Source organism: Salvelinus sp. IW2-2015, linkage group LG14 (genome assembly GCF_002910315.2).
Source record: "Salvelinus sp. IW2-2015 linkage group LG14, ASM291031v2, whole genome shotgun sequence".
NCBI lineage: Eukaryota > Metazoa > Chordata > Actinopteri > Salmoniformes > Salmonidae > Salvelinus > Salvelinus sp. IW2-2015.
In genome coordinates this window covers 1,389,825-1,452,613 of record NC_036854.1, presented here as the reverse complement: position 1 = coordinate 1,452,613, position 62,789 = coordinate 1,389,825, and the positions used below count along the sequence as shown (strand labels likewise).

Here is a 62,789-nt window from a genome sequence, read left to right as displayed (position 1 = left end):
AGGCAGTGTGTGGCGTAGACATGCATACGGCTTTTCCGTTTTTTTCATTGGTTTTTGATTCCCGAGGTCCTGACAAGATTTTTTTTTTTTATTAAGTTGGAGGAGTTTCTCTTCTGCACTGTTTAACCAATAGAGTAAATGTGGAGGATGAGTTAAGATCAAGTATTGCCTTTATAATGTCAAAAAACAGCTCGTGTTTCCATTTCCACTGAAAACACATGCCTCCTGTTGCATCTGAGCTCGCTGAGAATGCAACTTTAAAAAGGGGGTATGTCCTTTGACCTCGCTGTCAATCATATGGCTCTACATCAAAAACATGACATGAAGCAGCGAGCCAGGAAATCACAGACAACCACTCCAGAAACAACCCATAGATAGCACTTAAGCACCATGCAAGAATGAGGTCCCGGGGACAACACACCGTATGATCTCACTGTGTGTGTTTACCTGGGGGCGACTCGTCGATAGTGAGGCCCAGCTTTCAGCCCAGTACGGCAGTACTCCAGGCCGTTGGCGATGGTGTAGGCCACTTCCAAGATGGCGTCCGCGCCGGCCTCCTGGAGATGGTACCCACTGATGGAGATGGAGTTGAACTTGGGCATGTGCTGCCAGAGGAAACAACAAGTTGGTCATCCAATCAAATCAATCATAATCAATCAATCATGATAGGGAAACATGGCCCTCCTGTGTATGAGTTACATGCCTGTATCAAGTCAGACATTATTCCATGGAAATAAGAAGAGGACCTTTACTGTATTTGTGAAGCAGCGAGATACAGAGGACGCTTTACCTGCTTTGTAGCTGTTATGTCTTACCTTGGATGTGTAGGCGAGATATCGGCAATGGCGTGCATGGAAGGTTCCGGGGGGAAGATATAGGTGTTGTGCACCATGAACTCCTTCAGGATGTCATTCTGGATGGTTCTGTCAGCTTCTCTTGGGCACGCCCTGCTCCTCCCCCGTAACAATGAACATGGCCAGCACCGGGATCCCTGCCCCGTTCATCGTCATGGAAACCGACATCTTCTCCAGAGGGATGCCATCAAACAGCATCTTGGTGTCCTCCACGGGATCTATGGCAACCCCCGCCATTCCGACGTCACCGTGGACGCGGGGTTTGTCGGAGTCGAAACCTCGGTGAGTCGGGAGTCGAAGGCCACCGAGAGACCCTGCTGACCCACTGGGGGGGGGGGGGGGGGGGAGGTTAGGGTTAGAGGGGGAAAAAACAATTTAATCCATTTTAGAGTAAGGCTGTAACGTAACAAAATGTGGAAAAAGTCAAGGGGTCAGAATACTTTCCGAATGCACTGTAGATGCCCCAGTCTACATTAGAGCCCATTACTGGCCAGCCAGTCTGGCTCCATAGTTACTCATCCAAGAACCCTCACTATGACTACACTATCCTCTTAGGACTGTTCACATATAACACATCACAAGCCTGTGTGTGTGTGTGTGTGTGTGAGAGTGTGAGGCTCTGTAATCTCCTTCATGTACTTGTCCACAGGGGACCCAGTCATGCGTCATTGTCACTATGCAGAATCATATTATATTCATTCTGCATGTCTTCAATATCTCTTTTCTCTCGTCTCATTCCCTCTATACATAACACACACACCACCCTCCATCATCCTCTCTCTATTGGGGCGTATGCTGAAATGTTTCTGAAATAATTTTACAGATTTGGTAACAGAATTTCACATTTTAATCACTTAATAATTCATAAACAAATGTATATCATTAAAAACGTACAATAACTAGTTGATAGGTCTACCTTTACTTATTACTTATGTGAACTCATGAGGGAGAGAAATTAGAAAACATTTTAAAGATGTGTTTTTTTTGGTAACAGAACTTGTAGAAAAAACAATCCTAAACTAAATATTTCTACATTATTGTGTTTTGATATATTTCTAAAACCTTTTAAGACTTTTTCTGGTAGATGTTTTTTAAGATCCATTTTCTATCTGTTTGACAAGAAACCAAAGCCTTCGCTTATTGGTCGTTTTGTTAATGGAAAATGGTTGAAAAATGTAAATATGACTTACTTTCAGGAAAATATAGAGTTAGCTTTCATTTGACACCCAATGTTGGTGCTCATGGGTACTTTTACATGGAAATTACCAATGCTCAACAAATGAAACCAGAGTGATTTCCTGATGTCTCATTCTTGTCCCTCTGTTTTTCATTCCTCTCCTCCTGTGTCTCCTGATCCAGGCCCATCATGCTGACCGCACAGAGGACATGTGCAGCTCTGGCTGCACGCCAACTTCTAGGAGCTCCCTGCTCCTCACACGGATTCATCAACACACGCTCACAGACACACTTCCGACAGTTTCGTACCGCAACGCCCTGTCAGGATGAAGTGGATCTGCACCCGGAGTGGGCCAGCCTGGCCAAAAAACAACTGAAAGGGAAGAACCCAGAAGACCTGATCTGGCGCACGCCGGAGGGCCTCAACATCAAACCCGTCTACACTAAAGCAGACTCTGCAACGAAGCCAGACGAACTGCCGGGGGTCTTCCCTTACACTAGGGGGCCCTACCCCACCATGTACACGTTCAGGCCCTGGACCATCAGGCAGTATGCTGGCTTCAGCACTGTGGAGGAGAGTAACAAGTTCTACCGGGACAACATTAAAGGTACTGCACAATACTCACTGCTGGTGTGACCAACTGGGGTTTTATGATAGAATATTGAAGTGAACCCAGGTTGTTGGAGGCTGAGTGGCACTTGTAAATCTTGTGATTGTGGTCTGTCTGGAAATGGCCTCTGTCAGGTGTAATCAGGCAAGGGTTCTTTCTCTACTTTATAGGTTAATAAAACAACATTTAAGTACATGTTTTTATCTGCTTATTTTTGGTTACCTCTCCCATTGTAATACGTGTAACTTCTCTCTCTCTCGCTCACTTCCCCTCTCGCTCTCTCGTTCTACAGCGGGTCAACAGGGTCTCTCGGTGGCCTTCGACCTCCCGACTCACCGAGGTTTCGACTCCGACAACCCCCGCGTCCACGGTGACGTCGGAATGGCGGGGGTTGCCATAGATCCCGTGGAGGACACCAAGATGCTGTTTGATGGCATCCCTCTGGAGAAGATGTCGGTTTCCATGACGATGAACGGGGCAGGGATCCCGGTGCTGGCCATGTTCATTGTTACGGGGGAGGAGCAGGGCGTGCCCAAGGAGAAGCTGACAGAACCATCCAGAATGACATCCTGAAGGAGTTCATGGTGCACAACACCTATATCTTCCCCCCGGAACCTTCCATGCACGCCATTGCCGATATCTTCGCCTACACATCCAAGGTAAGACATAACAGCTACAACAGGGTAAAGCGTCCTCTGTATCTCGCTGCTTCACAAATACAGTAAAGGTCCTCTTCTTATTTCCATGGAAATAATGTCTGACTTGATACAGGCATGTAACTCATACACAGGAGGGCCATGTTTCCCTATCATGATTGATTGATTATGATTGATTTGATTGGATGACCAACTTGTTGTTTCCTCTGGCAGCACATGCCCAAGTTCAACTCCATCTCCATCAGTGGGTACCATCTCCAGGAGGCCGGCGCGGACGCCATCTTGGAAGTGGCCTACACCATCGCCAACGGCCTGGAGTACTGCCGTACTGGGCTGAAAGCTGGGCCTCACTATCGACGAGTTCGCCCCCAGGTAAACACACACAGTGAGATCATACGTGTGTGTTGTCCCCGGGACCTCATTCTTGCATGGTGCTTAAGTGCTATCTATGGGTTGTTTCTGGAGTGGTTGTCTGTGATTTCCTGGCTCGCTGCTTCATGTCATGTTTTTGATGTAGAGCCATATGATTGACAGCGAGGTCAAAGGACATACCCCCCTTTTTAAAGTTGCATTCTCAGCGAGCTCAGATGCAACAGGAGGCATGTGGTTTTCAGTGGAAATGGAAACACGAGTTCTGTTTTTTGACATTAATAAGGCAATACTTGATCTTAACTCATCCTCCACATTTACTCTATTGGTTAAACAGTGCAGAAGAGAAACTCCTCCAACTTAATAAAAAAAAAAAATCTTGTCAGGACCTCGGGGAATCAAAAACCAATGAAAAAAACTATGATTACAAATTATACAAACCATACAACTCTATGCACAAGGACTACTTTTAACAATTTCCACTGAACATTTTACAAATACACATTTACTTGAAGAACATAGCAGATGCAAAGTTTGTGCTGTTTGTGCCATCATTCTGTTACCAAACTTTTCATCTGCACTGTTGTATTTTTGTAAAGTTTTCAGTTAACATTTTTTAGAAGTTGTCCTTTTGCATAGTGTTGTATGGTTTGTTTAACTTTGCAATCATTGTTTTTTGTTTGACATGCAGTTTAATGTGAACAATCAGTCTCTGCATCATTCTGTTATTGTGGAATTGCCCTCCATCGTTAATTTAGTCCATCTGACATCTACAATAATGCAGGTCCCTTCAAACATCACTCAATTTGTCAAACTATTTCTCAAGTAATGTTAACACCAAATAAAATGTTCTTCAAAAATCCTTTGATACTCAGGTACTTGTACATACAACAACACTCTATATCCCTCTGTCTCCTCTCCAGGTTGTCATTCTTCTGGGGTATCGATATGAACTTCTACATGGAGATAGCCAAGCTGAGGGCAGGCAGGAGGCTGTGGGACACACTCATCAAGGAGAAGTTTCAACCTAAGCTGGCCAAGTCTTTGCTCCTCAGGAACCACTGTCAGACCTCAGGCTGGTCCCTCACTGAACAGGTGGGGGGAGGACAAACACAATAACTTTGATTGTGGCCAAGTCATTAATGAATGGTGAACCCACTCTCGTCTGGTCTTATGTCATCTAATAAACACTGAACTTAGCTGTCGACTGAGAATTTCTTCACCTGTGCTGATAGAGGATACTTCCTGTCCCACACAGTCTCTTTACACCACGTAGTCTAGTCTAATTTAATCTATTGTGACCTTTCTGTGTTGTATTCTGTTTTCCCCAGGACCGGTATAACAACGTGGTGCGTACGGTGACCGAGGCGATGGCTGCGGTGTTCGGAGGGACCCAGTCTCTCCACACCAACTCTTTTGACGAGGCTCTGGGTCTACCCACGGTGAAGCGCGCCTGCATTGCACGTCACACACAGATCATCATCCAAGAGGAGTCTGGGATACCCAAGGTTGCTGACCCCTGGGGAGGGTCACACATGATGGAGGCGCTGACCGACGATGTCTACAGGACTGCCCTGAAGGTGAGGGTTTGGAGGTCAGGGCTTGGGCCCATGGGGTTGCACACCCTTTATTGTAATTTTAATGGTTGTTTGTATTGATTGTGTTCTGTTGTTTCAGTACTTCAAATGTTTTTCCATGTGTCTCCTCTATGTGTAGTTTATTGACATGTCTTTTCCTTTCTTGTAGTTTATCAATGAGATCGAGGAGGTGGGAGGCATGGCCAGAGCTGTGGCTGAAGGCATTCCTAAACTACGCATCTAGGAGTGTGCTGCTCGCAGACAGGCTCGCATTGACTCAGGTACTGCAGCAATACACACACACTTGTGTAGTGCAGGCACACGTGCACCTCTGTCCTTCTCCCATCTCCCCACTTCCCTGTCCCCCCTTTATTCTCTCCTCCCACCCTCCCTCCTCAGTCTCTTATTCCCTCCTCTTTCTCCCTTCCATCTCCCCTCCCCTCCTATAAGCCCGAGGTGTAATTTAGTGGGTATTATGGCTGGGAATTACCAGGGTCCTCAATATATTATCATGATACTTAGGTGCCGATACAATATGTATTACGATTATCACGATTCTACTGTATATGTGATTTTTTGATTCGATGTTCCAAACATATTGCTCACCATATGTCTGCTGCAGAGGGACACGAGGGAGCCATGAGAAGTTTCATCATTCAGTGAAATGAAAGTGCCAAAACAAATTGATTCCCTAATTAAAAATAAAATGGAGAACAAGATATTAAGGAGAAATACTGGCGTTTTGGTGCAGGTATAGACAACTAGCACAAAATAATATTGCGATATTGTCAAAACGATATAATATATCGTCAAATATTATCCCGATATGTAACTGTATAGATATTTTCCCCGAACACTAGCGGGTAGTGCTGGAAAGCATCAGTTCTCCACTCCGCATTTCATAGCTGCTCTTTCAAAAATGCATGTCATGCAGTTTTTACTGCTCGCTCTGAAGATACACGCAGGTAGGCACGCATGCACACACACCAGGGCTCAAAACTGCCACCAAAACCAAGGGCACAGTCTGAAATTGCATTTTTGTCTCCCCAAGTTTTATAATTGGAATGTGATACAAAACGAGGCAGCGGTATGCTTTAGGACCATGCGGACACTTCCGAGCAGTCGGCTAGGATGTTTGGAGTGTTTATCCGACCGGATAAAAAATATATTTACAAAAATATATGCGGTACCAATCAAAAGTTTGGACAGACCTACTCATTCAAGGGTTGTTCTTTATTTTTACTATTTTCTACATTGTAGAATAATAGTGAAGACAATCAAACTATGGAATCATGTAGTAACCAAAGAATTGTTAAACAAATCAAAATATATTTTAGATTTGAGATTCTTCATAGTAGCCACCCTTTGCCTTAATGACAACTTTGCACACTCTTGGCATTCTCTCAACCAGCTTCACCTGGAATGCTTTTCTAACAGTCTTGAAGGAGTTCCCACATATGTTGAGCACTTTTTGGCTGCTTTTTCTTCAATCTGTGGTCCAACTCATCCCAAACCATCTCAATTGGGTTGAGGTCAGGTGATTGTGGAGGCTAGGTCATCTGATGCAGCACTCCATCACTCTCCTTCTTGGTCAAATAGCCCTTACACAGCCTGGAGGTGTGTTGGGTCTTTGTCCTGTTGAAAATCAAATGATAGTCCCACTAAGCGCAAACCAGATGGGATGGCGTATCGCTGCACAATGCTTTGGTAGCGATGCCGGTTAGGTGTGCCTTGAATTCTAAATAAATGAAAGACAGTGTCACCAGCAAGAACCACCACACCATCACACCACCACCTCCATGCCTACCTCCATGCTTCACGGTGGGAACCACACGTGGAGATCATCCGTTCACCTACTCTGCGTCTCACAAAGACATGGCGGTTGGAACCAAAAATCTCAAATTTGGATCAAAGGACAGATTTTCACCGGTCTAATGTCCATTGTTTGTGTTCCTTGGCCCAAGCAAGTCTCTTCTTCTTGTTGGTGTTCTTTAGTAGTGGTTTCTTTGCAGCAATTCGACCATGAAGGCCTGATTCATGCAGTCTCCTCTGAACAGTTGATGTTGAGATGTGTCTGTTACTTGAACTCTGAAGCATTTATTTGGGCTGCACTTTGAGGCTGGTAACTCTAAGAAACGTATCCTCTGCAGCAGAGTTAACTCTGGGTCTTCCTTTCCTGTGGCGGTCATTATGAGAGCCAGTTTCATCAAAGCTCTTGATGGTTTTTGCGACTGCATTTGAAGAAACTTTCAAAGTTCTTCACATTTTCTGAATTGACTGACCTTCATGTCTGAAATTAATGATGGACTGTCGTTTCTCTTTGCTTATTTGAGCTTTTCTTGCCATAATATGGACTTGGTCTTTTACCAAATAGGGCTATCTTCTGTATACCACCCCTACCTTGTCATAACACAACTGATTGGCTCAAATGCATTAAGGAAATAAATTCCACAAATGTAATTTTAACAAAGCACACCTGTTAATTGAAATGCATTCCAGGTGACTACCTCATGAAGCTGGTTGAGAGAATGCCAAGAGTGTGTGAAGCTGTCATCAAGGCAAAGGGTGGCTACTTTGAAGCATCTCAAAGTAGCCACTCTCAATGATTTGTTTAACACTTTTTTAGGGTTAATACATTATTCCATATGTGTTATTTCATAGTTTTGATGTTTTCACTATTATTCTACAATGTAGGAAATAGTAAAAATAAAGAAAAACTCTTGAATGAGTAGGTGTGTCCAAACTTTTGACTGGTACTGTATGTCCCACCCCCTCTTCTAAAACCAAAGTTGTGCCCTTGACCAAAATTCTTGCATTTGCGACCCTTTGACTTGGCAGTGTGACACCAACTTTTAACTGGTAGCTAGGGTGCCAGTGAAAGAAATGTAGCTAATAGATGGTTCACAATTTGTTTTTTGATGGTTCACATTTTGTTTTTAAATGGTTCACATTTTGTTTTTAAATGGTTCACAATTAGTTTTTTGTTTTTATTATCAAGATTTATTCAAACAGCAATGGGTATGCAGACCAGGTTTTCAAAAAGTCTTGGTTGAATCTTTGCGATGGGCATTCCAGTCATCATGCACTGTTTGAATGATCATTTCTAAAGGCTTTCCCCCAAAATCTCCCCAACTAAATGTTGACTAAAGAGTAAGACTACCTGCTTTCCCAGGCCTGTAGTCTTTTCATTCGGGCCAGTAGCTTTCAGTTGGCACTGGCAAATTTACCTGAATGTCAAGCCCTGCAAAGGGCATGCTAATTAAAAAAATAGCTAGTCATTACTAGCCTGGTTCTGTATTAAATCTAGGTACATCATGGGACAGGTCAGGTCATTATTATCAGAAGAAATTGGTGTGACCAAATCATGTGCTGGTGCCATCAACTGAAAAAGTTGGTAGCACCAGTACCACCAGTGAAAAAGTTAGTTTAGAGCCCTACACACACACACACACACACACACACACACACACACACACACACACACACACACACACACACACACACACACACACACACACACACACTATATATACCTGTCTCTTATACACATCTAGATGTGTATAAGAGACAGGTATATATACTGTGAGTGTATATATAGAGTATATACTGTATATAGACATTACCTACAGCAGGGGTCCCCAAGTACATTCAGCCGTGGGCAGATTTTTCCTTGAGGGGCAGAACATAGTTATAAATAATTTGTATCCCAAGAATCCCTAACATTTATAGTATTTGACAAAAACATAATCCATTTGGATACAATCACATTTGCCTCCATTTATGCGTGGAAATACTTGGGAACAGATTTTAGAAATTAAAATCACTGAGCTAATTTCATGGTGATTTTATTATTTTATGTCCAAGAACAAAAATGTTATATACTGAACAGAAAATATTAACGCAACAATTTCAAAGATTTTACTGAATACATTTCATATAAGGAAATCAGTCAATTGAAATAAATTCTTTAGGCCTGTTAGGTTTTAATTCTCAGAGTAAAAAACTCTACGGACACTATGAAAGCTTAACTTCTCTGCGCTACGGATCCCTTTAGCGGGATAATTTTCCTAAACAACCGCTGAATTGCAGGGCGCAAAATATTACTACAAATATTTATAATCATGCAATCACAAGTCAAATATACCAAAACACAGCTTAGCTTGTTAATCCACCTACCGTGTCAGATTTTGAAAATATGCTTTACAGCGAAAGCAATCCAAGCTTTTGTGAGTGTATCAATCAATGCCCCAAATTAGCATGGTCACGAAAGTCAGAAAAGCAATAAAATTAATCGCTTACCTTTGATAATCTTTGGATGTTTGCACTCACGAGACTCCCAGTTACACAATAAATGTTATTTTTGTTCGATAAATATTACTTTTATAACAAAAAAACGACATTTGGGTTGCGCGTTATGTTCAGAAAACTACAGCCTCTTTCCGTTCGACGAAAATTCCAAAAAGTATCCGTAATGTTCGTAGAAACATGTCAAATGTTTTTTATAATCAATCCTCAGGTTGTTTTTAACATACATAATCGATAATATTTAAACCGGACCGTAACCTATTCAATAAAAGAGAGAAAGAAAATGGAGAGCTAGTTTTGAAAAATCTCACTCATTTTTAAAAATAAAAGCCTGAAACTATGTCTAAAGCCTGGTCATAGCCTGAGGAAGCCATTGGAAAAGGAATCTGGTTGATACCCCTTTAAATGGAAGAAAGACAGGAAATGAAACACAGATAACATTTAAAAAAATAACTTCCGGGTTAGATTTCCTCAGGTTTTCGCCTGCAAAATCTGTTTTGTTATACTCACAGACAATATTTTGACAGTTTTGGAAACTTTGGAGTGTTTTCTATCCTAATCTGTAAATTATATGCATGTTCTACGATCTGGACCTGCCGAAATAGTCCATTTACCTTGGGAACGTTATTTAAAAAAAAAAAACAAATCTGACCCCTAGCGTCAATTAACCAAGTTTATTTCTTCCAGAGGATCAATACAGCTGCATTAGACAAAAAAAATTCACACAACCACTGATATTTAGCCGTTCCTCTCGGCTGAGTCTCCTCCTACACATCCGAACAGCAAATGCATCCTGTTGCTAGACAGAACCTTGGTGATATCTGTTCTTCCTCACTTCATCTAACCTGACCTCTACCCCAAAGTGCTCACTCTTCCCCAACTCACGGCTGTCAGGGTGCCTGGTAACCAGACTGTGTCTCTTCTCCTCCCATAGGATCCCTGATGGCTAACAATAACTATTCCTGACATAATGTAAACGTTATACATTACCCTCTCTCCCTCAGTGACATGAATAAGTATATTTCATATTCTGAGAACCCAACAGGCCTTAATCTATGGATTTCACAGTAATACAGATATGCATCTGTTGGTCAAAGATACCTTAAAACTTCTCACGAGTGCAACCCTGATCCGGTAGCACCCCCCAACTCACCCCACTGATTAGCAAGATAGCATAGCGTCACAAGTAACTTGTAGCATTAAATATCATTAAATCACAAGTCCAAGACACCAGATGATAGATACAGGTCTTGTGAATAAGACACCATTTCAGATTTTTAAAATGTTTTACAGGGAAGACAGAATATGTAAATCTATTAGCTAACCACGTTAGCGGAGGACACGATATTTTTACCAGGCAAGATTCGGCTAGGCGCCCACGTCCAGTTCACATGCACAACAGATATGATATAAAATCGTAAATTGGGTCTTACTATGGCTGATCTTTCATCAGAATGTTGATCAAAGTGTCCTTTGTCAAGATGAGTCGTTGGTTCCGTTCAGAAATGTTCTTTTCCACTGCATTTAGCACAGGTACCGGCCGAGTGGCACGAATTTCTCAAACGTAAATACAATCCGACAACGGTACACCGAAAAACTCCCGGAAAAATTCAAATAATCTGATTAAACTATATTGAAAAAACATACATTACGATGATATGGTCACATGTATCAAACAAAATTCGACACGGAGATAGTTTGCATACATAACGCCAGCAAAACAGTACACAACGCAGCTCAAATTCGAGCGATTCAGTAAACCGGAAGTTGTCGGTCACGCCAAAGAATTGGGTCCTATTTCACGTCAGTCCAGATAAACAAAGAATTTCTCTCTGACGTCATCTTGACAACCAGAGGAAGGAGAACGAGGTGTGTTTCTGGTCATAGGGGGCACGACCATATATAGGCAGAGCTTTGAAGCCAGCATAACACATCTTGATTTTATGTTCTTGGTCATGGAAAGTGCTGTTGAATGACTTCTGTATCACTCAGAGACAAAATTGAAACGGATTTAGAAACTAGAGATTGTCTTCTTTCCAATGGTATGATTCATATGCATATAGTAAGAGCAATGATTGAATAAGAGGCAGTTTAATCTGTAGAGCAAATTATGCTAAAGCGAAAATATTACCTCCTGTATTCTCAAGAGGTTAAAAAAAAAGTAGGGGCCTGGATCAGAAAACCAGTCAGTATGACCACCATTTGCCTCATACAGCGCAACACATCTCTTTTGCATAGAATTGATCAGGTTGTTGATTGTGGCCTGTAGGGTGTTGTCCCACTCATCTTCAATAGCTGTGTGAAGTTGCTGTATATTGGCAGAAACTGGAACACGCTGTCGTACACGGTGATCCAGAGCATCCCAAACATTCTCAATGGGTGACATGTCTGGTGAGTGCGCAGGCAATGGAAGAACTGGGACATTTTCAGCTTCCAGGAATTGTGTACTGATCCTTGCAACACGGGGCCATGCATTATCATGCTGAAACAAGAGTTGATGGTGGTGGATGAATGGCACGACAATGGGCCTCAGGATCTTGTCACGTTATCTCTGTGCATTCAAATTGCAATCGATAAAATGCAATTGTGTTTGTCTATAGCTTATGCCTGCCCATACCATAACCCCACCTCCACCATGGGGCACTGTGTTGACATCAGCAAACCGCTTGCCCACATGATGCCATACATGCGTGGTCTGACATCTGCCAGGTACAGTTGAAACCGGGATTCATCCGTGAAGACCACACTTCTCCAGCATGCCGGTGATCACTTAAGTCGGTTACGACGCTGAACTGCAGTCAGGTCAAGGACCTGGTGAGGATGACAAGCACTCAGATGAGCTTCCCTGAAGATGGTTTCTGACAGTTTATGCAGAAATTGTGCAAACCCACAGTTTCATCAGCTGTCCGGGTGGCTGGTCTCAGATGATCCCGCAGGTGAAGAAGTCGGATGTGGAGGTCCTGGGCTGGCGTCGTTACACGTGGTCTGCGTTTGTGAAGCTGGTTGGACATACTGCCAAATTCTCTAAAACGACGTTGGAGGTGGCTTATGGTAGAAAAATTAACATGACATTATCTGGCAACAGTTCTGGTGGACATTCCTGCAGGCAGCATGCCAATTGCACACTTCCTCAAAACTTGAGACATGTGGCATTGTGTTGTGTGACAAAACTGCACATTTTAGAGTGGCCTTTTATTGTCTCCAGCACAAGGTGCACCTGTGTAATGATCATGCTGTTTAATCTGCTTCTTGATATGCCACACCTGTCAGGTGGATGGATTATCTTGGCAAAGGAAAAATGCTCACTAACAGGGATGTAATCAAATTTGTTCACCACATTTTAGAGAAACAATATTTTTGTGTGTATGGACAATCTTTTATTTCAGCTCATGAAACATGGGACCGACACTTTACATGTTGCATTTATATTTTTGTTCAGTATATATGCAGGCTGCCTATTTGGGAACCCTGACCTACAGTATGTAACTTGCCATCCAACATTTCCTCATCTCCCACCCCTTTCTAATGCGACTAGCCCCAATGCTCCTCCCTCTTTTTCCCCTGCCCCACTACAAAGTTTCTCCCTGTAGCCGGTCACTGAGTCTGAGGTGCTAAAGGAGCTCCTTAAACTTGACCACAAAAAACTATCTGGGTCAGATGGTTTAGACCCTTTCCTCTTTAAGGTTGCTGCTCCCATCATCGCCAATCCTATCTCTGACCTTTTTAACCTGTCTCCTCTCTGGGGAGGTTCCCATTGCTTGGAAGGCAGCCACTGTTCGTCCTTTATTTAAATTGGTAGATCAAGCTGATCCTGTCATAGGCCTATTTCTATTTTGCATTGTTTATCAAAAGTTGATTTAAAGAAAGCCAGTCAGTTGATTGATTGTCTATAGTATTCTCTCTGGTATGCAATCTGGTTTCCACTCAGGTTATGGATGTGTCACTGCAACCTTAAAAGTCCTCAATGATGTTACCATTGTCCTTGATTCTAATCAATGTTGTGCTGCTATTTTATTGACTTGGCCAAAGCATTTTATATGGTAGACAATTCCATTCTTGTGGCCAGCTAAGGAGTATTGGTGTGTTTGAGGGGTCTTTGGCCTGGTTTGCTAACTACCTCTCTCGAAGAGTGCAGTGTATAAAGTCAGAACATCTGCTGTCTCATCCACTGCCTGTCACCAAGGAAGTACCTAAAGGCTCAATCCTAGGCCCCACACTCTTCTCAATTTACATCTACAACATAGCTCAGGCAGTAGGAATCTCTCTCATCCATTTATATGCAGATGATAGTCTTATACTCAGCTGGCCCCTCCCCAGATTTTGTGTTAAACGCTTTACAACAAAGCTTTCTTAGTGTCCAACAAGCTTTCTCTGCCCTTAACCTTGTTCGGAACACCTCCAAAACAAAAGTCATGTGGTTTGGTAAGAAGAATTCCCCTCTCCCCACATGTGTGATTACTACCTCTGTGGGTTTAGAGCTTGAGGTAGTCACCTCATACGGTCCCGTGTGGCTCAGTTGGTAGAGCATGGCGCTTGCAACGCCAGGGTTGTGGGTTCATTCCCCACGGGGGGACCAGGATGAATATGTATGAACTTTCCAATTTGTAAGTCGCTCTGGATAAGAGCGTCTGCTAAATGACTTAAATGTAAATACAAGTACTTGGGAGTATGGCTAGATGGTATGTTGTCCTTCTCTCAGCACATATCAAAGCAGCAGGCAAAAGTTAAATCTAGACTTGGTTTCCTCTATCGTAATAGCTCTTCTTTCACCCTAGCTGCCAAAATAACCTTGATTTTAGATGACCATCCTACCGATGTTAGATTATGTAGACGTAATTTATAGATCGGCAGGTAAGGGTGCTCTCAAGCGGCTAGATGTTCTTTACCATTTGGCCATCAGATTTGCCACCAATACTCCTTATAGGACAAATCACTACACTCTATACTCCTCTGTAAACTTGTCATCTCTGTATACCTGTCGTAAGACCCACTGGTTGATGCTTATTTATAAAACCCTCTTAGGCCTCACTCCCCCTATCAGATATCTACTGCAGCCGTCATCCTCCACATACAACACCCGTTCTGCCAGTCACATTCTTTTACAGGTCCCCAAAGCACACACATCCCTGGGTCGCTCCTCTTTTCAGTTCGCTGCAGCTAGCGACTGGAACGAGCTGCAACAAACACTCAAACTGGACAGTTTTATCTCAATCTCTTCATTCAAAGACTCAATCATTGTCACGTTCTGACCATAGTTCTTGTGTGTTTTGCTTGTTTTAGTGTTGGTCAGGACGTGAGCTGGGTGGGCATTCTATGTTGTGTGTCTAGTTTGTCTGGTTCTATGTTTGGCCTAATATGGTTCTCAATCAGAGGCAGGTGTTTTGTGTTGTTTCTGATTGGGAATCATATATAGGTGGCTTGTTTTGTGTTGGGGTTTGTGGGTGGTTGTTTCCTGTCTTTGTGTTTTCTCTGCACCAGATAGGGCTGTATCGGTTTGCCACATTTAGTTATTTTGTATCGTTGTAAGTGTTCACAGTTTCGTTTTAAATAAACATGTTGAGCACTGGCTACGCTGCGTGTTGGTCCGATCCTTGCTACACCTTCTCTTCTCGTGAAGAGGAGGAAGGCTGCCGTTACAATCATGAACACTCTTACTGACAGTTGTGGCTGCTTCGCATGATGTATTGTTGTCTCTACCATCTTGCCCTTTGTGCTGTTGTCTGTGCCCAATAATGTTTGTACCATGTTTTGTGCTGGCACCATGTTGGTCTGCTGCCATGTTGTTGCTACCATGTTGTTGTCATGTGTTGCTGCCATGCTATGTTGTCTTAGGTGTCTCTTTATGTAGTGTTGTGGTGTCTCTCTTGTTGTGATTTTTTGTTTATCCCAGCCCCCGTCCCCGCAGGAGGCCTTTTGGTAGGCCATCATTGTAAATAAGAATTTGTTCTTAACTGACTTGCCTAATTAAATAAAGGTTAAATTAAAAAATAAGGGAAGATGTAATTTTAAGACCCGGAGGAAGTAGCTGACGTGATGTGTAAGATAGTCTGGTACCAGTGGTCTCAATAGTCCAACTTCAGTCAGAGAGCTGTGGTTTAGTGTCATACATTTAACTGTGGTCTCAATAGTCCAACTTCAGTCAGAGAGCTGTGGTTTGTGTCATACCTTTATAACTGTGTCTCAATAGTCCACTTCAGTCAGAGAGCTGTGGTTTAGTGTCATACATTTAACTGTGGTCTCAATAGTCCAACTTCAGTCAGGGAGCTGTGGTTTAGTGTCATACCTTTAACTGTGGTCTCAATAGTCCAACTTCAGTCAGAGAGTTGTGGTTTGTGTCATACATTTAACTGTGTCTCAATAGTCCAACTTCAGTCAGGGAGCTGTGGTTTAGTGTCATACTTTAACTGTGGTCTCAATAGTCCAACTTCAGTCAGAGAGCTTGTGGTTTAGTGTCATACATTTAACTGTGGTCTCAATAGTCCAACTTCAGTCAGAGAGCTTGGTTTAGGTCAACATTTTTCTTTTATTAAACTTTTTTGTTTGGCTCAATATCCAAACTTCAGTCTGAGGTGGTGGTTTTAGGTCATACCATTTAACTCGTGGTCTCAATAGTCCAACTTCAGTCAGGGAGCTGTGGTTTAGTGTCATACATTTAACTGTGGTCTCTTATGCGTTTTCAACTGTCAGTTTCCACTCCAAAGAATATGTCTGATAAATCTTGAAGCAGTACCCAGATAGTATCGTGAAGTCATAGGCTTACATTTGTTATTCAAGGAAAAACTAAAAACAGAAGTGACATTCGCATTTGACTAGTTCTGGAAGACTGTTACAACCAAGCACTCCTGCTGTGCATATCTCTGTGTAGTTGGAAACATTGTGGCGGTTGTCAACAGTACTACCTGGAATTAGCTTTCATCTGTCCAGTTCTTTAATGTCACTAGAGAGGGAGATGAGACATCCGGGATCTGATCAACAGGTAGGAAAGAAAGTCTGTGTACCCAGTATCTCACCAAGAAGACCAGAGAGTTGGTCAACTCTTATCTACGTTTATAAACTGTGTGGTTCGAGCCCTGAATGCTGATTGGCTGAAAGCTGTGGTATATCAGACGTATACCATGGGTATGACTAACTAAGTATTTATTTTTACTGCTCTATTTAAGTTTGTAACCAATTTATAATAGCACCTCGGGTCGTTTTGGTATATTACCAATATACCACGGCTAAGGGCTCTATCCAGGCACGTGTTGCGACGTGCCTTAGAACAGCCCTTAGCTGTGGTATATTGGCCATATACCACACCCCCTTGGGCCTTATTGCTTAAATACACCCCATGAGGGCATGGTTGATGCACGACTTTCTGACTTGCTGTTTCCCCTCAGGATTCATGCATTCATTCACTTTCAAATTTACCCCAGAGGCTATTTTATAACTGCTTATGAATTGGAAAGTTTTGTTCCAGCCTCCCGGTATGAATATGCATTTATATAGCCCAAGCTGTGCTCAGAGGTTTTAGCGAATTTAATTCACATAGCCTACATGCAGCTCCAACTATGCACGTATGTATTTTTAAAAGTGGATATGTATTTGCACGCGAGTGCCCTCACACAGACACACACACACACAGACTGTGGAACACATAGACACATTAAACTATTTGCCTGTGGCAGGTGGATTAAGTGTTCTGCCCGGGAGCATAGCAACACAAGTCTGCCTGGAATTAAGGAGCATTTAGGGTCTTAGAGGTCTGTTTCCACAGCTGTGGTTTGGATCATACATTCATCAAAGGCCTAGTGAAAACTGGCCAGGGGAAAGTGAAAGACTGTGTGTGTGTGTGTTACAAAACAGTCTGAGGCTTAGAAGTGAGACAATTATTTGAAGGAAAAGAGGATACCTAGTAGCTGCACAACTGAATTCATTCAACCGAAATGTGTCTTCCACATTTAACCCAACCCCTCTGAATCAGAGAGGTGCGGGGAACTGCCTTAATCTATGCCAACGTCATCGGCACCCTAGGAGCAGTTGTTGGGGGTTAACTGCCTTGCTCAAGGGCAGAACGACAGATTTTTCCACCTTGCTGGCGTAGGGATTCAAACCAGCAACCTTTCGGTTACTGGCCCAACGCTCTTAACCGCTAGGCAACCTGCCTATAGTGTGTGGGGGTAAGGAGAGATCTAGATAGATGGATGATCTCTTATATCCAGTTCTGTATTGCTGTCATCTCTCCATGCTTGCCGGGTAAAGGGAGGTAGCAATGAAATCCAGCAGCTCTCAAAAGTGTTACAATATAAAGCGCAGTCTTTTTGTGCTTCACACACACATAACATACGGTCTCTCTAGCACGCACGCACGTACACGTTCTGTGGTGGTTCATTTCTTTAATATCAAATGAGGAGAGAGAAACTTATCACACAAGTCAGAGTTATACTTAAACTACATCTTTATTCACTTATTAATAAGGGAGCAGGTCAGTACAAAAAAGGAAAAACAAGTACATAAAGAGTGAATCGATTGAGTGCTCTACGTTAATAATGGCTGGTCGGTGAATTACCCTCAGATTATTCGTTGAGAGCCCCGAGACAAAGATACAAAGGTCTTTTATAGCCAAGATTCACCCCCTTCAGTCTACATGACGAACAACAGATGTATGGAATGGGTCACAAGGTTAAGATTTGTATGAAAGATACTTATAATTTACAGCAGACAATATCTGCTGTAAAAACAGTTATCTTTGTGTAGAGACCAAGGTCTAGCCCTGGGGTCATCTCTCCGTGGTACCATATAGAACAGAAACATTAACTCATGCTCTGGAATGTGGTATCACCCAAAGACATTGTAAATCTTCCAGAGGCCCATCCTCAGAAGAACACACACAGATGAGCGTTCTAACAACCCCTTATTCTGTTGCATAAAACAACCATTTGATGCAATAACAGCATTATAACATAATATTGTAATTTCAACCATAGTTCGCACACACACACACACACACATAATATATGGTCTCTCTCGCACGCACGCATGTATGCTTTCACACGCGCCCACACACACACACACACACACACACACACACACACACACACACACACACACACACACACACACACACACACACACACACACACACACACACACACACACACACACACACACCACACACTGAGCACCAACCTCTCCTTCAAAGTGTTTGATCTGCTCGAGGATCGAGGACCCGAGGCTGTGCTTATCAGATGCCTGCACAGTGCCGGTTCCTATGAACATAGTGAGGGCTGGTGTTTAAGTTTTTTTGTCAGATGCACGAGTACAGTGAAATGCTTAACTTGCAAGCTCTACACAACAGTGCAGTAATCAATATCAAAATAGTATAACTAATTAACTTTTAAAATATATACAGTTCCAGTCAAAAGTTTGGACACACCTACTCATTCTAGTGTTTGACTTTTTTACTGTTTTCTACATTGTAGAATAATAGTGATGACATCAAAACCATGAAATAATATATGGAATCGTAGTAACCAAAAAAGTGTTAAACAAGTAGCCACCCTTTGCCTTGATGACAGCTTTGCATTCTCTCAACCAGCTTCATGAGGTAGTCACCTAGAATTCATTTCAATTAACAAGTGTGCCTTGTTAAAAGTTAATTTGGGGAATTTCTTTCCTTCTTAATGTGTTTGAGCATGTCAGTTGTGTTGTGACAATGTAGGGGTGGTAAACAAAAGATAGCCCTATTTGGTAAAAAACCAAGTCCATATTATGGCAAGAACAGCTCAAATAAGCAAAGAGAAATGACAGTCCATCATTGCTTGAAGACATGAAGGTCAGTCAATATGGACAATTTCAAGAACTTCAAGTGCAGTTGCAAAAACCATCAAGCGCAATGATGAAACTGGCTCTCATGAGGACCACCACAGGAAAGGAAGACCCAGAGTTACCTCTGCTGAAGAGGATAAGTTCATTAGAAATATTAACTGCACCTCAGATTGCAAACCAAATAAATTTTTCATAGAGTTCAAGTAACAGACACATCTCAACATCAACTGTTCAGAGGAGACTGTGTGAATCAGGCCTTCATGGTCAAATTGCTGCAAAGAAACCACACATTTGATGTATTTATTTAACCTTTATTTAACCAGGAAAAGCCCATTGAGACCCAGATTCTCTTTTTCAAGGGAGACCTGTCCAAGAAGGCAGCAACAATCAATACATTACATAATTAAAACATACAACAACATGATCCAGCCTAAAAATAGCATTTACACTCCTCTGTAACAGAGTCTCCCATCAATATTTAACATGTGTATCAGTGGCACTAACATATCTAGATGAAGCATGGATTGTAGACCATTCCATGCCTCTGGTGCACACGAAGAGAAGGCAGTCTTGCCTAATACTGTGAATGTCCTGGGGACTTTAAGTAGCAACACCTAGCAGACCAGGTATGGTAACTGCTGGTGGTGAAGGAGACCAGACTACAGAGGTAAAGAGGGAGTTTACTCAAAAGGGCTTTGTAGATGAACACATATAAATGTATCTTTCTGCGCATATAAAGTGAGGTCCAACCTGCCATTTGGTACAAGGTGCAATGGTGGGTGAGTGACTTGGCATTTGTAATAAAGCGCAAGGAGGCATGATTAACAGAGTCCAGTCTCTGTAAGACAGAGGAGGCTGCATGCATATACAACAAGTCACCATAATCAATTACAAAGAGAAAAGTGGCATGAACAAGCTTCTTTCTAGCCATAAGCAAGCCTTATTATGAAAATAAAAACCCAATTTCAATTTAAGCTTTGTCACAAGATTATCCACATGAACTTTAAAGGACAATTTGTCATCCAACCATATACAGTTGAAGTCGGACTTTTACCCGGGATTGTCACGTTCTGACCTTAGTTCCTTTGTTATGTCTTTATTTTAGTTTGGTCAGGGCGTGAGTTGGGGTGGGCATTCTATGTTGTTTTTCTATGTTTTGTTCTATGGTTATATTTCTATGTGTTTGGCCTAGTATGGTTCCCAATCAGAGGCAGGTGTCAGTCGTTGTCTCTGATTGGGAGCCATATTTAGGTAGCCTGTTTTTCTTTGTGTTTTGTGGATGGTTGTATCCTATGTTAGTGTTTTCACCATACGGGACTGTTTCGGGTTATTTGTTTGTACTTTTGTTATTTCGTTCAGTGTTCTGTTTGATTTATTAAATTATCATTATGGACACTTACCACGCTGCGCTTTGGTCCTCTTCTTCCAACCACGACAAGCGTTACAGGGAGCTAGCCCATGCTAGGTCCTTCTCCCGGCTAGCTGAAGAGGTCCATCAGCCACTCCTTGGGCTACAATACCTATTTTGCCAATTGGCATGGACCCCTTTTACTGCCGGTACGGAGCCCCGCCGATCCTTCACGACTGGGCTACCGATGTAATCTGCCCGAGGGGGTTCTTCAACTGGCTCCTACGTCGCGACGTCCCCTGAATGCCCATCTGCTAGCCTGCTAGCCGCGGCCCGCTAGCTGTCTAGAGCATATTGGACTGTTAGCTGAAGAGATCCATCGGCCAATTTCTTGGGCCACTATACCTATTTTGCCAATTGGACTGGACCCCTTTACTACACGGAACCCTACTAATCCATCACAACTGGTCTGCTTACTAACCGCACGAGGAGGCTCTGCACAAGGACGCTACAACAGACTTCTTCCGTTGGGACGTCCCTCTAAGGCCCTTCTGGTAGCTTGCTAGCCCCGGCCCGCTAGCTGTCTCAATCGCCGTGTCTCCAGCCAGCCTAACTACTCACTGGACCCCTATGATCACTCGGCTACGCATGCCTCTCCCTAATGTCAATATGCCTTGTCCATTGCTGTTCTGGTTAGTAATTATTGTCTTATTTCACTGTAGAGCCTCTAGCCCTGCTCAATATGCCTTAGCTAACCCGTTAGTTCCCCCTCCCACACATGCCGTGACATCACCTGGTTTAAATTATGTTTCTAGAGACAATATCTCTCTCATCGTCACTCAATGCCTAGGTTTACCTCCACTGTATTCACATCCTACCAGTTTAGACAACCAGTTTTTATAGCCTTTAGCCGTACCCTTATCCTACTCCTCCTCTGTTCCTCTGGTGATGTAGAGGTTAATCCAGGCCCTGCAGTGCCTAGCTCCACTCCTATTCCCCAGGTGCTCTCATTTGTTGACTTCTGTAACCGTAAAAGCCTTGGTTTCATGCATGTTAACATTAGAAGCCTCCTCTCTAAGTTTGTTTTATTCACTGCTTTAGCACACTCTGCCAACCTGGATGTCCTAGCCGTGTCTGAATCCTGGCTTAGGAAGACCACCAAAACCCTTGAAATTTCCATCCCTAACTATAACATTTTCCGACAAGATAGAACTGCAAAAGAGGGTGGAGTAGCAATCTACTGCAGAGATAGCCTGCAGAGTTCTGTCTTACTATCCAGGTATGTACCCAAACAATTCAAGCTTACACTTTTAAAAATCCACCTTTCCAGAAACAAGTCTCTCACCGTTGCAGCTTGCTATAGACCACCCTCTGCCCCCAGCTGTGCCCTGGACACCATATGTGAATTGATTGCCCCCTCATCTATCTTCAGAGCTCAAGCCCTCAATCTCACACAAATGATCAATGAACCTACCAGGTACAACCCCAAATCCGTAAACACGGGCACCCTCATAGATATCACCCTAACCAAGATCTCAGCGATCACTGCCTCATTGCCTGCATCTGTAATGAGTCTGCGGTCAAACAACCACCCCTCATCACTGTCAAACGCTCCCTAAAACACTTCAGCGAGCAGGCCTTTCTAATCGACCTGGCCCGGGTATCCTGGAAGGATATTGACCTCATTCCGTCAGTAGAGAATGCCTGGTTATTCTTTAAAAGTTCCTTCCTCACCATCTTAAATAAGCATGCCCCATTCAAAAGAATTTGAACCAGGAACAGATAAAGCCCTTGGTTCACTCCAGACCTGACTGCCCTTGACCAGCACAAAAACATCCTGTGGCGTACTGCATTAGCATCGAATCGCCACCATGATATGTAACTCTTCAGGGAAGTTAGGAACCAATATACACAGGCAGTTAGGAAAGCAAAGGCTAGCTTTTTCAAACAGAAATGTGCATCCTGTAGCACAAACTCAAAAAAGTTCTGGGACACTAAAGTCCATGGAGAATAAGAGCACCTCTTCCCAGCTGGCCACTGCACTAAGGCTAGGAAACACTGTCACCATAAATCCACGATAATTGAGAATTTCAATAAGCATTTTTCTACGTCTGGCCATGCTTTCCACCTGGCTACCCCTACCCCGGTCAACAGCCCTGGACCCCCCACAGCAACTCGCCCAAGCCTGCCCCATTTCTCCTTCACCCAAATCCAGATAGCTGATGTTCTGAAAGAGCTGCAAAATCTGGACCCCTACAAATCAGCCGGGCTAGACAATCTGGACCCTCTCTTTCTAAAATTATCTGCCGAAATTGTTGCAACCCCTGTTACTAGCCTGTTCAACCTTTCCTTCGTATCGTCTGAGATTCCCAAAGATTGGAAAGCTGCCGCAGTCATCCCCCTCTTCAAAGGGGGAGACACTCTAGACCCAAACTGCTACAGACCTCTATCTATCCTACCCTGCTTTTCTAAGGTCTTCGAAAGCCAAGTTAACAAACAGATCACCGACCACTTCGAATCCCACCGTACCTTCTCGGCTATGCAATCTGGTTTCAGAGCTGGTCATGGGTGCACCTCAGCCACGCTCAATGTCCTAAACAATATCATAACCGCCATCGATAAAAGACAACACTATGCAGCCATATTCATCGACCTCGACCTGGCCAAGGCTTTCGACTCTGTCAATCACCACATTCTTATCGGCAGACTCAACAGCCTTGGTTTCTCAAATGACTGCCTTGCCTGATTCACCAACTACTTCTCTGATAGAGTTCAGTGTGTCAAATCGGAGAGCCTGTTGTCCGGACCTCTGGCAGTCTCTATTGAGAACAACTCAGGAGCTAAAATGAAACTCTGGGGCACACCACTATTAATCTCAAGAAAGCTAGACATGTGATTGTCAGTATATACACACATTGTGTTCTGTCAGAAAGATAGTTCCTCAACCAATTTACTACCCCTTCACTGAGACCAATGTTTCTGAGAATGTTTCGCTAGCAACAATTTATGGTCAACTGAATCAAAGCCCTTTGATAAATCCACAGAGCAGCACAATGTTGCTTTTTATCAAGTGCATTAATGATGCCGTTTGCCACTGCCATAGCTGCAGTTGTGGTACTGTGCCCCGATCTAAAGCCAGACTGAACACCGCTCAGTATGTTCTTTTCAATGAAGACGTTTTTGAACTGTGAGTTCACTAGGGACTCAGACTGGCCAGGATAGGGAGTTTAGAGAGGATGATAGTTATTAGCATCTGAGGGATCTCCACTCTTTAGCAGTGCGAGGACATAAGCTGATTTCCAAATGCTGGGTATGGAATTGGTCAAGAGACTCAAGTTGAAAATGTGAGCCACAGGTTCAGTAATAATACCAGCTGCTATCTTTAAGAGGTGGGGGTCCAGGTTGTCTGGACCTGCAGACTTTTTACTGTCTATAGCCTTTAGTGCTTTATAGACCTCAGTATAAGAAACAGGCTCAAAGTTAAATGGCCTATATCATAGTTGACTGTAACAGAGCTTACATTAGAGGCCTGGGTCCCACCATTATCAAAAACTAAAGTACACCAATAAGAAGAGGAGACTTGCTTAGTCCAAGAAACACGAGCAATGGACATCAGACCGGAGGAAATCTGTCCTTTTGGTCTGATGAGTCCAAATTTGAGATTTTTGGTTCCATCTACCGTGTTGTCGAGGGACGCAGAGTAGGTGAACGGATTATCTCCGCATGTGTGGTTCCCACCATGAAGCATGGAAAAGGAGGTGTGATGGTGTGGGGGTGCTTCGCTGGTGACCCTGTCTGTGATTTATTTAGAAATCCTGGCTACCATAGCATTCTGCAGCGATACACCATCCCATCTGATTTGCACTTAGTGGGACTATCATTTGTTTTTCAACAGGACAATGACCCAACACACCTCCAGGCTGTGTAAGAGCTATTTGACCAAGAAGGAGAGTGATGGAGTGTTACATCAGACGACCTGGCCTCCACAATCACCCGACCTCAACCCAATTGAAATGGTTTGGGATGAGTTGGACAGCAGAGTGAAGGAAAAGCAGCCAACAAGTGCTCAGCATATGTGGGAACTCCTTCAAAACAGTAAGAAAAAGCATTCCAGGTGAAGCTGGTTGAGAGAATGCCAAGAGTGTGCAATGCTGTCATCAAGGCAAAGGGTGGCGTTTTGAAGAATCTCAAATCTAAAATATATTTAGATTTGTTTTAACACTTTTTTGGTTACTACATGATTCCATGTGTGTTATTTCATAGTTTTGATGTATTCAGTATTGTTATATAATGTAGAAAATAGTAAAAATAAAGAACAACCATTGAATGAGTAGGTGTGTCCAAACTTTTGACTGGTACTAATATATATATATACTACTGTTAAAAAGTTTGGGGTCACTTAGAAATGTCCTTGTTTTTGAAAGAAAAGCAACTTTTTTGCCCATTTTAAAATAGCATCATCCCGGAGTCACCTCTTCACTGTTGACGTTGAGACTGGTGTTTTGTGGGTACTATTTAATGAAGCTGCAAGTTGAGGACTTGTGAGGCATCTGTTTCTCAAACTAGACACTAATGTACTTGTCTTCTTGCTCAGTTGTGCACTGGGGCCTCCCACTCCTCTTTCTAGTCTGGTTAGAGCCAGTTTGCGCTGTTCTATGAAGGGAGTAGTACCCAGCGTTGTACGAGATCTTCAGTTTCTTGGCAATTTCTCGCATGGAATAGCCTATCGCATGGAATAGCCTATATTATTCTTGTTTTGATCGTATAGTATTTTAACATGTTTTCTTAATTCATATGAGCTCCATGTAAAATGATCAAATACACAATTACATAGAACAAATACCCCGTAGACAACACATTCCTTCACATACTTGGGACAGACAATAACATGCACTGCAGTGTTAGTTGATTTATGGCTTCTCACACTCCTACAACAGAAAAGGATAACTCAACAAAAATTTTGAACCTTCTATGTTTGGGGCGCACATGTTGAAAACAAGCTAGCTAACAGTGTACATGGCTAACAGGACAAGAGCTAGCACAGCTAACAAGTTAGCATGAAAACTCGGTTAAAACAACCATAATACATTTTAGATTACAATAAAACGACATGTCATTACATTGTACGTTAGTTCATACATATTCTGTGACAATTTGTACGTAATTATATCAAAAGAAAGTGCCTTTAACTGGGAAAGGAGTGGAGAAGCATTTCCTACCTACCATAAATTCCATCAGCATGAAACAGTCTTAGGGAAAATCATGGTCAAAAATAATACAGGAGCTAGGGTGCAATACTATCAACCAACCACATGACGTCAGTCAAGTCCCCATGAATGAAACCTGTCAATAGGAATAATTTAAAATATATTATTATTATTCAAACATGAACTCAATAACATGAAGTCACTGCTTATGTAACTCATTTTTGCGAACCTCACAAATAAAATAGAATATATTCCTTACTCTGTTACACGTGTGTGTGCTTGACTCGGTCCCCTCTCTGACTGTGTGTTTCTCTGGTTGTGTCCCCCAGGTTCAGAGGTGATTGTTGGGGTGAATAAGTACCGTCTGGAGAAAGAGGAGTCTGTGGATGTGCTGGCTATTGACAACACCAACGTACGCAACAAGCAGATTGACAAAATAAAGAAGGTCAGGGTCACACTCACCCCAAGACTCAATGTGTAAAATGACCCAACCAGTCCTCAAGCTCTCTTACGTTCATTTTTCCAAATATGGACCTGCTGCTGGGCCTGGGAGGCAACACACACACACACACACACACGTGTGCTCTGCTCTTTGGGCCTGGTAGACCCTTCGGTGGGTCAGTCAGAGAGCATAGATAATGGCTCTACAGGAGTAGTATGATAGTCTAAAATTAAATTTAGACTCTAAATGGTCCAGACCTCTAGGAAACATAAGAGATTCCTGGTAAGTTCATGTCATATAACATAAGCCGTGCACTGTTGGCCTACAATGCTTCAATGCATCAAAGCTAAGGCCATGTTTTTCTTGACCTTGCTACATAATCCTAATCATACCAAAAGGATAACAACCTCTTGGAACCCGGGGAGATGTTGTTATGTTGTTAGACTGGCTCTAGATATCTCATCAGTCTGACAACCTCTGACCTATAACACTACAAATAGGTTTTCCTAGATTTTTTATTTATTTTTATCCTCAAGGGATATGTATTAAGCTGACAAAAGGTTAGACTTTGGATTGGTTAAACTTTGAAGTGCGAAGTCAAAGTTCAACTGAAAGATTAAAAAGAATGATGCCTTTATGATTATATTGTTCACCAGTTGTTTACATTACACCAGAATGCACTGATCTTCCTTGAATCATTTTTATCTCTACAAAGAGACAAGGAAATGTTAAATAATGTAATAACTCCATAGGCAACGGTGGTTCAGTATACAACAAACAGTTGCCTATGATATTGAAATGTATGGGGTCCCCCCATAATAACACCTATTTCTCTAAATAAGAGCATTTTGCTAAATTAAGGAAGAGGAATAGAAAGATCAAAAGCCCTAGCTCCAGAGCTATGGTTGGATAGTCAAAGGGGATGCAACGTTCAGAAACCGCTGCTGCAACGTACGGCGTCTGTTACATACGGCGTCTGTTTGTGTGGTTTCAATAGACACCCAAAGTTACTGCTGAGTACAACTAATGCGGCCTCAAATCTGACCGCCCGGGTCTGTCTTCACTCCCCATGGTACAAATGTATCTTCCTCATAAAAGAGATTCTATTCTTTTAGAAGAGATTTAGGTGCTATTAACACAGATAACTGTTGATTGTCACATTGATAATCCATTTCTCCCCTTAGAAACCAGAGAGTGATCCCTAGTCAGAAAGGACACATTATTCTTGCTCAAAATCCCCCATCTCTTGATCGACTGGTTTGAAGGAACACATTGTTCTCTCTAACAGTAGTTTCCCCCAAACGACCGGCTAATCTAAGGGAATAGACATGAGATAATAACAAGGTTAATGAAAATGTATTATTTGTGACAAGACATTTTGATTTAAAGCCTATGATTTGATTTGTTACATTTTAACTGCTTATTGAAAATGTATTATTTGTGACAAGACATTTTGATTTAAAGCTTATGATTTGATTTGTTACATTTTAACTGCTTATTCTTGTCATTTCCCCTCACGTTGCTCTCACTCAACATCTTTACCAGCACTATCACCCTAATCCTTTTATTATTTTATGAATAGAATACATTTCTGTTTCAGTTTTATTTTATTTTTTTGTCCATGAAATATAACATTAAGGCCGAATCATGAGACTTGAGGTTGGGAGAGAATTAAAATGAATGGATTTCATAAAGATGGTGTGTAACAATAATCTTACCCAACAAAACAAACCCTCATTGTCTTACAGTACATACTTTTGATGCATTCGTGCCCATGCCGATTAAACAAATAGCCTGTTGATAGCCCTATGATCCTGGTCAATTTAACCAGCCTGAATCAAGACCCAGATTTATCAGTAGACTCTTTTGTCTATCAGCTTCAGTAGGAAAGTCAAGAGTTCAAGCTCAATTTCAAAGCTTTCTCAGCAGTTTTATGTTAAAATGGAAATGTGTCTTTGTCTTGTTGATTTTTCCACCTCAGTCACAGGAATGGAGACTAAATCCCACAACACATACTTAACATACAGATGTCTAGGTAAGCCATCATCATAATGTATAATCTTGTCTTCACTGATTAGCGCACATCGGGACCCACTAGCAGACGCATTTTCCAGATTGTTTTTTAAATGGTAGATAAACGTTTTGTGTTCCATATTTCCGAAAACCATCGATGCAATCAACTGCAAGTAGAGGTTCAGAAAAGTGATCTATATCGTCGTTCTGTATTGATTACCGGGTTTCCCGGAATGGTATGTTTTTTTTCTCTTCCTTCTGATTGTGCTTCCTATAGTTATAATCAAGGCTGGCTGGTGTTAGTTACAATTGGATTTGTGTTCTGTCATCTTCACTTTGTCTACAGATGGCGATGGGAAGCAGATTTACCTCATTTTGTACTGTATTGTGAGCATGATCATCTTCTCCTTTTCCCTGATCCTGTGATTCTAATGCTGATCCCTTATTGATGTCACTTGTTAAATCCACTTCAATCAGTGTAGATGAAGGGGAGGAGACGGGTTAGGTCACGATATGCCCTTATATGGAGCTTGATGTCACAGATAAAAAAAACATTTTTGGGGGGGGAGGAGCTGATAGAGTTGATAGTTAGGCATATTGCAGGTAAAGATAGTTATGCAAAGTGGAAAAAGAGATGGCAGCAAGCTAGTGTTCGGTCCCTGGATGCACTTTATACAGAAAATCAAGGGAAGAAGGCACCAAAGGTCACTGTTTTCCAATAAAAGATACAGAGAGATGCAGAAGATTGTTAGTAGCAGTTTGAAATGGTAAATATGATGTAAATACTCCTGCAGCCAACCTTGCATCGCCGCTTGTGTCTAGCAAGTGCCTCAGCAACAATGCATATGAACGAGATGGTCAATCTGAAATGATGGGGACAGAAAACTGAAGGATACTAAAAGATACAGCTGTTACTACTGTATTTCCAAATCAAATGTTATTTATCACGTGCCGAATACAACAGGTGTAGACCTTACAGTGAAATGCTTACTTACAAGCCCTTAACCAACAATGCAGTTAAGAAAGTAGACTTAAGAAAGTATTTACTAAATAAACTAAACAACATTTAAAAAACAATAAAAAATAATGAGGTTATATACAGGGGGTACCTGTACCGAGTCAATGTGCAGGGGTGCAGAGGTAAAGTGACACTGCATAGATAATAAACAGCGAGTAGCAGCAGTGTAAAAACAAAGTGCGTGTGGTGGGGGGGGGGGGGTGTCAATGGAAATGGTCCGGGTGGCCATTTGATTAATTGTTCAGCAGTCTTATGGCTTGGGGGATAGAAGCTGTTGAGGAGCCTTTTGGTCCTAGACTTGGCGCTCCGGTACCGCTTGCCAGCAGAGAGAACAGTCTATGACCTGGGTGACTGGAGTCTTTGACAATTTTTGGGGGCTTTCCTCTGACAAAGCCTCTGACACCTGGATCTGGCGCAGTGTCAAAATACAAAGGCGTGTTTTTCAGGACCCTATCTTTCAAAGATCATTCGTAAAAATCCAAATAATTTCATAGATCTTCATTTTGAAGGGTTTAAACACTGTTTCCCATGCTTGTTCAATTAACCATAAACAATTAATGAACATGCACCTGTGGAACGGTCGTTAAGACAATAACAGCTTACAGACGGTATACAATTAAGGTCACAGTTATAAAAACGTAGGACACTAAAGAGGCCTTCCTACTGACTCTGAAAAACACCAAAGAAAGATGCCCAGGTTCCCTGCTCATCTGCGTGAACGTGCCTTAGGCATGCTGCAAGGAGGCATGAGGACTGCAGATGTGGCCAGGGCAATAAATTGCAATGTCTGTACTGTGAGACGCCTAAGACAGCGCTACAGGGTGACAGGCGGACAGCTGATGGTCCTCGCAGTGGCAGACCATGTGTAACAACACCCGCACAGGATCGGTACATCCGAACATCACACCTGCAGGACAGGTACAGGATGGCAACAACAACTGCCTGAGTTACACCAGGAACGCACAATCCCTCCATCAGTGCCCAGAATGACCGCAACAGGCTGAGAGAGGCTGGACTGAGGGCTTGTAGGGATGTTGCAAGGCAGGTCATTCCTGCAGGCTCAACCTGACATGACCCTCCAGCATGACAATGCCGCCAGCCATACTGCTCGTTCTGTGCGTGATTTCCTGCAAGACAGGAATGTCAGTGTTCTGCCATGGCCAGCGAAGAGCCCAGATCTCAATCCCATTGAGCACGTCTGGGACCTGTTGGATCAGAGGGCTAGGGCCATTCCCCCCAGAAATGTCCAGGAACTTGCAGGTGCCTCGGTGGAAGAGTGGGGTAACATCTCACAGCAAGAACTGGCAAATATGGTGCAGTCCATGAGGAGGAGATGCACTGCAGTACTTAATGCAGCTGGTGGCCACACCAGATACTGACTGTTAATTTTGATTTTGACCCCCCCTTTGTTCAGCGACACATTATTCAATTTCTGTTAGTCACAAGTCTGTGGAACTTGTTCAGTTTATGTCTCAGTTGTTGAATCTTGTTATGTTCATACAAATATTTACATGTGTTAAGTTTGCTGAAAATCAATGCAGTTGACAGTGAGAGGATGTTTCTTTTTTTGCTGAGTTTATTTATGTCAGGGGGGTTGAGAGACAATAGACATTGTGTAACCTTACATTGCAAAACAGAACATCCCAAAAACATTGTGATAAATAAACATAGGCTATATACTGTTTTGGGATAATGTGAAAACATAAACCCACTAACGGTGCCGCTCATGATGAGCGATCATTCAATAAAGTAAAGTAGGTACTTAGAAATCTAATCGTATGTCACTTGCACCGAATACCACAGGTGTAGACCTTACAGTGAAATGCTTGCTTACAAGCCCTAACCAACAATGCAGTTGACTATTATTTACGTTGTAGAATAATAATGAAGACATCAAAACTATGAAATAACACATGTAGTAACCAAAAAGGTGTTAAACAATTCAAAATATATTTTAGATTTGAGATTCTTCAAAGTAGCCACCCTTTGCCTTGATGACAGCTTTGCACACTCTTGGCATTCTCTCAACCAGCTTCATGAGGCTGTCACCTGGAATGCATTTCAATTAACAGGTGTGCCTTATTTAAAGTTAATTTGTGGAATTTCTTTCCTTAATGCGTTTGAGCCAATTAGTTGTGTTGTGACAAGGTAGGGTTGGTATACAGAAGATAGCCTTATTTGGTAAAGGACCAAGTCCATATTATGGCAAGAACAACTCAAATAAGCAAAGAGAAACGACAGTCCATCAATACTTTAAGAAATTAAGGTCAGTCAATTCGGAAAATGTCATGAACTTTGAACATTTCTTCAAGTGCAGTCGCAAAAACCATCAAGCGCTATGATGAAACTGGCTCTCATGAGGACCACCGCAGGAACGGAAGACCCAGAGTTACCTCTGCTGCAGAGGATAAGTTCATTAGTTAGCTGCACCTCCGATTGCAGCCCAAATAAATGCTTCACAGAGTTCAAGTAACAGACACATCTCAACATCAACTGTTCAGAGAAGACTGTGTGATTCAGGCCTTTGTGGTCAAATAAACAACTACTAAAGAACACCAATAAGAATAAGAGACTTGCTTGGGCCAAGAAACACGAGCAATGGACATTAGACCGGTGGAAATCTGTCCTTTGGTCTGATGAGTCCAAAATTTAGATTTTTGGTTCCAACCGCCGTGTCTTTGTGAGACGCAGAATAGGTGAACGGATGATCTCCGCATGTGTGGTTCCCACTGTTAAGCATGGAGGTGTGGGGGTGCTTTGCTGGTGACACTGTCAGTTATTTATTTAGAATTCAAGGCACACTTAACCAGCATGGCTACCACAGCATTCTGCAGCGGTACTCCATCCCATCTGGTTTGCGCTTAGTGGGACCATCATTTGTTATTCAACAAATGAGATGGTTTGGGATGAGTCGAACCGCAGAGTGAAGGAAAAGCAGCTAACAAGTGCTCAGCATTTGTGGGAACTCCTTCAAGACTGTTGGAAAAGCATTCCAGGTGAAGCTGGTTGAGAGAATGCCAAGAGTGTCCAAAACTCTCAAGGCAAAGGGTGGCTACTTTGAAGAATCTAAAATATATTTTGCTTTAACACTTTTTTTTGGTTACTACATGATTCCATATGTGTTATTTAATGTTTTTGTTGTCTTCACTATTTTTCTACAATGTAGAAAATAGTAAAAATAAAGATAAACCCTTGAATGAGTAGGTGTGTCAACTTATGACTGGTACTGTGTATTTTTATTAACAGCTGCATTGGACCTTTTTAAAGGAAGATAAGATATGTTCACCTCTCTCCCTCTTTCTGTTAGTTTCAGTTTAGAAAGCTCATCATTTAGACAGATTTCAGTTGAATTTTATGTTCAAATGTTCAACAGTTTTTTAAATCATTATTTTCAAAATGTTTCCAACTGTGTGACCTCAAGCACATGCCAGCAATGATTATGGTTCATGTGTGTAATAATATGTGAGTGGGTCCGGAAGGAGGCAATCATGTGTAGAAGCTTACTGACAAGAAGACGTTGTGTACCTATGTCCGTGGGTCACAGTATAATTCCTTTCTCTCTGCCTCTCTTTGAAGGTCACTTAGCATTGGAAAAGAGCTACATGGCTGATCAGGTATAGAGAGGCTGTCAGGCCAGGGTAATGTAAATGACCAAATATTTTGTCTATGGTGAGTTATCCCTTCAGGTTTTAGACAGGCCATGGAACCAATCATATACTTTGACCTGAGGCAAATGGAGACGACAGGTTTAGGACCTATTCATAGAAAGGTGGGCAAGGGAGAAGGGAGGGGGACTGAGGAGCAGGAGACAAGAGAGGCGACGTGTGGGGGGGGGGGGGGGGGGGGGGGGGGGGGGGGGGGGGGGGGGGGGGGGGGGGGGGGGGGGGGGGGGTTAGAGGGGGAATGAAGGAGGGAAATTAGAGGATATGAAGATGAGAGTACGAGGGAGAAGAGAGGAGAGCGAAAGGGAGAAATTAAGAAAGGAGATTCTCTTAAGGGCTCGTCTGTGTTCTTGGACCAACTCAGTAGCCTTGTGGTTGGTGTCAGTGGCCTGCTTGTCACTCAGCATAAAGGAGATAGATAGGGGGTAATGCCCTGCGATAGACTAGTGTACTGTTCAGGGGGTGTACTTGTACATCAAGCTGCCTCATGCTATAGAAAACGGAGATAGGCTCCTGCTGCTATGAGCCAAGGCTACTTTACTTACTTACATTCTCTTAACTATGAAGTATTGCTGGTTGTCATCTGACGTCATGAGATGTCTTACCTAAAGCATCTTCAGAGAAGAGGAGTTTGTACCAGTGCTTCCTTATTAAGGCATCTCTACTGAGGTACATCTCAGATGTTGAGTATGAAGCATTGTTAGATGTTTCCTGCGTGATCATGTCTTGATTGGTGTGTATGTGTGCTACTGCATCCTCGAGACAGTATAAGTGAATCCTTTGTCAGACTGGGTTTAGGACAATGAGGTGGGAAAGGAGAGGATGTGAAGAGGATAGTGGGAGGGAGATGAGAGGAGAGCAAAAGGGAGAAAAGAGGAAAGGAGATTATCTTGACTATGTTCTCTGTGTGCAGTGTTTCCCCTATATTCATTTAGCAGCAGCTCACCGAATAGAATTGGTTGGCGATGTCATTAAGATCAAGAGATCAAATTAAACTGTCCTCGATTTTCCGATAACTTTTAAAGGAAGAGAGAATATTCAAATGTTCATGCATTTGAGTAATTGTCCTTTAGATTTCCATCCAATTGGTGACAGATTTTTATGCGAATATAAAATAAATCTGCCTAAAAACTATTTGTGCATTTTCCCACCAGAGATGTGTTTCCATCAAATTGACTTGTTGCGGGAAAGGCTCGGTGTGATGACGTAGTGCACATAAAAATACATTCCCATGTACCGAATAAGTTAAATGGGTTTTCATCGCATTTTCAACTCTACTGATGGTTGTCATTAAAAATGTAGCATTATAAAGCAAATGTGCCCACTCTGGTCTAGCGTACAGCTCGCAAATACAGTTTGGGTATAGCCTACATGATGAGATGATTATGGATAAAAGAGTAATATTATTTTTATTTGTCAAATGGCAGCCAAGCATCGATCATCATGTCACCAGGATAAGACCCTTGATATTTGTTGGAAAGGGGCATCAAACTCATCACCTTGCACTTTCACCAACCTGTGAAGTTCAAAATGTATTTAATCTGTAGCCTAAAACTGCATGCTTTCCTGAGTCGTAGTGGGAGGACCATGCAACATATCATTGCGTGACTCCAAGTTTACTTTGATATGATGGTTATTATATCAATATTTGCGCCATTTCTTGCATAATACATATTACCATCACAAAACGATCCCACTCGCATAAAAGGTTTGTATGGAAGCCTAATTATAATCGTAAATTTTTTTCTCTAGGAAGACCCCACCCATCTTACACCCCCCAGTTCTACCTCTGCCACCGCTGTTGAATAAACACCTGAAGGAAACACTGGTGTGTTGAGTATGAAGTATTTAAAAAATATCTGTGTGTTGTATCTTATTGTACAATAACTGATCAAACGAACACTGTAAAGTGTTTATGTTTTATCAGTGTTATTTCCTGATAGTTGCTGGTTGAAAATACACTCTACACAGTAGGGGTGTGAAATTGTGATCCTTAACGTTAAGAAAAATCCCTAACCAAAAAGTAAACCGCATATTGGGTCAATTTCAGCAACAACTAAGAGTGTTGAGACACGAGGCTCAACTTCCCCCCTGTTTTGGTGCGCTGGCTACCACTCTTTGAACAGTGTGGCGTACAGGTATTGTGTGTGACTGTGTGAGAGCGAAGTGTTGCATCTCGCTCATCTCAATATCCTAGCCTATTCATTGATGATATGCCCTGCTTTACGGAAGTTGCGAAAAATTTCAGGGCAAGAAATTGCGGGATACACCATTCCATTGCTAGAGACAGCTTTTGATTGCCGATAAATGGGCCTAGTGCCCGGTTCTGACTGTCTGCCTGGTGGCCGACCTGCCTATACTGTGCCACTCCCCTCTCCGTCATTTGCTAGCTTGCAGTTTCCTGTGTGATCACGTCTTGATTGGTGTGTGTGCTACTGTGTCCTCGAGGCTTAGTATTAAGTGATTCCTTTGTCTGACTGGGTTTAGTAGCCAATTAATTTCTAACAAGGTCATTAGCTTGGCAGCTTCAATCTTGTAATGGAAAAACCCATCACGGGCTCACTACCGGTACTCAAGGTTGAGTTACCATAGTGATTTTCCCTTATTAATCCGTAATTCCTGCCTTTCTGACATCGTTTTATTAATCCGTAATTCCTGCCTTTCTGACATCATCCCACCCCCCCCTGATTCCCTGTTGTCCTAATCACACTCACAATCACTGCTACTGGAAAAGACTCCTCGGCCAGTCAGGACAGGTCAATTAAGACAATCTCATTATCAAGTGATAAGCTGCCAATATCTGGTATTGTGTTTTCCTTATTAATGTGCTGTGTTTCTAACAGGGTTGATTAGGACAGAAACACATGTTAACAACTGGGATTACAAATGTGAAAAAACTGGAGCGTGATGGCACTGTGTCTAAATGTAATTATAAACAGGGGTTCGAGCCCTGAATGCTGATTGGCTGACATCCGTGGTATATCAGACCATACACCACAGGTATGACCATTTTTTATTTTTTATTTCTGCTCTAATTACATTGGTAACCAGTTCCAGCAGCATCTGGTCTCCCATCCAGGTACCTACCAGGACCAACCCTGCTTAGCTTCAGAAGCAAGCCAGCAGTGGGATGCAGGGTGGTATGCTGCTGGCTGTAACACATCAAAATGTGGATTAAGTCAAGGGGTATGAATACTTGACGGCACTGTATACAGTTGCGGCCAAATATATTGGCACCCTTGACCTTTTCTTAAATAATTCTATATTTTCTACTAAGACATTTAACGACACTTTGTCTCCACGCGTTATTGGATTTTCAACATTGCAGAACCAAATGTATTTTTAGTAACTTAAGTTTACTATTTTAATTGATCAAATAAAGACAAATGGCATGAACAAAATTATTGGCACCCCGGAGCTAGTACTTGGAAGCACAGCCTTTGGCCAGGATAACTGTAGCCACAAGGGGAAAGAGGATACCTAGTCAGATGCACAACTGATTGCATTCAACCGAAATGTGTATTCTGCATTTAACCCAACCCCTTTGAATCAGTGAGGTGTGGGGGGGCTGCCTTAATGGACATCTACTTCATCGGCACCCAGGGGTTAGTTGTTGGGGGGTAACTGCCTTGCTCAAGGGCAGAACAACAAATTTTTCCACGTTGCCGGCTCTGGGATTCGAAACAGCAACCTTTCGGTTACTTGCCCAACACTCTTAACCACTAGGCCACATGCCGCCCTTGCTGAGCTTGCTCTACCTACTGGCAATTTGGCCGCTTTTCAGCAGCAAACTGCTCTCATTCTTCAATGTTTGATGGGTGCCCTCTACCAACTGCTGTTTTTAGCTCTCACTATAGGTTATGGATGTGATTCAGATCTGGACTCTTCTCTGACCACTCCAGAAGAGTCCAATGTTCCTTCTTCAAACATTCCAGGGTGCTTTTGATGTTTGTTTAGGGTTGTTGTCCTGCTGGAAGGCCCACAACCTTCCAGCAGAGAGACAGAGAGACAGATTTTGGACACATTGCACTCTAAAACACCTTGATAATCGGCTGATTCCATGATGTCTTGCACACATTCAAAATCCCCAGTACCAGAGGCAGCAAAGCAACCCCACAGCGTTATCTAACATTTCCCATGTTTGATTGTGGGCAGGGTGTTCTTTTCTTTGAATGCTTCATTTATTTATTGTATTTGGCAGAAACTGTATTTGCTTCACTAGGAGCTAAAGGAATAAGTAAGTTAAGATCTATTTCTATATGTATATCAAGTCTATGTCTCTCTCCTGCAGGTGAGGGCGAGTAGTAATGCTGAGGCTGCGAAGAGGTGTTTGGCGACCATAGAGGAGTGTGCTCGTACCAGGGAGGGGAACCTGCTGGAGCTGGCTGTGGAGGCTGCCAGAGCCAGGTGAGGAACTAGTATACTTCGCTAGTCCCGTAGTCAGCAACCCTGTGCCCATTGTCACTTTAAAGGAAACTTTGGCAGTATGATTTGAATAAGTAAGCAAACAATATAATAGAATACCAGGTAAGTATCGGTGTAAAGAGCACTGTAATATAAAGCGCTACCATGACAGATATGTGGATGTTTTTCCTACTAAAGATGAATGTACAGACTGTAAATCACTCTGGATTAGAGCATCTGATAAATTGACTAAAACATAAATATGTCTAAATGAATTGCCCTTGAAGGAAATTTGTTTTGCACATGCATAAAAGTCCTGTAACGTGTGCTGGCAGTCGGAAAGCAAGTTCAGGGAGTGCATAATTTAATAAACAAATGAACAAAACAAGTAACACGAACAAGAAACAGAAACAATGACACCTGGGGAAGGAACCAAAGGGAGTGACATATATAGCGCAGGTAATCAAGGAGGTGATGGAGTCCAGGTGAGTGTCATTATGCGCTGATGTGCGTACCGATGGTGACAGGTGTGCACCATAACGAGCAGCCTAGTGACCTAGAGGCCGGAGAGGGAGCACACGTGATAAGATTGACTATTCATTATACCCAAAGTGGGAACATGATATGCCCAACAATAATACAAGCAATTCATCCAACTTTAGCTGAGTAAAATGTAAATGCATCTACACAAGTAACACTGGTCTTGTGAATGACCACATATCCCTTCCTCTGTTGCGAAGCATCATAAAGAACAGCTGGTTTGAAAGTTATTTATGTGGCTATATAAAGCAATAGGTTAGAACAGGAACAGGTACAGTTGAAGTCGGACGTTTACATACACTTATGTTTGAGTCACCAAAGCCATTTGTCACCAAAGCTGGTCAAGGGCAGTCCGGTCTGGAGTGAACCAAGTGCTATATCTGTTCCTGGTTCTACATTTTTTGAATGGGGCATGCTTATTTAAGATGGTGAGGAAAGCACTTTTAAAGAATAACCAGGCATCCTCTACTGACGGGATGAGGTCAATATCCTTCCAGGATACCCGGGCCAAGTCGATTAGAAAGGCCTGCTCGCTGAAGTGTTTTAGGGAGCGTTTGACAGTGATGAGGGGTGGTTGTTTGACCGCAGACCCATTACGGATGCAGGCAATGAGGCAGTGATCGCTGAGATCCTGGTTGAAGACAGCAGAGGTGTATTGAGAGGGCAGGGTGGTCAGGATTATATCTATGGTGCTGTCAAGACAACTGGGAACAAATATTGATGTCAGTGATCTTAGGTCGGAAAGTCTGAGCTCTAGAAAGAGGCCTGAGTTCCCGAGTTGGAATTCTGAGTTGGATGACCGTTGAAAAAGATTTCCCATTCGAAGCTTGTTTCTTTCCGAATGCCCAGTTGTCTTGCATGCACTGAAGTCGGAGATTTCCAAGTTCCCAGTTGTTTTGAATGTGGAATTAATGCTCAGAGAAAGACGGCAGGGTATTCCCTTTGAGCCATGAACCAAAACTCCTCCGTAGTGACAGTGAATGCGTTGTCTGCAGCATTCGGTCACATGAGCTCGATCAGCTGTTCGATTTCACTTACCAGCATGTCAACTGAGCCAGGATAACAGTCCAACGGATTGGGAAGTTGTTCCCAAAGTGCCCTTCCAAGTGTTGGAGATGAGCAGTCATCACTAATGTGGAACACTTACTGATGCTGTTTTCTGTTATTTTCATTACACAGAAAGTCAACCAAGTCCGTTGTTTTTACATCCATTGTGAATGACAACAGTTCCTCTCTCAATGTGAAAAATCTTTCCAACACTCCCCCTCGATAACCACCAAGCCTCGGTGTGAAATAGAACATTGTCATGCTCTGATCCCATATCTCCACATTGTTTTGTGAACAGGCGTGCGCGCAGTGGATGTGGTTTGATGTAGTTTACAGTCGAAGTTACCTGCTGCAGTATTTCTCGAGTTCTGTGCTCAGCTCTTTTGCCGCCAGTTGCTCTCAGTGTATCATACAATGCCTCCATATAGCAGAGGGAGACGCATTCATAACCAGAGTTCAGAGGCCTGCCCGCCCTCCCGTGATAGATGGAGCTCCATCTGTGCAAAAGCCCACCATTCGATCCCATATGGAATCTGTTTTTCGTCAACATCCCATATGCCGTTTCATGCTCGGGAATCGTGAGACAGAATAATGTCCTTGTGATTAGCATCCCCCGACATGTATAGTGAACAAAAGTCAATGCATGGGCATCTCGGCCGCCACCGCTAACGTCCATTTGGAGCATAAGCTGGGGAGTTTGAGTCGTTCAGTCAGTTTCCTCTTGATTGCTAGCAATAACATAAATTCTTTGTTTAACAGTGTTAACTGCATTTTCTGGTTGAATTTTTGATTATTAAGGTTAACCACATTACAATGATTTTGAGATACAAAGTCGATATTATAATATACATAATTTTTTGTATATATAATTTTTTTCTCAGGATTCTGGATTTTCTCCCGCAACCCCATTTTCATTTCAGGCGACCCATAGTTTGGGAACCACTGGCCTATGACATTGGGCTACACTACAACTCGTCTTGCACTGCACAGAATATCAGATCTCAACAATGATTGGAAAAATGTTTAAAATTACCTAGGCTTAGGCTACCACATCGTTATTATATAGATATTTTCATAAGTGCTACGTGAGAGGTTGGAATATCGGACTGACAAACAAAAAAATCTAAATTGGTGGTGTGTGAATTTGTTGTGATGTGGGTGTCACGCCCTGACCGTAGATTGCTTTGTATGTTTCTATTTTTAGTTTGGTCAGGGTGTGATGTGGGTGGGTATTCTATGTTGTAGGTCTAGGTTTTCTATGTGTTTGGCCTGGTATGGTTCTCAATCAGAGGCAGCTGTCTATCGTTGTCTCTGATTGAGAGCCATACTTAGGTAGCCTGTTTTCCCACTTTTGTTTGTGGGTGGTTATTTTCTGGTTAGTGTTTGTTGCACCTGTCAGAACTGTTTGTTGGTCGTTTTTTTTTCTTTTTTCGTGTATTCATCTTGATTGAAAGTATTATGGATACGTACCACGCTGCACTTTGGTCCTCCTCTCCTTCTCCCGACGACTTTCGTTACAGAACCACCAACAAAGGACCAAGCAGCATGGGAACATGGACTCCTGGACATGGGAGGACATTTTGGACGGCAAAGGACCATGGGCACAGCCGGGAGAGTATCGCCGTCCTAAAGAGGAGCTGGAGGCAGCTAAAGCAGAGCGGCGACGCTATGAGGAGTTGGCTCGAGGAGAAGTGCACGAGAGGCAGCCCCAGATTTTTTGGCGGAGTCAGGTAGGAGACCTGAGCTAACTCCCCGTGCTTACCGTGGCGAGCGTCGTACTGGTCAGGCACCATGCTATGCGGTGGAGCGCACGGTGTCTCCAGTACGTGTTCATAGCCTGGTGCGCTACATCGCAGCTCCTCGCATCTGCCGGGCTAGCGTGGGCATAGAGCCAGGAGGGATGATGCTGGCTCAGCGCATCTGGTCTCCAGTGCGTCTCCTCGGCCCGGGTTATCCTTCGCCAGCTTTGCGCACTGTGTCTCCAGTGCGTCTGCACAGCCCAGTGCGTCCTGTGCCTGTGCCCCGCAGGTGCAGGGCCAAAGTCACCATACAGCCAGGACGGGTTGTGCAGGCTTTTTTCTCGAGACTTCCAGTGCGCCTCCACGGCCCAGTGTATCCGGTGCCTCGGCCAAGGACAAGGCCTCCTGCATGTCTCCCCAGCCTGGTGAGTCCTGTGCCTGTGCTAAGCCCTAATCCTCCTGCATGTCTCCCCAGCCTGGTGAGTCATGTGCCTTCTCTCAGAGCCAAACCTCCAGTGATGATCCATGGCACGAAGCCTCCAGTGATGATCCATGGCACGGGCCACAAAGCCTCCAGTGATGATCCATGGGCACGAAGCCTCCAGTGATGATCCATGGCAAGAAGCCTCCAGTATGATCCATAGCAAGAAGCTTCCAGTGATGATCCATGGCACGAAGCTTCCAGTGATGATCCATGGCACGAAGCCTCCAGTGGTGATTCATGGCACGAAGCCTCCAGTGATGATCCATGGCACGAAGCCTCCAGTGATGAGCCATGGCACGAAGCCTCCAGTGAAGATCCATGGCACGAAGCCTCCAGTGATGATCCATGGCACGAAGCGTCCAGTGATGATCCATGGTAAGAAGCCTCCAGTGATGATCCATGGTACGAAGCCTCCAGTAATGATCCATGGCACAAAGCCTCCAGTGAAGATCCATGGCACGAAGACTCCAGTGAGGAGCACGAGGCCTCCAGTGAAGATCCATGGCACGAAGCCTCCAGTGAGGAGTTATGGCACGAGGCCTCCAGCGTCGCCCTCTAGTCCGGAGCCTCCAGCGTCGCCCTCTAGTCCGGAGCCTCCAGCGTCGCCCTCTAGTCCGGAGCCTCCAGCGACGCCCTCTAGTCCGGAGCCTCCAGCGACGCCCTCCAGTCCGGAGCCTCCAGCAACTCCCTCCTGCCCGGAGCAGCCAGAGTCTCCCTCCTGCCCGGAGCAGCCAGAGTCCCCCTCCTGCCCGGAGCAGCCAGAGTCTCCCTCCTGCCCGGAGCAGCCAGAGTCTCCCTCCTGCCCGGAGCAGCCAGAGTCGCCCTCCTGCCCGGAGCAGCCAGAGCCTCCCTCCTGTCCGGCGCTGCCAGAGCCTCCCGCCTGTCCGGCGCTGCCAGAGTTTCCCTCCTATTCGGGGTCTGTTGTAAGGGTCCCCAGTCCGCGCTGCACTTTGGTCCTCCTCTCCTTCTCCCGACAACTTTCGTTACAGTGGGACATGATTGTTTGGTTGCGGGCCAAAATGGCCAAAATGCGGGACTGTCCTGCACAATCCAGGACGAGTGATCACCCTACAAGTATGGAATCCCACAAGGCTAGCCACCATAAAATAAAGCTGTAAAACAGATGGAAAAGTAAAGACGCTTTTCTTATCGTAGCGGATGGTGGCTAGTCTCGTATTACACTTCATAGGACTTTTAAACCATTTAATTCAGCAGCAATTGCATACTTTAACTTGATTATACATGCAATTAAAAATAACATTTAATATACATTTTATTACTGTATATGAAATCAAAGGAGAAATTGGTAAATTTGATGGAGAATGGGCTAAGTAAAAAATGGCTCATTATTCCCTATGTAGTGCACTGCTTTTGTCTAGAGCCATATAGTATGTGAGATGGTAGTGTTTCCTCTGCAGTCATTTATATGTGACGCTGCGCCATGGCAAAATCATTTCCGCCCAGGAAAGGCGGTAGAACTAATCAGTTGGACTGGCCTTTGATTTCCATAGTTTCCATAGCATGTTTTTTCACTTGACCTTCTATGTGTGCACGTGCTTGCGCATTCCACATTTTTTTTAATGAGTGTTATACTTGAGCAATAAGGCCCGAGGAGGTGTTGTGGTATATGGCCAATTAACCACGGCTAAAGGCTGTTCGTATGCACGACACAACGCGGAGTGCCTGGACACAGCCCTTAGCTATGGTATATTGGCCATATGTCACAAACCCCCGAGGAGCCTTATTGCTATTATAAACTGGTTACCAATGTAATTAGAGCAGTAAAACTAAACGTCTTGTCATACCCATGGTATACGGTCTGATATACCATGGCTTTCAGCCAATCAGAATTCAGGGCTCAAACCAGCCAGTTTATAATAAAAACCATAGGCAGCTCAGGAGTTTCAAGTTTGGGGAAGCTTACAATTTATCCTACCATTTCTACCGATCTGTGTGCCAGTTCTACACATTTTTATATGCTAATTTTTGTGAAACTTTAATTTCAATAATAACGTTTTTGTTTCTCAAAATCATTGTCACGTGGTTCATCATAAAAATCTGAAGACAAACAATAAAAATCGAAAAAGTTCAAATTCAACTAAGGTGAGAGCACCAGCCTCTGCCATATGGACACATTGATACACTGATCTATTGGCGGCTAAAGAAATGAGTGCATAGAACTCAGATATATTCTATAGGCCAATGCAGCAGTAAACCTATAACTTCATTGTCAACTAAGTAAAATACATAGACGTAAAGTAGAAAAATGAAAATAGTAGGAAATATTTCATTCATCTCTAGTCTGCTTGTCTGCCTCCCTTTCTATCTGTCTTGAATTGAGCTATTGCTAGTGAAGTGCAACATTATACCAAATCATCAACTGGGTCGCCCCAAAGCTGTCGCTAGCTAACTTGCAACATTATATCAACTAGCCCACAGAGTTTCCAGCTCCAGTGAGCTCTTGATAGACAGCTGTTTTTGTATGACGTTTCCACTGTATATATGGAATCATCAGATCATGATATTTTGCTCTTTCACACCGAGGCTTGGTGATTATCGAGGCCAGGAGTGTTGGAAAGATTTTACAAGTACTGAGGAACTATCATTTGCAATGGAAGTTAAAAAAATAACTGAGAAGCTCAGCTTATTTTGTGGTGGACGTGGTGATTTATGACAATCAGAAATCAGACATTGCCAAATGGGCACTTTCCTCCTTTTGCACACAGCAGGCCAGCAGGCCAGGTAAGCCTACTTGTGTGTGTCCTCAGGCACGTGCGCTCCCTCAACATTATCAGGAAAGAGAAACCAGACATGCTCATGGCTCACATGGAGCGCTCCAAACAAAAGACAATGAAAACATTTACAAAACTCGTAATGGTTATGAAATAAATCAAAACTTGTTTCTCACAAGCGTAGCTGGTTGTGAACTCCGCAAACAGTGTTTCCAGTCCGAGAATGAGAACGGTAAATGACTAATTAAGTAATACATGCATTGACAGAAATGAATGAATGTACCCAAATGTTTACAAAACAAACCCTGATATCACATTTACATATGTATTCAGACCCTTTACTCACTACTTTGTTGAAGCACCTTTGGCAGCGATTACAGCATCGAGTCTTCTTGGGTTTGACACTACAAGCTTGGCACACCTGTATTTGGACAGTTTTTTCCATTCTTCTCTGCAGATCCTCTCAAGCTCTGTCAGGTTGGATGGGGAGCGTGGCTGCCCAGCTATTTTTGGGTCTCTCCAGAGATGTTCGATCGGGTTCAAGGGTCATGTGCTTAGGGCCGTTGTCCTCTTGGAAGGTGAATCTTCGCCCCAGTCTGAGTCTCTGGAGCAGGTTTTCATCAATGATCTCTCTGTTACTTTTCTCCGTTCATCTTTGCTTCGATCCTGACTAGTCTCCCAGTCCCTGCCGCTGAAAAACATCCCCACAGCATGATGATGCCACTACCATGCTTCACCATAGGTATGGTGCCAGGTTTCCTCCAGACGTGACGGTTGGCATTCAGGCCAAAGATTTCAATCTTGGTTTCATCAGACCAGAGAATCTTGTTTCTCATGGTCTGAGATTCTTTAACTCCAAGCGGGCTGTCATATGCCTTTTACTGAGGAGTGGCTTCCATCTGGCCACTACCATGAAGGCCTGATTGGTGGTGCTGCAGAGATGGTTGTCCCTCTGGAAGGTTCTCTCATTTCCACAGAGGAACTGTAGAACCATCGGAATCTTGGTTACCTCCCTGACCAAGGCCCTTCTACCCCGGTTGCTCAGTTTGGCCGGGCGGTCAGCTCTAGGAAGAGTCTTGGTGGTTCCAAACTTCTTCCATTTAAGAATGATAGAGGCCACTGTGTTCTTGGGGAACTTCAATGCTGGAGACATTTTTTGGTACCCGTCCACAGATCTGTGCTTCGACACAATCCTGTCTCGGCGCTCTACGGACAATTTTTTTCGACCTCATGGCTTGGTTTTTGCTCTGACATGCACTGTCAACTGTGGGACCTTATATAGACAGATGTGTGCATTTCCAAATCATGTCCAATTAATTGAATTTACCACAGGTGGACTCCAATCGAATAGTACTACACCGGCTCCAACGCTCGGCGGATGTGGCAGGGCTTGCAAACTATTACAGACTACAAAGGGAAGCACAGCCAAGAGCTGCCCAGTGACACGAGCGTACCAGATGCGCTAAATTACTTCTATGCTTGCTTCGAGGCAAATAACACTGAAACGTGCATGAGAGCAACAGCTGTTCCGTAAGACTGTGTGAGCACGCTCTCCGCAGCCGATGTGAGCAAGACCTTTAAACAGGTCAACATTCACAAGGCCGTAGGGCCAGATGGATTACCAGGACGTGTACTCCGAGCATGCGCTAATCAACTTGAAGTGTTTTCACTGACATTTTCAACCTATCCCTGTCTGAGTCTGTAATACCAAAATGTTTCAAGCAGACCACCATAGTCCTTGTGCCCAAGGAAGCGAAGGTAACCTGCCTAAATGATTACCGCCCCGTAGCACTCACGTTGGTAGCCATGAAGTGCTTTGAAGGACTGGTCATGGCTCACATTAACACAATCATGCCAGAAACCCTAGACCCACTCCAATTCTTGTGCTTAATACAAGGACAACAAAATGTATGGGTTTCTCTTCCCTGAAAGTAAACAGATTGAGTCACTTGTAGATTTTAACTATAAAAAAGGCCAGCAAATTGATAGGGTCACCACCTATAAGTATCTTGGGATTTGGTTTGATGAAAAGCTGAATTTTAAACAGCACATTGACCAAGAAACTGAAGTTGAAATTGGGTTTCTATTTTAGGAACAAATCTTGCTTTTCAATGTTAGTCAGAAAGGGTCTTGTTCAAAGCACTTTTTTAAATCAGTGCTGGATTTTGGTGATGTCTATACGCAGGCCTCAGCAAGTACCTTAAGAACTCTGGACACAGTGTATCTTGGGGATTGAAGATGTATTACAAATGCTAGATCACTCACCTATCACTGTGATCTGTATGCTATGGTGCAATGGACCTCTCTCTCCACTAGGAGGGTTAAGCACTGGTACACTTTAATGTGTACAAAGCATTGATAGGACAACTCCCTTTGTATCTCTGTTCCTTACTGACCAGATCAGTCACTCAATACAGTCTTCGATCACAGTTGCTGCTGTCCTTGTCTGTTCCTAAGGCTAGAACTGAGATGGGGAAACAATCTTTTCCCCATAATGCCACTTCATCCTGGAACATGCTTCCAAAGACATTAAAGTTAGGGGAGTTGGTGTCCGTGCCTGTTTTTAAGATTCTGATAGACAACACTGTTTGTGATAGCTGCAGTTGTTTCTAATCTTCAATTATATCGGTAACCTGTGACTTGTATCTTGTGGGTAGGTAACAGGGTTGACGTGCTATGCTCGACCCACTCAGTTTTTAATTATTTTTTAATTTTACCATTATTCTACCAGGTAAGTTGACTGATAACACATTCTCATTTACAACAATGACCTGGGGAATAGTTACAGGGGAGAGGAGGGGGATAATGAGCCAATTGTAAGCTGGGGATGATTAGATGACCGTGATGGTATGAGGGACAGCTTGGGAATTTAGCCAGGACACCGGGGTTAACACCCTTACTCTTACGATAAGTGCCATGAGATCTTTAGTGACCACAGAGAGTCAGGACACCCGTTTAACGTCCCATGCGAAAGACGGCACCCTACACAGGGCAGTGTCCCCAGTCACTGCCCTGGGGCATTGGGATATTTTTTTAGGCCTGAGGAAAGAGAGGTGTTGGAGGGCCTCCTACTGGCCCTCCAACACCACTTCCAGCAGCATCTGGTCTCCCATCCAGGGACTGACCAGGACTAACCCTGCTTAGTTTCAGAAGCAAGCCAGCAGTGGGATGCAGGGTGGATTTCCACCACAAAGCACCAGAAAATGGCCAAGAAGATTAGAACCAGTTTACATGGTTTTACACCATGATTTGACTGTAAGATGTTCAATGTTTCTTTTGAAAATAATATTTTAAAAGGATTAGTTTCACCATATTCAAATGAGAGTTCAATTCCTTTTCAACAGGACTGACCTTAAAATGAGAGACAAATTGTTGTTTTACCTAAAATGTATCACTAATTACATGAGAAAAAATGTTAATCTACAGAAATTACTTTGTCAAAGCTACAAAATTACTAGTGCTTTACAATGATGGTGTAAACTTGGAGATATGTTGGGGGGAAGTGGGTTAAAATTGTCCTGGAAGTCAGAGGGTGCACGGAGAGACATCTCAAAATGCTGAATTTGAGCACTTTAGCAAGTCTTTTCACATTAAAAATCTGATTTAATTATTGATAACAGGCTTTTAAAATTCAATATTGGTTCACAATTTCTACATAAAATATCAAAGGGCACTCATTTCGTGGCATGACCTGGCTATATGGGTTTTTTCATCCCAACCATGTTTGATGTCAAATTTCCATCGAGGGATAAAATGTGTTCTGTTGCATGTATGTATTAAAGTGGCCCACTCTCTTTTAATGATTACCACCCCAGAGACCTGTACTGGGGAATAGCGTCTTTGATCAAGTTCCTGGTGATGCACTGTATTAATACGAAAGACGATATACTGTATTAATACTAAAGACTATATACTGTATTAATACTAAAGACTATATACTGTATTAATACTAAAGACTATATACTGTAATAATACTAAATACTATATACTGTATTAATACTAAAGACTTGATACTGTATTAATACTAAAGACTATATACTGTATTAATACTAAAAACTATATACTGTATTAATACTAAAGACTATATACTGTAATAATACTAAATACTATATACTGTATTAATACTAAAGACTTTATACTGTATTAATACTAAAGACTGTATACTGTAATAATACTAAAGACTATATACTGTATTAATACTAAAGACTATATTTGCTTTATTAATACTAAAGACTATATACACTGAGTGTACAAAACATTAGGAACATCTACACTTTCCATGACACATCAAATCAATAAAATTTTATTGGTCACATACACATGGTTAGTAGATGTTAATGCGAGTGTAGCGAAATGCGTGTGCTTCTAGTTCCGACAGTGCAGCAATATCTAACATGTAATCTAACAATTCCACAACAACTACCTAATACACACAAAGCTAAGTAAAGGAATGGAATACGAATATATACACTACTGTTCAAAAGTTTGGGGTCACTTAGAAATTTCCTTGTTTTTGAAAGAAAAGCATTTTTTTTGTCCATTTAAATAGTTTTTATTTATTTATTTAACCAGGTAGGCCAGTTGAGAACAAGTTCTCATTTACAACTGCGACCTGGCCAACAACACAGAGTTACACACAAACAAACGTACAGTCAATAACACAATAGAAAAGAAAAATTGAAAAATCTATGTACAGTGTGTGCAAATGTAGAAGAGTAGGGAGGTAGGCAAAAAAACAAACATCAAATTGATCAGAAATACAGTGTAGACATTATTAATGTCGCCTCACAAGTCCTCAGAAGCCTGACAAGTCCTCAACTGGCAGCTTCATTAAATAGTACCCGCAAAACACCAGTCTCATCGTCAACCATGAAGAGGCGACGCCGGGATGCTGGCCTTCAAGGCAGAGTTGCAAAGAAAAAGCCATATCTCAGACTGGCCAATAAAAATAAAAGATTAAGATGGGCAAAAGAACACAGACACTGGACAGAGGAACTCTGCCTAGAAGGCCAGCATCCCAGAGTTGCCTGTTGACGTTGAGACTGGTGTTTTGCGGGTACTATTTAATGAAGCTGCCAGTTGAGGACTTGTGAGGCATCTGTTTCTCAAACTAGACACTCTAATGTACTTGTCCTCTTGCTCAGTTGTGCCATGTGGCTTCCCACTCCTCTTTCTATTCTGGTTAAAGCCAGTTTGCACTGTTCTGTGGAGTGAGTAGTACACAGCGTTGTACGAGATCTTCAGTTTCTTGGCAATTTCTCACATGTAATAGCCTTCATTTCTCAGAACAAGAATAGACTGACGAGTTTCAGAAGAAGGGTCTTTGTTTCTGGCCATTTTGAGCCTGTAATCAAACCCACAAATGCTGATGCTCCAGATGCTCAACTAATCTAAAGAAGGACAGTTTTCAGCTGTGCAATTGGCATGCTGACTGTATGAATGTCCACCAGAGCTGTTGCCAGGTAATTTAATGTTCTTTTCTCTACCATAAGCCGACTCTTAAAGCCCCTTTGTGGGGAAAAAAACTCATTCTGATTGGCTTGGCCTGGCTCCCCTGTGGGTGGGCCTATGCGCCCCTGCTCAGCCATGTGAAATCCATAAATTAGAGCCTAATTAATTAATTAAAATTTATTTATTTCCTTATATGAACTCTAACGCAGTAAAATTGTTGAAATTATTGTATGTTGCGTTTATTTTTGTTCAGTATATTTTACAATTTAGATAGTCATGACCCAGATGTATAATGTGCCATTTTTGGATTGCGTAAACAATGACAGTAATTGTGTAGAGGCAGGGATGCAGGGCTGTGTTCCAATTAAAACAACTACAAGTGTGCTTGCTCTAGTTCCTAAACGGCACAGCTAGGAGAGCTCAAAAAAGCACCTTATAGTTGAAGGCTCTTCGAGTCATAAAAGTGCATTGAAATGAATTAGGAACTGTACACACTTTGGAGAGGTGTGTGGCCACTTGGAAACACCAGTTAGACCTCTCACTCAAACCCTTGTAATTGATGCACCTACCCCAAATTTTCCAAGAATATTCTTATCATGTTACTGAATGTATCCAGACTATTTTCAGATTCCGTTGTCAACAATTGTGGTGAAAAGTACAGTAAATGTAAAATGCACAAAAATTCAAGTGTAATGTCTTGTCAGGTGAACTGTTGTCTTTTTAGTCTAATAATTTTTCTATGAACTTCAAACTGTTCCCTTTTTTAATAGCTACCATGGTTATGCATATGCTTTCTATATTTCTTTTGTAAGAAACATTTCAATTTAGCCCTATCCATGTAGGCCAATTCCCACGAGTGTCGTGGGTTAAGGGAGATAACGGTTATCTTTAAGGTTTACTGTCCCTGCATGCTCTGTTAAAAAATAAAATGCACTTTATCCTCTTTGGTCTGAGAATGTTATTCTCAGTGATGTCTTTCTCAGCATTCTACATTAGAAGCAACAGTGGATGGACTGTGAACGTTCCAGTGCATTTCAGAACTATGTGTGATCTACTCAAAAGTATTGATTGTGATTATAGTTATATGATTCTACTCATTGTAACTATGTCTGATCTCTTCCCAGGACTATGAATTTCTGTTCCAGACCGGTTTGTGCTGTAGTGTGTACAGTATAGTTTTATTATAGTAATATGTTGTCTGTGTGTCTATAAAATGTTGTAGGGCTATGAGTTTCTGTACCAGAGTTGTGTGTGCTGTACAGGTAACTGCCAAAATAATGGAAACAGTTGAGTAAATGAGGGATACAGTGTTTTGAAAGCAAGTGCTTCCGCACAGGTGTAGTTCCTGAGTTAATTGAGCAATTAAAGTCCCATCATGCTTAGGGTTATTATTTTGGCCATTATTTTGTCTACCATGCCTATGCCCCCATAGGATGACAATGTTCCATCCACAGGGCATGAGTGGTCATTGAATGGTTTGATGAGCATGAAAACGATGTAAACCATATGCCCTCTCAGTCACGAGATCTCAACCCAATTGACACTTATGGGAGATTCATACAAAAAAAACTATGGAATATCTTGTGGAAGAATGGTGTCGCGTCCCTCCAATAGAGTTCCAGACACTTGTAGAATCTATGCCAAGGTGCATTGAAGCTGTTCTGGATGTGGTGGCCCAACACCCTATTAAGAAAGGGGAAAAGGGAATGTGGGATACCTAGTCAGTTGTACATTCAGTGACACTTTATGTTGTTGTTTTCTTAATTTTGTTAGGAACCTATATCTTCCACATCAGTGATTCTCAACTGGTTTTGCCTTAGGACCCAAATTGAACCAGGTTGTCTCAGTCGCATCAAAATTATAGATTTTCTTTTGCTACAATGAAATCTGGAAAACAATTTGTAATGCTATATTGATCGTACATTTTGCAATTATATGTCAAGGGAACAACATTCCCACCTCTTTCCTTGTCATTAATTACATATTGCTCATATTCTTGATGAAGAATGTTAATAAGCTCACTGGTTTGAGACCACTAAATCATCTCCATTTATACACTTTCTATCTGGTTTTAGTCATTTAAGTTCAGACTGGAGTATTTTATAATTATTTTTTACTCAGACACCCATGACATATTCAAAACCTCCCGCGGCCCAAATTTGGATCGCGACCCACCAGTTGAGAATCTCTGTTTTACAGTATATAAATCTGTGCTGTATGTTTCTATACAGGATTATGAGTTCCTGTACCAGAGTGGTGTGTGCTGTATCTTCGGCCCCGGCACCAGAATCGCTCAGGCTTCAGTGGAGGTGATCGACAACATTGAGAAGAGCCTGGACAAGATCCGCCAGGCCATGTAGACAGACTGCTGACAAACAATATAACTCGATAATATAGTCTACAATGGCTCAATATGTACATACACAGCCATGGGGGAAAAACTGCAAACGTAGGGGTGTGATATCTGCTCAGGATGATAGAAAAAGACTAATGAGATTGTGAAATTCTACCAAAATCATCACCATAATATACAGATAATTCTACAGATCTGTCTAGCTTCACCAGCGTTTCTTAATACATTCCTGGGGGACAACCCTATTCAGCTACTAGGACTTGGTGATTGGTTCCGTACAGTAAGTTCTGGGCTAGGACAAAATGTGCTCTTTCTGAGTGGTCCCCCTTGAATAGATTGGGCAACACTGATATAGACAGATGCTTGTGAAAACTGAAAATATATTGTATATTATGGTAGAACAAGGAGATTGTGAAATATTCTTAATGACTTTTTGAAGTGATCCATACTATCATGTTAAGTCACTGGACTTAAGTCTGTTGTGATTAAAAATAATGTGATTTGTTTCATGTTAAAGCTTCCATGCTTCAGATGAGGTATTACATTTGATAAATAAGATCAATAACTTTAACAAAACTTATTTTGATTACTTATTGATTCATAGTTTTACTGCTGGCTATTCTGCAAAGTCTCCCTAACTTGCGCATAGTATCCTGAAGATACCTTATTACCTTTATTTATTTTATTACCTTTATTAATACAAACCTGGCAATGGGATAGTCATTTGGTATATTAGGTCAATACTCTCACACGGTGGCGTGTTTTCAAATATGCCAAGAGAAACCAGGCTTCGCCCAAAAATGGACCAAGAAAGAAACATAAAAGTAATGTGTCTTTTGTCTCTCTTGTTTAATAATTTTCCTTCAATTTGCAAGAGGCTGAATGTATCTCACTGGAGAAAGCATCTGAACGAATAAAACAGTGCCCCTCTGTCTCTGTGTAGCCCATCTATCTGATGCTGTCTGGCCAAAAATAGTATAATATTGTTTCCGCCCGTAGCATTGAATGCAAGGGAAACCAGCGAGCATTTGGCCTCCCTTGATAAAAAAAGTATACAAAAATAGTCAATCAGCGTTGAGCTAAACTGAGCAAGCTCAATTGTGAATGGTACTGGCACACCACAAAAAGTGTCAAGGGAATCCAGTTTGGATTTGGCTTCGCACCAATCACGTCAAAAGCCAAACTTCATTGACACAACTTGAATTGTTGCAACTCGTTGTGTTGTTGTTCTCAGTGGCTAGCTAGCTAAAATTGTCCCTTTCTTAAATTAGCCATGGATGGAGAAAGGGATTTGGACTTGTGGTTTTACTTAATTATTCGTAATGGCCAATGATTATAACTGCGATTCTGATCCAACCATAAATTCATACATTGTGCCTCTGGCTTGAGAGGATGGAAGTTTAATAAACTCAGCAAAAAAATAAACATCCTCTCACTGTCAACTGCGTTAACTTTCAGCAAACTTAACGTGTGGACATAACAAGATTCAACAACTGAGACATAAACTGAACAAGTTCCACAGACATGTGACAAACAGAAATTTAATAATGTGTCCCTGAACAAATGGGGTAGGGGTGGGGGTCGAAATCAAAAGTAACAGTCTGTATCTGGTGTGGCCACCAGCTGCATTAAGTACTGCAGTGCATCTCCTCCTCATGGACTGCACCAGATTTTCCAGTTCTTGCTGTGAGATGTTACACCACTCTTCCACCGAGGCACCTGCAAGACATTTCTGCGGGGAATGGCCCTAGCCCTCACCCTCCGATCCAACAGGTTCCAGACGTGCTCAATGGGATAGAGATCCGGGCTCTTCGCTGGCCATGGCAGAACACTGACATTCCTGTCTTGCAGGAAATCACACACAGAACGAGCAATATAGCTGGTGGCATTGTCATGCTGGATGGTCAAGTCAGGATGAGCCTGCAGGAAGGGTACCACATGAGGGAGGAGGATGTCTTCCCTGCAACGCACAGAGTTGAGATTGCCTGCAATGACAACAAGCTCAGTCCGATGATGCTGTGACACACCGCCACAGACCATGACAAACCCTTCACCTCCAAATCGATCCCGCTCCAGAGTACAAGCCTCGGTGTAACGCTCATTCCTTTGACAATAAACGTGAATCCGACCATCACCCCTGGTGAGACAAAACCGCGACTCGTCAGTGAAGAGTACTTTTTGCCAGTCCTATCTGGTCCAGCGACGGTGGGTTTGTGCCCATAGGCAACGTTGTTGCCGGTAATGTCGGATGTGGACCTGCCTTACAACAGACCTACACGCTCTCAGCCTATTGCGGACAGTCTGAGCACTGATGGAGGGATTGTGCGTTCCTGGTGTAACTCGGGCAGTTGTTGTTGCCATCCTGTACCTGTCCTGCAGGTGTGATGTTCGGATGTACCGATCCTGTGCAGGTGTTGTTACACATGGTCTGCCACTGCGAGGACGATCAGCTGTCCGTCCTGTCTCCCCGTAGTGCTGTCTTAGGCCTCTCACAGTACGGACATTGCAATTTATTGCCCTGGCCACATCTGCAGTCCTCATGCCTCCTTGCAGCATGCCAAAGGCACGTTCACGCAGATGAACAGGGGCCCTGGGCATCTTTCTTTTGTTGTTTTTCAGAGTCAGTAGAAATGCCTATTTAGTGTCCTAAATTTTCATAACTGTGACCTTAATTGCCTACCGTCTGTAAGCCGTTCCACAGGTGCATGTTCATTAAATGTTTATGGTTCATTGAAAAAGCATGGGAAACAGTGTTTAAACCCTTTACAATGAAGTCAAGTTATTTGGATTTTTACGAATTATCTTTGAAAGACAGGGTCCTGAAAAAGGGACATTTCTTTTTTTGCTGAGTTTATGTAGCTAGATATAGTAGGCTAATGTTAACTAGCTGGCTAATTGTTGTCCTTGAAAGGAAGTTAGGCTAGCGAGCAAGCATTTGAGCCAGGTAGCCTAGGACAACAAAAACGAAAAGCGTGTACTGTATGTCAGAGTCATAGACCGTTTTGGCAACATGTAAGAGGCATTGGCGTTTCTCTACAACTAGGGTTAATCAACATGTTTTTTTCTACGCACACACACACACACAGAAATCAGTACCACGGACAGCCAAATCAAATTTACACAACATGACCAAAAATATGTGGACACCTGCTCATTGAACATCTCATTCCAAAATCATGGTCATTAATATGGAGCTGGTCCCTCCTTTGCTGCTATAACAGCCTGCACTCTTCTGGGAAGGCTTTCCACTAGATGTTGGACTTGCTTCCAATCAGCCACAAGAGTTTTAATGAGGTCGGGCACTGATGTTGGGCTATTAGGCCTGGCTCGCAGTCGGTGTCCCAATTCATCCCAAAGTTGTTCGATGGGGTTGAGGTCAGAGCTCTGTGCAGGCCTATCAAGTTCTTCCACACCGATCTCAACAAACCATTTCTTTATGGACCTCACTTTGTGCACAGGGGCATTGTCATGCTGAAACAGGAAACGGCCTTCCCCAAACTGTTGCCACAAAGTTGGAAGCACAGAATCGTCTAGAATGTAAGAATTTTATGCTGCAGCGTTATGATTTTCCTTCACTGGAACTAAGGGTTACCTCCCTAAGGGCCCATGAAAACAGCCCCAGACCATTATTCCTCCTCCACCAAGCATTACAGTTGGCAATATGCATTGGGGACCCAGATTTGTCTGTCGGACTGCCAGATGGTGAAGCATGATTCATCACTCCAGAGAATGCGTTTCCACTGCTTCAGAGTCCAATGGCGGCGAGCTTTACACCACTCCAGCCGACACTTGGCATTCCGCATGGTGATCTTAGGCTTGTGAGCGGCTGCTCGGCCATGGAAACCCATTTCATGAAGCTCCCGACGATCAGTTATCTTCTTATGGCTGCAATCCCGCTAACGGGATCTATATGACAACAGCCAGTGAAAGTGCAGGGCGCCAAATTCAAACAACAGAAATCTCATAATTAAAATTCCTCAAACATACATGTGTCTTATATCATTTTAAAGGTAATCTTGTTGTTAATCCCACCAAAGTGTCCAATTTCAAATATGCTTTTCAGCGAAAGCACTACAAACGATTATGTTAGGTCACCACCAAACCACAATAAGCACAGCCATTTTTCCAGCGAAATATAGCAGTCACAAAAAGCAGAAATAGAGATAAAATTAATCACTAACCTTTGATGATCTTCATCAGATGACACTCATAGGACTTCATGTTACACAATACATGCATGTTTTGTTTGATAAAGTTCATATTTATATAAAAAAATCTGAGTTTACATTGGCGCGTTACATTCACTAGTTCCAAAAACATCAAGTGATTTTGCATAGCCACATCGTTTCAACAGAAATACTCATCATAAATGTAGATCATAATACAAGTGATACACATGGAATTATAGATATACCTCTCCTTAATGCAACCGCTGTGTCAGATTTTTTTTTAAACTTACGGAAAAAGCAAATCATGCAATAATCTGAGACGGCGCTCAGAACAATAGCCAAATTAGCCGCCATGTTGGAGTCAACATAAACCAGAAAATACATGATAAATGTTTCCTTACCTTTGATGAACTTCATCAGAATGCAGTCCTAGGAATCCCAGGTCCACAATAAATGCTTGATTTGTTCGATAATGTCTGTTATTTATGTCCAATTAGCTACTTTGGTTAGCGTGTTTGGTAAACAATTCCAAAGTCACAAAGCGCGTCCACTATAACGTGACGAAATGTCCAAAAGTTCCATAACAGTCAGTAGAAACATGTCAAACGATGTACTGAATCAATCTTTAGAATGTTGTTAACATACATCTTGAATAACGTTCCAACCGGAGAATTACATTGACTTCAGTTGAGCGATGGAACGGAGCTGCCTATCACGTGAACGCGCATGGTCAAAGCATGGTCAGCTCGTGGCAGTGGTGACTAATTCCTGTCTCCTTCGGCCCCCCTTCACATTAGAGTCATCAGACAAAGTTCTATTGACTGTTGACATCTAGTGGAAGCTGTAGGAAGTGCAAACTCATCAACATCTCGCTGTAATTTCAATGAGAGCTTGGTTGAAAATCTGCCACTCTCAGAAAAAATTCAAACAGGAAGTGGAACTTCTCAGGTTTTTGCCTGCCATATGAGTTCTGTTATACTCACAGACATAATTCAAACAGTTCTAGATACTTCAGAGTGTTTTCTATCCAATACTAATAATAATATGCAAATATTTGCATTTATGACTGAGGAGTAGGCCGTTTACTCTGGGCACCTCTGTGCACCTTTCATCCAAGCAACTCAATACTGCCCCTGCAGCCATAAGAAGTTATTGTGCTGAATTTGCTTCCAGAGGAAGTTTGGAACTCAGTAGTGAGTGTTGCAAAGGAGGACAGACGTTTTTTACGCGCTATGCAATTCAGCACTAGGTGGTCCCATTCTGTGAGCTTGTGTGGCCTTCCACTTTGCGGCTGAGCTGTTGTTGCTCTTAGACGTTTCCACTTCACAATAACAGCACTTACAGTTGACCAGGGCAGCTCTAGCAGGGCAGAGATTTGATGAACTGGCTTGTTGGAAAGGTGGCATCCTATGGCTAATTGAAGGTCACTGTTTTTTTCTTTTTAACTAGGAAAAGCCCATTGAGACCCAGTGTCTCTTTTTCAAGGGAGACCTGTCCAAGAAGGCAGCAACAATCAATACATTACGTAATTAAAACATACAACAACATGATTCAGCCTAAAAAAAAAGCATTTACACTCCTCTGTCCAATCAATATTTAAATTAATTCAGTGGCACTAACATATCTAGATGAAGCATGGATTGTAGATTATTCCATGCGTCTGGTGGACAGAAGAGAAGGCAGTCTTGCCTAATACTGTGAATGTCCTGGGGACTTTAAGTAGCAACCACGTAGCAGACCGGGTATGGTAACTGCTGGTGGTGAAGGAGACCAGGCAGCTGTAGTCTGGTCTCTTCAGTAAGGCCATTCTACTGCCAATGTTTTTTCTATGGAGATTGCATGGCTGTGTACTCGATTTTATACACCAGTCAGCAACGAGTGTGGCTGAAATAGCCGAATCCAGTAATTTGAAGGGGTGTCGATATACTTTTGTATATACAGTGCATTCGGAAAGTATTCAGACCCCTTGACTTTTTCCACATTTTGTTTCGCTACAGCCTTATTCTAAAATTGATTAAATAATTTCCCCCCCTTATCAATCTACACACATTACCCCATACTGACAAAGCAAAAACAGGTTTTTAGAATTTTTTGTAAATGTATTATAAATAACAAACAGAAATACCTTATTACATAAGTAATCAGACCCTTTGCTATGATACTCGAAATTGAGCTCAGGTGCATCCTGTTTCCATTGATCATCCTTGAAATGTTTATACAACTTGATTGGAGTCCACTTGTGGTAAGTTCAATTGATTGGACATGATTTGGAAAGGCACACACCTGTCTATATAAGGTCCCACAGTTGACAGTGCATGTCAGAGCAAAAACCAAGCCATGAGGTTGAAAGAATTGGCCGTCGAGTGCAGAGACAGGATCTTGTCGAGGCACAGATCTGGGAATGGGTACCAAAAACATTTCTGCAGCATTGAAGGTCCCCACAGCGGCCTCTATCATTCTTAAATGGAAGAAGTTTGGAACGACCAAGACTCTTCCTAGAGCTGGCCACCTGGCTGAACTGCGCAATCGGGGGATAAGGACCTTGGTCAGGGAGGTGACCAAAAACCCATTGGTCACTCTGACAGAGCTCCAGTGTTCCTCTGTAGAGATGGGAGAACCTTCCAGAAGGACAACCATCTCTGCAGCACTCCACCAATCAGGCCTTTATGGTAGAGAGGCCAGACGGAAGCCACTCCTCAGTAAAAGGCACATGAAAGCCCGCTTGGAGTTTTGCAAAAGGCACCTAAAGGACTCTTATGAGAAACAAGATTCTCTGGTCTGATTAAACCAAGATTGAACTCTTTGGCCTGAATGCCAAGTGTCACATCTAGAGGGAACCTGGCACCATCCCTACGGTGAAGCATGGTGGTGGCAGCATCATGCTGTGGGGATGTTTTTCAGCGGCAGGGACTGGGAGACTAGTCAGGATCGAGGGAAAGATGAATGAAGCAAAGTACAGAGAGATCCTTGATGAAAACTTGCTCCAGAGCACTCAGGACATCAGACTGGTGCGACGGTTCACATTCCAGCAGGACAACGACCCTAAGCACACAGCCGGGACAAGTCTCTGAATGTCCTTGAGTGGCCCAGCCTGAGCCCGGACTTGAACCCAATCGAACATCTCTGGAGAGACCTGAAAATAGCTGTGCAGCAACGCTCCCCATCCAACCTGACAGACCTTGAGAGAATCTGCAGAGAAGAATGGGAGACACTCCCCAAATACAGGTGTGCCAAGCTTGTAGCGTCATACCCAAGAAGACTCGAGGCTGTAATCGTTGCCAAATGTGCTTCAACAAAGTACTGAGTAAAGGTTCTGAATGGTTACATTCTGGTTACGCAAACAACTATTTAAAAAACGATTTAATCCAATAAGGCTGTAATTTAACAAAAGGTGAAAAAAGTCAAGGAGTCTGAATACTTCCCGAATGCGCTCTATAGTGTAGCTTACAGTGATTGGAATAAATCGTTTTTGTAATCTTTTAGTTGTCACTGTGATTGACTAAGCATAGGTGATTTGATGTTGAAATGGTGCTGGAATGGTGGAGGCAGCTCCTGTTTTCATGCGACTTGTGTAACTCTCCGGTGTTCTAAATCAATAGTTGTTTAGTAGTCTAAAGATGTCGGAAACATTAGCTTGATTGACCATGCTGTAGGTCCTGTAACAGTTTGTCACATGCGATATGCTTTGTGGACTCCACCTGACATATGTTGCTCTCCGGTTTTGTGATGCCACTGTGTCTTATTGTCTCAGTGAATCCTAACAGACCCTTTATCTCCAGAACTTGCCCTCAGACAAATAGTAATGACTAAATTCAATATAGATCATGGAAACCGGAACGAATCATAACTGGAGAAACGCAAGAGCAGCTCTGACTACATACTTAAATCACTCATTGTGTCACAATGGGTTAGAGATTTTCCTGATTCTCTGTTCTCAAGCTCTCAAGTTGGAGACTCTAACTGATGATGGAAGGTCAGAGGTTTGCTCAAGCAGATCAGATCAGACATAATACATAGTGGACCGTTGCTGGCTACATTACGCATTTAGTCAGATAGCCTTTTGCCTTGATGTACAGTCTTTTGTATTATCTTTATCTTATTAAAAAACCCATCTGCTGGAGCTTTCAACTGGCTTATTGGAATAAGAGTTGAGTGCTATGGAGACTGATTATACCAGCTGACTGCGGTTGACTTGCGTAAGCTCACGTCTCTGCTCTCAACAACAGAAAGCTCAACAGCTCTTTCTTTCTCTCTGTCCATCCCCACTAAGCCACAGTCAATCACCATCCAGAAACAACACCCAGCCCTTAGGGATGACCACTAACCCATATACTCGGTACCCCAAGGCACTTATGTAACTTGATCTGAACATTTTGGAATCAACTATTATCAGAGTGTGAGGTGGAGGCGGAGCTACTAGAATATAGGTTATTCCTATCCATTCATTTCAAGTACCTAGGAGGTAGGAGCTAGGGCTTATTTCTGTACAGGGCCACAGTAGCAGAATGGTTGTGTATTTTGTCCAAGGATGAACTCCATGTTTTCCTCTACATCTAATCATGCCTGGAGTCCGTCTATCACAGATAGCTATCATAGACAAGTGTATTTTTCTACATGTGATTCTGCCCTGAGGTTCACTGACGTGGGTAATGAATGAAATAATAAAGTGTTTAACTTTAAGCTGAGGCTCTCCCTTTTATCTGTGTTGTGGTCTTTCTCTCTGTCTCATACACACACTCACTCTTTTTCTTTCTTTCTCTCTAGTGTAATTATATGCAGGATTAGAACTGTGTTTTAAAAATAAATACAATTATTTAACCTTTGTTTATCCAGCTGAGTCCATTAAGAACAAATTCTTAATTATATTGACTGCTTGGTGTTGACAAAAGCCCTGATAGTAATGTAAAGTAAATCCTCCCATGAAGCCGTGGCCAGTGAAGCATGTCTTATGAAAAGCTTAGGAAAGCTTACAACAGTCAATATTCCTAATACCAGCCATTTGATGCCACGTTCTCAGGTGCTGTCTTGGTATTGATCTGCCTTCACATGATAAATCTGTCTCTTCTAGTTGGCTGGCTGGCTGACAGGGTGAGACTGGAGGATGGTAGAGGAGAGAGAGGAAATTCATGGTGAGACTGCAAAATTGCCTTCAGTTGACAGCTGAGCGAAGGAGGGGATGGGAGGGTTAGGAAGGTTGAGAATGACAGGAGTGGGTGATGGTTGAGGGAAGGAGGAGTGAATGTTGGGTGAGGGTGGTGGATAAATGGGTGAGGGAGTCATGGAGCTTTCCTTATATAAAATATGTTTCATTCACGGCACCAGTCATGCATGTCTTAATGTTTTAAACAGTCGATATTCCTATTAGCAGCCATTTGTTGCCACATTCTCAGAGGCTGTCTTGGTATTGATCTGCCTTCACATGATAAATCTGGCTCTTCCGGGTAAAAGAGCCATGGTGGAGGAGAGTGAGATAGGTTACAGCTGAATGGAGGGAGGGGTCAGGAGTGTTTGAGGCCTAATTGATGACGGGGTGAGATACGGGAGGAGGTAAATTGTGAAGAATGGTTAAGGGGTGACGGTTGTGTGAGGAGTAAGATAGATGAGTGAGTGTTGCAAAAGGGGTCTTACAGTATATAATGCCTGTTGTTCTAGTCAGAGCAGCATGACTACCCAGTGTGAGACCAGGGTGCTTCCTCTCATTATGATTTCCATGCTATGTATTCCTCCACGCAGGGCCTGAGAGGAGAACAGCATGAGAGCCGCATGATGGGGGGGATTTCTCTGCTCTGAAGGTGACTGTTTTTATTTGAAAGAAATGGCTGCAGTCTCCATGACACTACGGCTCCATCTCAATAGTCTACAGTGGATTCCTCTCCATGACATTATGGCTGCATCTCAATAGTCTATAGTGGATTCCTCTCCATGACACGGTGGCTCCATCTTAATAGTCTATCGTGGATTCCTCTCCTTGTGGATTTTTCTCTCTTCTTCAGGAATTTGCTGTCACAAAATCTGTCTCAAGCCATACATTGCCTACATTGCTGATCTGCCATAAAAGCAGTGACAGTGCTAGGTATAATTTGCCCCTTTAAGTCTGTCCTTGTAAGATGACTTCAGTCACCCTAAACACACCCTCACTTCATAAGCCTGAGATGAACAGTGTCGGATAAACCCATTTTCAGACAGAAAGTGTTGTTCATTGTTATAGATTTCACATTGAGATGAAACGTAGCACGTTTATGTGGCATGCAAGGCTGAGGGGATAGCCAGTGAGAGGAAAGTGACAGTTGGGGAGTGGCTGTTGGAGAGAGTGGCAATCATCTTCCTCTGTGTGAATTTGAACTGCTACTCTCCCCAGTCAGCCAGCTCAACAGCCGTGTGAAACCTTGCCATGTCATTGCTTGGACACATCCAGATCACTAAATAATGGATGGTAATGTCTTCAGCAAGACAAGACAAGATGCTTTCAGTCACTTCAAGATACTTTTTATTGACTAGCCGTGATAGAAAAGTAACAGGGTTTTTCTTCAAAAGCTCAGCGACAGTAACAGAGGAAGAGAGAGGCCCAACTCGGCAGAAAATCTGTCTCCCTCCAGCAGGTGGCGATTTTCAGTGTTTCAACCAACATGCAAGGAGTTTTTGTATGGAGGTCAATGTGAAAGTGTGGAATTTGGTCAACATAAAAGTTAATGGCTTATTTTCTATGTGAGGTTTATTTGATTGAATATTCAAAATAGGTTTACAATAATGAGATGTATCCACCAATCCAAAGAAAGGGTACGTGGGAGCTACACAAGACTGCCCGCCATGCCACTTTGTGGACAA

The 62,789-nt window shown here is 42.8% G+C and overlaps 1 pseudogene; it reads left to right on the top strand.

Moving 5' to 3' along the window:
- The first annotated feature begins 2,184 nt into the window (after nucleotides 1–2,184).
- Nucleotides 2,185–51,802, top strand: LOC111972873 (methylmalonyl-CoA mutase, mitochondrial-like; annotated as a pseudogene).
- The last annotated feature ends 10,987 nt before the right edge of the window (nucleotides 51,803–62,789 follow it).